This window comes from Dipodomys ordii, unplaced genomic scaffold (genome assembly GCF_000151885.1).
Source record: "Dipodomys ordii isolate 6190 unplaced genomic scaffold, Dord_2.0 Scaffold150, whole genome shotgun sequence".
Lineage (NCBI taxonomy): Eukaryota > Metazoa > Chordata > Mammalia > Rodentia > Heteromyidae > Dipodomys > Dipodomys ordii.
The window spans coordinates 3758329-3822405 of NW_012267366.1; the positions used below are offsets into that span (position 1 = coordinate 3758329).

Below are 64077 nucleotides of genomic sequence, written 5' to 3' on the forward strand. Positions count from 1 at the left end.
TTCCAGATCAAAGCTAGTCAGTATATGATAATCAAATGGCTACAGGCATTAGTTTAAGATTGAATGTGTGACTATGGGACAGTAAGAGATGAGAGGGTAGTGTTTAGGCTCTGGTGTGTTTAAATATATTACAAAGTATGCTGTATAATAAAAGAATTGGTATACAAGGGTAAGTTATATTTTTCCAATGTTTTCTGTAAATCATATGCAGAATTATTTTTAGAACTGTTTATATTTCCTGGCCAATTCTTTCCCCTTCCAGGTATTACTGGCTTTAGGAAACATCACACTGGTCTGCACAGAAAACTAAGCCCCAAGAGTCTTTCCTGTGCCCATGTACTGCCTATTGAGCTTTTCTTTTTTCTTTTTTTTGGTTGGTCATGGGGCTTGAACTCTGGGCTTGGGCACTTTCCCTCAGCTCGTCAGCTTAAGGCGAGTGCTCTACCGCTTGAGCCACAGAGCCATTTCCAGTTTTCTAGTGCTTTATTGGAGATAAGAGTCTCATGGACTTTCCTGCCTGGGCTGGCTTTGAACTGTGATCCTCAGATCTCAGTCTCATGAGTAGCTAGGATTCCAGGCATGAGCCACCGGCACCTAGCCTTTTTCTCTTTTTGAACATTTTGCTACCTATAACAAATTTCAGGATATTTGCTACTTTAATCAAAATCTTTTAAGTGTTAAAGTATATTAATGTCCTGTTTAGAAAACTTGGGAGAAGATTTCATTATTGCACCTGACCTAAATTATTCAACCATCCTATACCTCACAACGTCTCATCAGGCTCAAAATACTGTTCCAAAAATGGGGAATGAGGGCAATGGGAGGAGTGAGATTGGTCTGGATGCATTACATTCTTTGTACAACTGATGTACTAATAAAAACATTTGAAATGCACAAATTTTAAAAAATAAATGGATGAGTTTTGACATTTGTGACAGTTCTGAAACTATCATATCAATGAAGATATAGAACAGCTGATTCCAATTTTTATGCCCTGTGTTAATACTGAGAACTAACTTCTGGGACTGAGATTGGCGACCACCTCCAAATCACATACACTGTGGGAAAAGACATTTCCTGGGGAAAAAAATGAGTGTGGCACAAAAAAAGGGAGAAAATAATCGTGGAAGATAAAATCAACTCTGACTCATGACTGACCGGGTACCTAATACTGAATGTTCTCATTAATGCTATGCTTGAATGGTCCTAACAACACTTGTATTTTGGCATGTGGCTGTTGCTATGGGGAAATTGATCATTAAAGATGAAGTTAAACATTGTAAAGAAGCTTTTTAAATGAACTGAGGGTCATGATGTTAACCCAGTTAGACATGCAGGTACTTTTTTCTATCACAGCTTCTCAAAAGTATAGAAAAGCAAAAATCTAAGCATTGAGAGCACTGTGGGTATTTGATCTACTGCACTTATAAAACTAATCAGGACCTGAGTCCCTACTGAATAAAAAGAGAAGACAAGATTGCTGAAATAGAGGCATAGAAAGTGATCAAACTATGGGCTGAAGTTAAATGTTTTTCATCTTCATAGTAGAATGTTGTCAGTATCTAAAAATAAAACGCCTACAGATGATAAAGTTTTTCCAGTAAGAAGCGCTCTATTTTCCATTTACCCATAATTAGGCATAAATAAAATCCAGGCTTAGAAATTACTTATATTGCAAGACTACTTAAAACAACAGGATAGGGATATTTTGTTGAGGCAGTAAACAATTCACATAACAAATACAGATATCCCAGACTGAAAAACAGAACAAACATTTGAAGAATTCAAGTAAATATACTGTTTTTGTATCAACATTCTTTCCACTGTACCACATTGTCTTCAGAATTAAAAACCTCATATTCTTTAGACAGGGTTGTCCAAGAAAGAACTTTTACCCCCAAATTAAGAGAATAGAAAGCAATATTTTTGCCACTTAGAAGACAAGGAAGAAAGAGTATTCCCCTCAATATATGCTATTGTCCAAGAAGAAAGGATGAAAGTCAAAGAAGGGGCAAGGAAAGGAAGTAGAGGGGAACAGAGGAGAAGGGAGGAAAGGAAAAAGGAGGAGAGGGAGGAAACAGACTTTATATTAGTTTCTACCCTAGACTAATTTGGTTTTTATTAGGGAAAGCAGGTTGGAGTATAATTATTTTTTTTCCTGAGACTTTAAAAAGCCAGTTTTAAATAGTGTAAAGATATATCATTAGATATAGTGAAAATTTTCACAATAAAAAAGTAGAAAAAAAAGATCATTAGGACAATAAAAGATTTGCTTGTATATTATTTAGAGTTCTTAAAATGTCTGATATTTTGAAGTACTTTGTAACAGAGTTAGAGGGCCAAGGTATTTTTATAGATCTCCTTAGTTTGATTAACTTCCACATTGAATACAACACTAATAATTATAGTTTATGGATTTCTGTAAAGAATTTTAGCCATACACATATATATATACATACACACAGATATATACATATGTGAATATATTTATGTGTATGTATAGACTTGAATATGAATGTGTGTTTCTATCTATGTATGCATGCACTCATGCACATGTGTATTTCAAAGTTATGATGTGACATTTGTCAATAAGTGTATTGCTTCCTCACTAAACCTGGTCCCTGAATTGAATAGTGTGTCACATGTAAGCTGGATACAACACACACACACACACACACACACACACACACACACATATTCTTTAGTTGGGGTCAAGAGGCCAATAGATAGGGCTATATTCTCGAAGAAACTTTGTTGTGAGTAGTATGTGTTTGAGAAGATTGTGTTTTTGAGGGGAACCTTGGATTTGACCTCAGGTCTGTGGTCAATGGAATTTTCTTGCAAACATAGACAAATGAATCTCGAAAATGACAAGAATGTCATTTCTTATTTCTTTAGGCTTAATTTTTCTAGTTTGTAGAAAGAAGAAAGAATATTCTGGAGCCAGGCACCGGTGGCTCACACCTATAAAAGTCCATGAGACTCATCTCCAAAGAACCACCAGAAAACTGGAAGTGGCACTGTGGCTCAAGCAGTAGAACATTGGCTTTGAGCTGAAAAGCTCAGGGTTCAAGCCTCATGACCAAGAAAAAAAAGCAACCCCTCTCCAAAAAAAAACCCAAAATATTCTGGAGGACAAATCTAACTTGCAAAAGTTTGGCATTTTGGGGGTGGAATGTGGCTTAGTGGTAAGAGAGCTTGCCTAACATGCATGAAGCCCTGGGTTCGATACCTCAGTATACATAAACAGAAAAGGTTGGAAGTGGCACTATGGCTCAAGTGGTAAGAGTGCTAGCCTTGAGTTCAAGCCCCAAGACTGGCAAAAACAAAAAACAAAACAAAAAGTTTGGCATTTTTACTTTCCTTACAGATAATTACAATGAAATCCAGTTTAGGCTTTCGATAAATCATAGTTTAGAAATTTTTTTCTAGTTTACAATTTAGTTGCTATCATTTAGACTTGGTTGTTCTTTCAGAACATGTAAGAGAGAGTTGCAAAAAACAATACATACTGTTTCTAGATTTCCACAATTAAACTTGAGTATGTTCTAGCTCCATTTGCAAAAAGTCTGAAATATTTTTCCATTGCCAGAGATGAGACTGGAAAGTCTATCTCAATTGGCAATGGAATTTTAGAAAAAAAGACAGCATTATACTATGGATAATCATAAATATGAAGACAAGAAACATATGTGTATGTAGACATATGTATATGTAGACATATAGATATATATATAGATAACATTTGTATTGTAAGAACATTAGGTGTAAGCCCTACTGTAGGATGGGGGAAATTAGCACTTCATGGCTGTGAGTATAAGATACCATTTTTATAATCATCTTTATTTCTTCCAACAGAGAAGAAAACTACTATCTTACTTTAGGATTATAAAGTAAAAATGGGTCAGGAACATTTCTTCTTGCCTATATCCCTTTTATTTGGTCACATTTCCTCTCCTGACACTATTAGTCCAGAATTACATTTTTTAAAAAATGACTTAGTTGAATTTTTATCCTTTGAAATTACTCTCACTAGATTTCTTATAAATCAAATCTTCGCTGAAGTGAATTTTCACTTATTTTTAAAGTTCTCAGTCCCTAAGGAGCACTATATTCTTTGAGTTATTTTGGTTAGGATTTTATAATTTAGTTTTGCCTAGAGTTAGGATTTCAGATGATTTAAAGCATTTTTAATTTTCCTTTTAGTAGTAACTCGTGAAATATACCTAGCCTTTTAGAAGATATATATTTTTCAGGAAAATAAAAGTCCCCAAATTTTCATATTCCTATAGATTCACACCATTTTAGAGAAGCTATCTAATTTAAACAGTTTCAAAAACTAGTCTCACTCAAACATTGCTATTTAACTTTCCAAAGAAGCTTGAGATGTTCACAGAAATTTGTGAATCCTGACTATCATATTTAAGTTACTCACCAGAAGTTCTTTCTTATTCATTAGGTTTCACTAAGTATGTCACCAAGAAAGAGATAAAGAGATAATACTTAGATAAAAATACTGTTTTATCTTATCTGTCTCCTCTGAAATGGTAAATCTAAGGCAGGTTTTATCAATGTTTGAATTATTGACATTTTGGGTTGGGTTTTTCTTTTTTGTGGGGGAAGGGACTGTCATGTGCAAGGTAGAAAATTAGCAATATCTCTAGCTACTTTTTTTTTCTTTGTCGATCGTGGGGCTTGAACTCTGGGCCTGAGCACTGTCCCTCACCTCTTCAGCTCACTTGAGCTACCGAGCCACTTCCGGTTTTCTGGTGGTTTATTGGAGATAGGAGTTTCACATACTTTCCTGCTGGGACTGGCTTTGAACTGTGATCCTCAGATCTCAGCCTCCTGAGTAGCTAGGATTACAGGCATGAGCCACTGGTGCCCAGCAATCTCTATCTATTTCTAACAAATAGATGCCCATAATAAACCCCTACTCACTCCTAGAGGGAAAAGGAGGCCACAGATGCTGCTAAACCTCCTACTATGCACAGGAAAGCCTTCTACAACAACTGATAATACAGCCTAAAATGTCACTAGTATAAGTTAATAGTGTCTTATCTTGGTTTTTATGAATGTCCATGTAACAAAAAAAAAATGTCCCCAGACATTGTCAAAGGTCCCTGGTAATGAGAGGTAGGAATTCTGGGGGAAGGCAAAATGGCACCACAGGAGAACTGCTACTCTATAAAGAATACAATTTTATACATCACCTAAAGATTGTAGTAGACTACAATAGGTTCTTTTTTTTTTAACAGAGGCATATAACAAGGGAACAAAAACTTCATGTCAGTGAAAAATGAGTCATTTTCTGTGCAACAACATCTGATTGCAACTGAATCTCAGGTAATTTCAAAGTCATTGCTCTGTAAAAAGAACCACTCACTTGTAAGTTCATCTTCATCAGTTTCTCCCTCAAATTCATTTCTGTACAGATGGTTTACATCCTCTATCTGTGGTGAAGTTGTCATGGTACTACTCTGTTCTTTGTTTGCTTCACATTCTTGAACATAGCTGCTTTCAAACTTATGTAAGGTTAAGATACTACAAGAAGCAGGGATAAGTATTTCCTTCTCCAGAGTTAATGCAGAATAATCAACTAGCAGATCCTCACTTCCTGATTTTAGATTTTGAAAGAAACATTCTATAGGGAGATGTCTGATAAGATTATGAAGACACTGGAACAAAACTGTTTGATTCCTGAAATAAAAAAACAAACATAATTTACCAAATCAAGGCAACATAAAGCCATAAAAAATACTGTTGTCATCAATTATTATTGATTTGCAAACAGCATAATCACAAATAAAACAAAACCGCATATGATCATTGATAAAATTCTGACTACAGCCTTCCAATGTACATAGCCTATTCCAATTCAGTTAATAATATTAACCAAGGTACTTCCTGATTTTTATTCCTGAGTAGTAACATCAATAAAATAGGTTTTAAGTTCCACTATGGAAACAAGGTAAAAGGAGATTTAGTGGTGCACATAAACGAAACTCAAAAATTAAAAGATACCTTTTTAATCTGTAAATAGTGCCAAATCAATTCATTTACCATATACCAGGTATGGCTCTGAATTGTCCCACAATAGTATCAAACTCTTCACGGAGACCTCATGCTCACTATGTTCACACATGCTACCTTTCTCTGGATTGATTCCAACTTAAGATGCATTACCTGGTATATATTGTTAAAATGCCTTCAAATTGTGTTCTTTGTTTCCACTTGAAGAGTGTCCCATAGACATCTCTTGGCTCTATACAAACGCATATTTCTGGAAATTCTTTGATTACTTCACAATTCATGTATTCTACAAGCCACATCTTCATTAAATTCAGGGCACTGTCAGATGATGTGACTTGAAAACAGTTTTTGTTCAACGCTGTGAGAAGTGCAAAAAGATCTTCTATATGCACTACAAAGAAATAGTTCACAAGTTCTATCATTAAAATCAGTGCATTATCAAATCGTCTCAAAATGTTCTGATTCAATTAAGTATATGATTAAAAAGTATGTACAAAATTACCTGTTGGTTTCTTCTCTGGAAATGTCAGTAGGAATTTCTCGTTTGAAAGATCTTCAAGACTTATATAAAGTCTGCCACATGAAATAAAGCGATTTTCAGGACTTTTACCATTTTCTCTCTCCTTAGTTTGTAGTAGCACAATACAACAAAATTTATTCAATGATAAAAATGGTGAAAATGATGTCACACCAACAATTATCTCTTCACACTCTTTCTTAGATGGCTGTTCACCAACAAAGCTTTCCTCTTTCTTGTGAGGCAACTTGATCCTTTTTGCCTCAGATCCTATTTCATGTGGCTTCACTTGTGGTGCTGAGAAAGAATCCGTAGTCAATCTAATCACCTTATTTTGACAGTTAATTAACCGAGAGACAGGATTATAGGTTTTATCGATTAATAGCGATAACGTCACATCATTCAGGGAACTGAAAAAAATAGAGCATGGCTTACTCTATAAACTCTACTTTTAAAGTCAAATAGATGATTAAATACTCATATAAACAACCAAAAATCCATTCTCTTTTTTTAGGAAAATATTATTTCAACTGTAAATGTAATGAATGATTTAGAGAAAATGGAAATTATGGAAAGAAAATATGGAAAGCAGAGAAATATATTACGTAATACCAAGGATAAATCATCAAAATCGAACATACTGTTCAGTTTCCTCAAAATATACATTAGAAGACCATATATATTGACATACATACACACACACACACACACACACACACACACACACACACATACAAATCAAGTCTGATTTATAGAACTTATATTGGTCCAGGATTTATGTAATCAATTTGAAATTGAGACAAGTAGGAAAAGTAAACTTCTACCAGGGTTAATTTCTGGTGGGTAATTAAATATATTTTAAAGTCCTTGGGTTTTTAGGTATACAATGATACAGTTACAGATAAAATAGTATAATACCTTTCATGCTTTAAATCTGGGGGTAGGGGTGATGAATGAATGGAGATATATATGAAACAAGATTAGTAATAAGTTGTTACTAGAGTTCAATGAGGGGCAAAGAGAGCTCACTATAATATTCTCTTGACATATGCAAAGTTTTCTGTATATATAAACATTTTTAAAGAAAGTTTGCTAAACATATTAAGGAAATAAAAAAATAAGGGGAAAATATAAGAAAATAAAAAATGACCACTCAGTCGGCCACTGGTGGCTCATACCTGTAATACTAGCTACTCAGATCAGGAGGATGAAATCTGAGGATCTCTATTTGAAGCTGGCCCAAGCAGGAAAAAAATCAGTGAAACTCTAATCTCAAATTAACTAGCAAAAAGCCAGAAGTAGAACTATGGCTCAAGTGGTAGTGCTAGCCTTGAACAAAAAAGCTCAGGGACCTCAGTCAGCCCTGTGTTCAAGCCTCAGGACCAGCATATAAAAAGACTTAGATCTGGAAAGAGCAAACTATAATTATTGTAAGCTTACAATAATTATAAATAGTAAAGAAAAACCAGAAAGTAAATGATGAGGTTAAACAGGTGAAATAGGCTAAGTTAGTAAACAAAAAATAGACCAGAAGGTACTACTTAAGACTCATCAAGATATGAAGCAAACACAAAAATATGCTAAGCAAGCCGGACGCCAATGGCTCACGCCTGTAATCCTAGCTACTCAGGAGGCTGAGATCTGAGGATCGCAGTTCAAAGCCAGCACGGACAGAAAAGTCCATGAGACTCTTATCTCCAATAAAAACCACTAGAAAACCAGAAATGGCACTGTGGCTCAAGAGGTAGAGCACTTGCCTTGAGTTGAAGAGCACAGGGACAGTGCCCAAGCCCAGAGTTCAAGCCCCACGACAGACCAAAAAAAAAAAAATGCTAAGTAACATAGAGTACAGAAAGAATTAGCCTAACAGGATTTCCCAGACTGCATGGAATTCCACAGAGATAGTAGAGACAATGAAGAAGCTTCATTACTTGAGCTATACTTCCAGCTACTGATGATCACTTATTAATTTCATAAATGCCATCTTCTTCATAATAACTTGCATAGATACTTGCACAGCTGTGTTGGCCAAGACAAATGGCTATTAAGTCCTAAATATGTGGCTAGTGTCAACCTCATGCATTAGAGATACAAAATACAAACTGAAATTTAAAAGTATATGAAAAAATAAGCCTACAGTATCTTATCAATAATTTTTATACTCATTATATGTTGAAATGACGTTTTAGATATATTGAATTCATCAAAGCAATAAAATTAACTCACTTGTAAAATTTCCTGGGTGGCCTTAATTTCTTTTTTATTGTTATTATAAAGGTGTTGTACAGTATGGTTATAGTTACATATAAGTTAGGTAATGGGTACATTTCTTTTTGAACAGGGTTACCTCTTCCCTGGTTTTCTCTATTTTTCCCTCCTGATCCCCCCATCACAAGTTATGCAGTTCATTTTCAACATAGTATCTAATGAGTATCATGGCTGCATTTGTTCACTCTTTGTCCCTCCATTTCTGTGCTAATTTCAATTAGACACTATTAGTGTAGACTCCAAACCAGAGGGTAACAAGGTGTCATCATGTTAAAACTTACTTACACCATCAAAGAAGATGTGGTTTTTACTCCAACAATTAAATTATCATCCAATACACGATACCATATCTTCTCTATTTGCTGGTCTGAATGATGAAAAACGTCTGGCAACTTTTCATTGAAGGTATTGGCAGATTCTTCTTCCTCTTCTCCTTCCCCACAAAAATGAACAAGAGGTACCTTACAGAAAAAAGTTTAAGTAGGTGATTACAAAATGCACTCAATATAACAAAATGAAATAATGTAAATCAGCCTTGGGTTAGTGTTTATGGCCTAAAAACACCAAATAAAGTATAGACTATTATATATTTAATTATATATAATTTAATAAAATAAAAATTATGAATTAAATGTATATACTTATATGCATATATTTAACTATCTACTCAGAAGCATGGAATGATGAGGACAAGACGGATTATTCAACATAAAAGCAGCAGAAATATAATTCTATAGTCCATTAAAAATAGAATGACAATAAAATATGTACCATGGGTATAATGAAAGCAATCCAGTCTATACTTTTAAAACATTTTTATTAGTATATATTGGTTGTATGGGAGCTGAGGTATTGCACTGTGACAACTGAACTGAACCCATAACTGTAGTTTTGTATTAACAAAACTGAGTAAATTATATTTAGAGTTCATAAAATTTTTTGCTAGATTTTACTCTTGAAGTCCAAGCCATACTCAGTCATTTTCACGCATGTATAGATTATAATTACTGATAGAAATAGTAAAAGTAGTAGAAGTAATAATACATAATATATACTAAGTGCTTACTTCATGTTATGAAATGTTCTAAATGTCATTCATGCATCAATTCATTTCACTCTTACAATAACCTTAGTTATCTTAGGTCAGTTTTATTGGCATTTGTATTTTAGGCAACTTGCCCAAGGTCATGTAGCAATCAAGTAGTAGAACTGGGTTTTACCTGAAACAGACTGAACACAACTTATCCATTGTCTCTATCTGGTAATTACTTAGTAAAGAAAGGAGTACTTATACAATAGTGGTGATTCTGCCTGTAGTTGTAAGATCTAAGGTAGGCTATTTATCTGAATCCTAAAGAAACAGTTAACACATGACAATAGCAATTTTAAAAAATTGTTTTCAAAACGAATAAGTCAAATACGGACACTGAACATAGTGGCTTTAATGTATTCATTTCTTTCATATTTTTGGTAGTGCTGGGTTTAAACTCAGGACTTTGCACATGCTAGAAAGGAGCTTTGTTATTTGAGCCATGACTCCGGGTGATAAACTAAATTCTAAACATTCATTTCTCTTTCTAATATTGGCAAAATTATTGGGGAAAGTTAAGGAAAGGAATGAGGAGACTTTAACAATGAATTTTGTGGGGTCCCCAGGAAATTAGAACAGTAATATGTAAATGCAATATTAATAGGATAGCATTAATAGATTTATAACCTAAGACTGAAATATAGATGCAAGGCATACACTATGACAAAAATACAGCTGATTTAGGGGAAATTGGTTAGGTATTGAAGTGACTTGAGGTACTAAAATATAATAATAATTTTTTCTATGTTTAGGATTTCTTATTTATATTTTTTATTCTGGTCTTTATATATAATTAATATCTATAAGTGTGATTTTTATGAATTCTGATGATTTTTTCTAACAATTTATTATACTGGTATGAGTAAATATAAGATACATGAAGAAGTTCTTATAATGGTCAGCTACAAGGAAAAAAAGTAAAGTTATGACATGAAGATAGAAAGATTAAGAAAACAAAACAACTTCAGGACTTTTCCCAGAAGAATAAATGCTCTTAGAAATGAACAATGCCACTGACTAAAAGAAAACTTAACATCCTAATGAAATAATGTCATTGCCAAAGGATAGTTGTGTAATGCTTAGTATATTCTATTCAGAAATTCAGAAAATATATATTACACTGGAATAGCTTCTACCTAAATCATACAAATTGTAAAGTATAGGTATAGCCATTATGGAAATCAGCATGGAGGTTCCGCAAAACAACGAAAAATGTACTTACCTATAACCCAGTCATAGCACCTTTAGGCAAATACATGAAGGACAGGTATATGCATTACACAAGAAAGATACCTGCATACCCAAATTTATCACAGCTCTGTTCACAATAGTCAAACTGTGAATCAGCTACAGTACCCAATAATCAATGAATAAGTAAATATGATACACATACACATACAATGAGGTACTACTGAGCCACAAAGAAAAATAAATATTATATCATGCATAGGGAAATCAATAGCAACATCAAGTTAAGCATGATAAACCAAATCATTCTTGTTCTCCATGATCTGGAGATTAACTAATTGCTGCTGCTGATAGTGATGATGGCAGTAATGATATTGGGATGTAAAAGTAAAAGGAAGACTAGCTCTAGGAGATCATCAATGGGAAGAAAGAAAGAAGGGGATACAGAGAGGTGATAAGCATTGAAGGACACACACACCATACATGCATGTACAAAGACAGCATAATGAAACCCAACAACCCAACACAAAACTGTTTTCAAAAGTGGGGAAAAGGGAGAGAAGGAATGGGAAGTTGGTGGAGGAGGTGAATCTACTCAAAGAATACTGTGTGCATGTATGGAAATACCACAATGAAACCTTTTCTTACTAAATTATATATGCCAAGTCCAAAATAAAATAAAAATTTAATTGTTAAACATTTCTAAGCAAAAAGATTTATTTCCCAAGCTTATTAATATTTCACTAAGTGAGATTTTATACCCTACAGAATTACATGCAAATTGGCAAAATAACTGGCTCCTTAATCAGATGCTTCTTAAATCATAAGAGTTTGCCATTATGGGCTGGGAAGGTAGCTCAGTGGTAGAGCACTTGCCTTGCATGCCTGAGGCCCTGGGTTTGATTCCTCAGCACCATATAAGCAAAAAGAAAAAAGCCGGAAGTGGCGCTGTGGCTCAAGTGGTAGGGCGCTAGCCTTGAGCTGAAGAGCTGAAGGAGAGCACCCAGGCCCAGAGTTCAAGCCCCACGACCAGACCCAAAAAAAAAAAAAGTTTGCCATTATAATCCCTGTCACTTTTCTTCTTGATGCACTGAGCAGAATTTCTACAAAATTCCAATTTACATAACATCTCAATTGTTTGCAGATCTTCAATTCATAAAATGATGAAATAGTCACACGATTTATTTTACCTCCTCTATATTTGGTGCACTTTCATCTCGAATCACGTTTATTAAAGTTTTCCAATATTTTAAAATAAATTTTTCCTTAAGCAATAGAAGATCCTTGAATCTCTGAATTGCACCCAAATATACCTGTAGAAAGAAAAATAGTTACCAGAGACATAATTTCAAATGAAACCAGACATATCCTTAATTCATGAAACGCTTTCCCCCAATGCACTATCCAATTCATTTTTCTATAGAAAAGCAAAGAATAGTTCTCAGAGTAAAACTGTTTTATTTATACATACTGAATTTCTATTATAAAAGAAGTACTTTCTTGCCAAGTAAAATATAGCAAACAACTGTACTATAGAGTTTATGTATCAAACTGAGAGCACACCAATGCATTTGCATTCATTTAAGTACTCATTTAAAAAACTTACCATCAATATGAATAAAAATCAAATTTTTACAACATGCTTACCATTACAAAAAATCCCATGGCCTTCTTCCTGAAACAATTTCAACTTCAAAAAAATCCATACACATAGCAGATCTCATCATGAATAGAAATGATTACTTTGAATTTGACAGTTTTAAATTTTCTGTTCATGGAACCTTTACAGCAAAAGTTTAAAGATGCCACCGAACAACTTCCTTGTAAGTTTATTTGTATGCAATAAACTAGGGCTACAGTCAAATCTACTGGGAAAAAATTACTGAAAACTAATGGAAAGAAACACCACAAATTTAACTCTGAATTAGGCAGAGAAGTGCATTCCTTTTATCATACCCCATAGATTTCATCACAAAGGATAAAGCATTCATGAAATATATTTTGCTACTGAAAATTTAAAGAGTTGTGTCACTGAACTGATAGAAGTTGTTTCATCTCAGATGGATATCTAAGGCTGTTTAAGTATTAATCTGGCCTTTAATAAAACATGTTTTTCTATATTTAAAAAACAAAATGCAATCCCTGTTTGGATTTCTTTATAATTAAATTTTAAGGCAGGCAAGTTTTGTTGTTTCTTTTAAAATCAATGAATAGAAGTTGGAGGGTGAATAGAATTATTTCTATATCTTATCTCATTATACTAAGTATATAAAATGTCTAGCTAGTATTTTAAAACATCTCATGTTGACCTAGTTTTGTGGGTCCCATGTCTCTCACACTCCATCACTAATTTGCTCAGAAACTGGTTTGGGTAGAAGATCTAACCAAAAGCACATAGCCAAATACTCTGGTTTCTCTTCAGATTGTATAAATCTTTCACCTTTTACCAAAGGAATATATAGCCAAATCTGAGCCGCTGGATGGGAGAGAATAGGATAAGGGATGACATGGATAGACTGAAAATGAACCCTTAGAAATTAGCAGTGGTCTTTCTTCTTTCTTCATCTCAGGATATCCCCTTCCCCATGACAAAATGGGGAATCACTAGACAAGTTAAATAATATGTCATGAGGTTTTTGTTATAAAACTATAAAACAAAAATAAGCACACTGTAGAAATTAAAGCAGTAGAGAAGTGTACCTTGTTTTCTTTTTTTAGAGACTCAATCCCATTTGCAAATGCAACAGATTGCCCATATATATTTTAAGGGATGTTTGCTTTCTCCTTATGAACAAAAACTCACCTAAAAGCCAACACAGGAACTCCAATACAGGAACATCCTACACAATGTGACCCCAGACCTTGCATTCTGTCTTTTAGTATGAGCTATCATACATACACACAGAAGAGTGCACAATATAGAAAACAGTGTACACACTAAAGTGAAGTTAAAACCTGTATAACTACATCCAAGTCAAATGGGTAGAGCTGCCTGGGGCCCTGTACAATTGTGAATTTCCCCTTTTCCCCTGAAGGCAACACGTCCCTAGCTCCTTTAAGATAACTTCCTTGTTTCTTTTCATAATTTTGGCACCCCTCCATTCGTTTGTAAGGAAGGCATTTAGAGGGTTTTTTTCCTACTTTGTTTCTGAGTCTTTTGGATTATAGCAGCATTCTATGTGTATTAGGTTACAAAGTAATTGCATATTTTTTTATGTATATGCTGCTTCTGGGGCTTGAACTCAGGGCCTGGGCACTGTCCTTGAGCATTTTCACTTAAGACTAGTGCTCCACCACTTAAGCTGCTGCTCCACTATTGGCTTTTTGGTGATTAATTGGAGCTAAGAGTCTCATAAACTTTCCTGCCTAGGATGGCTTTGAACCATGATCCTCAGATCTCTTCCTCCTGAGTAGCTAGAATTACAGATGTGAGTCACCAGGACAAAGAATAACTGTAGACCTTTAATTATCTGACAATATTCCATTCTGTGATTATAATTTACTTTTTTTTTATTGATACAGATTTGGGTTATACCCAGTGTGGTGGAGTATTATAAACAATGCTATGAATATTCTTATGTATGCTCACAAATTGCCAAAATGTTCTACTCTACCTACAATGACTGACTAGAAAACAAACTTCATAGGAGAAAAAACAGTGTAGTACAATGGACTCTAGCTGTAGCATTGCCAGCCATTTGGCCTTTCTGGGTCTTCATTGTTTCCTCAGTCTAGATGACTGGTCAGTCTCTGAAAGGCCTCCTTATACCTGGAATTTTACTAACTACATTGATAGCTATGGATTGTCAATTATCTCTTGTCCTCTACGTCCATTTGTACCTACCATTCCTCTATATGGTTTAAAAATCTTTCATATACCTCTTCTTTGTCTTTGCCACTTTTTGAGATTTTTTTCTAATATGTTTGCTTTTGCTATTTTGTTCTGTGTCTCTTTCATCTTGTTTCCTGTTAAAGTGATCTGATAAGGTTGGGATTTTTTCATCCCAACACGGTTTTTAGTTGACAGTGTGTTGGTTATTTCCTGTGAATAATGAAAATGACAGCATTGTTAGGGATGGCGATTGTAGCCCTAGATACTCAGGATGTCGATATCAAGGGAGTTCAGGTTAAAGGCCAGCCCTGGCAAAAAGTAAGCAAGACACTGGCACAACCAAAAAAGGCTGCAAGTGGTGGCATTCACCTGTCATCCCCGCAATTATAGAAGTGTGAACAGGAGGATCTCAGTCCATTCTAGCTTGAGCAAAAATGTGAGCTCCTATTGGAAAAATAGCTAAAGCAAAAAGCGCTGGGTATGTGGCTCAAGTAATAGAGTGCTTGCCTAACAAATGCTAGCTCAAACTCTAGTGATGACAAAAAATTTCTTCTTTGAATTAAAAAAAAAAAAAACTCTTGTGGATTCCTATGAGACCCAAGATAAACATGGTATCTCAAGAGACTGATTTGTTTTTGCCCTGTGTCTAGAACATTGCCACTGCCTCCAGGGCAAAAAGAACATCAATATTCTGTTCATCTCTCTGAGTTACAACATTGAAAGCATTCACTTGATCATTTGTTCCTATACTGTCAGCTTTTGAAGCTTTTTTTGTCGGTTGTGGGGCCTGAACTCTGGGCCTTGACACTGTCTCCGAGCTCTTCAGCTCAAGGCTCTAGCCCTTGAGCCACAGTACCACTTCTGGATTTTTCTGCTTATGTGGTGCTGAGGAATGGAACCCAGAGCCTTATGCACGCAAGGCAAGGATTCTACCAATGAGCCACCTTCCCAGCTCTCAGCTTTTGAAGCTTTTAGTAAGAGTTAAAAAAAATTCATCCACCATTTTAGGTTTTTGTTTGTTTTGTCAGTCATGGGCTTGAACTCAGGGCCTGGACACTGTTCCTGAGTTTTTCTCCACAAGGTTAGTGCTCAACCACTTTGAGAAACAGCACCACTTCTGGTTTTCTGGTGGTTAATTGGATATGAGAGTCTCAAGGGGTTTCCTGCTTAGGCAGTCTTTGAACCGCAATCCTCAAATCTCAGCCTCCTGAATAGCTTGGATTATAGATAAGAGTCACAAGCACCAGGCCTTAAGTTGTTTATAATCACTAGCACCTGGCCTTAAGTTATTTTTAATCAGAAGAACTAGTCCTACTTCATAAATGAAACATTTCATAAAGCTATACTTTTTTTTTAATCTGTCATGGGGCCTGAACTCTGGGCCTGGGCACTGTCCCTCAGCGAGCGCTCTACCACTTGAGCCACAGCACTACTTCTGGCTTTTTCTGATTATGTGGTACTGAGGAATCAAACCCAGGGCCTCATGTATGCAAGATAAGCACTCTACCACTGAGCCACCTTCCCAGCCCTAAAGCTATACTTTCATATGCTATGCTGGCATAATTATTAAGCCAGTATAAAATATACCTTATTCTTTTTGATATATGTACAGTATTCCATGCTTCCAGTATAGTATAATCTATTTATCATAATCCTAATGATGGGAAAGATTTGACCAATGCTGTTATTTACAAACAATTAACAATTTTGTAAAATCATCTGGGAATAAACCTCAGTGGTAAAGTGCATGCTTAGCATGTATGAGACCCTAGTTCCAATACTTAGTACCAAAACAATTTTGTAAATGAAACCTAGCCAACTCTTCTGCCCCAGCTAGCTCCAAACCATGATTCTCAGATTTCAGCCTCCCTAGCTATTACAAGTATGAGCCACCACCAGAGAGGAACTGACAGAATATTCTATCTTGCCTCAGGTCCCAAACATAAAAGCCAATTGACCATGGACTGAAACCTCTACAAATTGTGAACAAAAACAAATCATTCCAGTTTATGGTGGGTCTTCTTATGTAACACTTAAAACTGAGCAATACAGAATATCAGTATGAAAGAAGTGGCATCATTACTTTAACGACTTAATCATGTGGTTTATAAGACTTTGAACTGACTTGTGGGAAGAATTTGGAAAGGCTTAGAAATGTGGACTAGACTGTAAGCAGAACTTAATGGGTGATTTTTGTGGGAGCTCAGAAGACCAGTAAGAATACAGAAAATTACAAGACTGCTCATGAGTTCCTATGGGAAGGACTCTATCGAGAATTGTACTACAGGCTATGCACCATTGTTACATTTTGTCCATGCATGAAGCTAGAGTGAGACTAAATTCAAAGCTGACAGAATAATTAATATACTGAAGGAAATATCAAGCCAGCTCAACATTCAGGGTGCAGCATGAGTTTGGTGAACGGCTTTTAGACAAATTTGTAGTGAGAATTGGCTGCAAAATACCAGAACAGAGAGATCTGATAGACCTGCAGTTCGGGTCAGGAAAGCTTATATAAAGTTGGGACTAAAACAGCCATGGTTTCTGAAGAGATTAGTGCCATTAGAAGTCATGTACTTAATATTAGGATGGTAGAAAAGATTCCTCATGCTGGGTGGCTCATAGGTGTAATCCTAGCTACTCAGGAGGCTGAAAGCTGAGGATCACAGTTCAAAGCCAGCCTGGACAGAAAAGTTCCTGAGACTCTTAACTCCAATTATCCAGCAAAAAACAAAAAAAAACAAAAAAAAACCACAGAAATGGAAGTGTGGCTCAAGTGGCCAATCCAGAACATGCGGCCCTGAGTTCAAGTCTCAGTACCAGCAGGCAAAAAAGAAACGTGTCTTTAGGGTTATTTCAGGAAACTAAAAGTCACCATCTATCTCAGGCTCAAGTAGGTAAAGAGTGTTAACTCAGTTACGCTGTTGTTCCCTAAAGAAGAGATCACCACTCTGGTGCTGTTTGCAAAATCATCTAAAGCAGTATTTGCTTTATACTAGCACCTTTCTTTCAATACTCTTTACCTCATTTCCATAGTGTTAATCAAAAAGGAAAAGGATAATACAGACACTAACTAGTATTCTGCTTTGCAGAGGTGGAATCACCAAACAACGTTTCTCATCGTATTCGTCAAATGAATCCTCTTCATTACACTCCACTGGTTCACTCTAATAAAAAAAAAAAAAAAGGTTTTTAAAAAAATTTAAAAACTGAAAGTTTGAAATAAATTGAAAATTCATGAGACTAACAAACTACAATTATAGTTTATCTAGTCAAAGGACAGTTTATTGTGTTATAAATTATTCCATAAAAGGCAAATTATATATTTTCTATAGTGTCTTATAATAGAAAATAATACTATGGCAACTACAAATACCTGATAAAATTGGTATACTACATTGCAAAGTGTCAGCTCATTCATTTTCTAGAAAATTCTAAAGTATTTTACCTAGGGAAAGTCTTTTACAAATGAAAAATCACTGGAAAGATTGCTGCATAGATCCAAAACTTCAGGGGCATAATTTCTCTTACATTTAGACTTTACGATACTTTGAATCATTACTTCTTTTGAAAGGACATTTCATATTATTTGATTCCTTAATACATATTATCATGTTTATTGATACAAAATGTTATTCTTCTGAAGTACAAGTACATTTAATTTATAGTTCTACTTCCTTTGCGTGGTGGTATTGGGGAATTCAACCCCTTCTGCTTGGTAATCAAGCACTATACCACATGATCCACCAAGCTATTCCTACATACGTAATTTTTTAAAGCTTACTTATGGCTCTTAAATATATAACAAATAAACAGAACTTACTGAGTAGTTTATGTCACTCATATCTGTTAGTTCAAATGAAGTCAGGCAATCTGAATTCAAGGAATCCTTTAAAAGGAGCAGCACTTGTTCTCTTCCATTTCCAAGAAAGTCATCTACCAGTGCTAAGCTAAATTTTTCCCATTTCGCAGTAACCTGAAAAAAATAAAACATTAAAGGAAGAATAGGAAAAAAATCAAATGTGAAATAAATTAATATTTTTTGCTTTATGTAGTTATAATTTGTTCCTTTCTGTATTACAAACAAGAAAATGATAACATAAAAACTAAAATAATTATACAGAAGGATAAAAAACACAAGAAATATACTCGTTATCTTGCCCATGTAATTGTAAACCCTCTGTATGGTATTTTCACAATAAAAAAAACACAAGGAATTATAACAACTACATAAAGATAGTTAGACTTAGCACTTTCTAGAGACTATCAGTCCTGATTAGACTGTACAACACCGTAAAATCCTGTGTCAAAACCAAAACACACAACCAACAAAGCCAAAAACTACAAACTGAATTATTATTTAAATACTGTACCTGAAAGTCCTTTTCTGAAACAGCACAAACTTGATTGGATCTAAATGAAACAATGAAAAATAAGCTTCTTCCACTTGGGACCAAAGGTTGAACTGTACAAGGACCTTCAAATGGAAGCTGGCACATACTTTTCGGGATCCCATTGTGAAATAAAATGAGTTGATTCACTTGAGTAAGGGCAATCAGAGACATTCTTAACTGGTTGTTGACAATCTCAGTTGTACAGATATGAATGTAAGTTACCACATTAGTATAAGCAGGAGGAATAATATAGGTATCACTTAATACTTTTTGACTTTGAAGAGAATACACACAAAATTTGCTATTACAAGCTTCAGAATCTGATTCTAAAGGTTTTCTGGTATATTCCATTAGCCCCAATAAAACTATACCTAGATTTTGAATCTCACCTATCCACAAAATAGAGGAAAAACTAGCTGATATGCTAATGATTTTGCCAATTTGGGAAGAGATACAGTAGAGTGTGTTGACATATTGCCATAAAAGTAAAGGACCATTAAGGACTCTTACAGTCTCATTCATTTCATAGTCTAGACTAAAACTCAGGCACTTTTCAAACTTATTGTTGCTGTGGAGAAACAGTAAACAATATTCAAAAACACTGTCCAATTTTTTGTTTTGTATCAAAATATAAGGGAGATTAATTCCAGTTCGTAAATCTGACACACAATTGCAAAATATAATTTTTAAATGAGAGCTTTCATTCTGTATGGGAAAGAATCCAGTGGACTTCAGAGCAAATGTTCTGGTTTCATTATCAAATGCCATCTTACTGACATATAATATGGACATCTCTGCAGGCATTTCATCTGAAAAATTTCCTTTAGACAGCTGAAAAATAAGGATGTCTCCATTATAACACAAGAGCCTTTCTTGTTGATTAAATGACATTGTTAATTTGTTGGTCATTCCACAATAATATCAAATCTCTGTACCGACACAGCTTTCAAATACAAACTGATTCCAGTTGATGCTTTAAGTCCTAAAAAAGAAAGGAGAAAAACTGCCATGAAATAAGACAGAGTTGAAAACAAACCACATATTTCTGTTAGCAAACTATCACAGAAGTATCTTCATTGCAGTAAGTATATATGTCCACAGTTCTATACTATTGTGACAATGTATTTTTGTTAGTTTTGTTGGTTACTTTTGAACACAAGAATTAAATGAACAGAAGAAATAAATAATTGCAATCAATCATTCATATGCATTCTCTGCTAAGTACAATACATGCAAAATTTCATTTAATGTTTACAATTATTTTCATAAAATAGTATTATTATCACTTTCATGTGAAAATCTTATTTTAGAAAAGACAGGAAACTTTCCCAAGGTTGCAAGAGTAACACACACTTAATAGTCCTAATCAACAATGGTGCTAGACTTGGATATAAGGCTCTCAACCTCTAGTCTACACTTTTTTCCCCATACATTTCCCTATTTTCAACAAGCAGGTTATAGCAAATGAAACTTGAAAGCTTGTTTTAAAACAAAATAAAAATCAAGATAACATCCTGTAAATTGAATGCACGTATCAAAACCATGTTCTTGCCAGGCACCTAAAATGGCTACATTCCCTGATTGCTTACTCAGGGTATACAGCCAGATACTATATTCTTCTCTACACAGTAGTGCTAGGTATTGTTCTTAGCACCTTTGCTTCACTGTTTATTCCACATGATATCTTCATGCTATAGGCACTATTAATATCCCATTTTATAGATGAGGAAACTGAGGACATTACAGGATTTCCTCAAATGTCTACAGATATGAAGTGACAAGAGTTGTTCAGAACCAAGTAATCTAAGTCAAAAGTAATGACTGCTAAATGTTGTAGCCAGGGGGATGAATATCAGCATAGGGCATCAGATCCAAAAGGAAACTTTAGTTATAATTCAAATATTTTTAAGGATATTTTCACACAACTTTTCAACAATGTGTTCCTATGAAAAGATAGACATATAAAACAGTCTGGGGCAAAAGATGTTAAAGTGCCATAATATATCTGACTACAGATAATGAAAATATGTAAAACGTTTAAAGTTTTTCAAAATTTTCACTGTCTCATAAAAATAGAAAATGTAGACATATAAAACAGTGTGGGGGGGGAGATATTATAGTGCCATAATATATCTGACTACAGATAATGAAAATATATCAAATATTTTAAAGGATATATTCAAATACATTTTCAACAAAGTGTTCACTTTTTCTCATAAACTATAAACCTATAAAACAGTCTGGGGTGAAAGATATTGGAGTGGCATACTATATCTGACTCAAGATAAGAAAACATGGGGACTGTTATTACTTCATTATAGTTTCCACTCCAAAAATGGAAGCCTTTATCAGTCTTAGTGTTGTTGACATTCTGCTCTAGGAAACCGTTGTGTGCTGTCCTGTGTAATAGTGCAGGCCATTTGATACTATCACTGAATTCTATGAGTAGGAACGAGTACAACCACAAATGTCTTTCCAAATGCCTAATCTTCCTCCAAACAGTTGGGAGCTACCTTAAGTAAACCTAAAGACACTTCACTTTTAATTTCAATTTATAGACGTGTATAAAGAGTTCAAAGATCTCAAGGCCGTTTCCTTGTTAAGCAGCTCTCAGTCTGAAGAGAGAGAATCCCTGGATATACAGCAAGCTCTTCAAAACCAACTGTTCCACAGAGTAACAGCTTCAGGCCCAGGGACGCCGGATTCTTTCCGGTGCCTGAGCATGAAGGGGGCAAAGTGCGAATCCAGTCCCGCTCCCCACTCCTGGAAGGCCCAACGGGAAAATTGTGTCCTCTCTAGCCTACCTGGGCGACAGAGCCACGCAACGGATGTCCCACTCGGGTGACAGGGTTTTGTGACTCCAAACCTCCCGCCAGCGCGTTGCATCCTGGGAGGCCCCGCCCAGAGGTTGCGTCAGACGCTGAGGAGGCGGAGCTTGCCATCCTGCCCAGAGTCCGTTGAGCTGGGAGGCTGGGGAAAGAGGTAGCACCTCCCAGGGAGGGTAGGGAAAGCGAATGGCAGGCGAGCTTTCTGGGGCGGAGCTGTAGGGGGAAGTGCCAGCGAACTCACAGCTGGCGGAGGCGGGACCGCAGTGCGGGGGATTCTGGAGGGAGGAGCCGTAAGAACAAACGAATAGAACCCAAGCTGACAGCCTAGTCTGGCCGCCTCCACGCCCAGGCGGCCGTGTCCGATTGGGCCTTCTTGTAGCCCTTCCTTCTGTCTTCGAGTGTCACGCGACCGCCTCCCCCTCCCGCCCTTCTCTGCCTGCCTCTGGGCTGGGCTGCTTGGGGGATGAGATACTCGGCTGTCAGTGGTGGAAGGGGCGAAGGCTACAACTGCAATCACATCCGCGATTGAGATCATGGCCGAGGTAAGGAGTCCAGCAATATTGCAGCCCTCCCCCCCCACCCTGCCCAGGACACCGAACCTCCCTCTGAGGCCCAGGGCCGGCACGACCACATCCAGATGGGCTGAAGTTGAGGGTAAGCCGGGTGATGAGCATAAATATCTAAGATCCTGTTGTGTCTTCCATCCAGAATCAACCTCAGAATAAAGCTAAACTCATCTCTGAGACTCGGAGGAGATTCGAATCTGATTATATGACAGGTGAGCACCGGGTTCTTGGGATTTAGAAGAGTGTACAATGAGCATCCCCAACTTTGCTAGTCTTTGTGAGTGTCCCTGTGGAAGGTGTTGGGGACCCGTTTTACCCTCACAAGAACAATGCTCTGCACATTTCAAAGGTTTTCTTCTTCATAACATATGATGTCTACTGCTTCAAGTGAGCAGATGGTGCGTCCCTCCGACGCTTCCATTAAAGCGTTTAATGTAAGTTCAGAACCTGCGATGTCCCAGTCTCCTCGTGTTTCTGGAACTTCAGGAGACTTGTTAGGCCCACTACACAGATGACATTGCCCATTCCTTGGTTCTGGTGCTAGCCAGAACCATGTTTTTCACCAGAAAACTGGAGAAAATAAGCGAGGAAGCTCTCATAGTACTCTTGATGTATACTTAATTGCATATGCCAGTTCATTTTCTATTTTGCCTAATTCCATATCGGAGAACCCACAATGTAAACTTTCCAGTACTAGAACAAATTCTATGAAATTCAGAATTGATTTATTGATTGAACCTTTGGGATCCAGGTATCAAAGATAGCTATGCTGTGAGGTTACTTAACTGATGATTGACTATTCGTATAGTAACTAATTACAACATACAGAATAAGTTACTATAAATATGGATTTTTAAAACAATCTTCTTTTCTGCCTCAGGATTGATTATAATCCTGCCCCTGTCACTCTATGGCTTACATACCTGTTCTCAGCCCATTTCCATGTTGGTGAAATGCAAATAAGGTTAGGAGGGTTAGATGAAGGAGTATATATATTAAACTAGTATTGCTCAATATATAGTAGGACATATTCAAGGAATATTTTGCCTCAGCATTCATTTTGGTTATTGTGAAAGGAGTTAACATTAGTAATGAGCAGAAGTTTCCTACAACTTTAAAACTGGGCTAGATTGTGCATCACTTGATGACCGAGAACAAATAAGGAAACCTGCTCTAAATACATTCATCAGTAAGTATTTTCATGCCTCCATGCCAATTTTCTTCACACTCCAAACTTTGCACCAGAGAGTTGCAAAAGCATTCGATTCACTTTTAGCCTAGAGATCTCATTTCTAATAACATCACTGGTTCCAGTAAGAAGATAATGCTAAAATTGTTTCTGTAGAAATGAAACTCATATTAATACAATGTATAGTATTTTAATAAAGTAACTCAGTACTAGACCTAATGAATCGATGACTCAGCAATAATAAGCTACTCTTGCCTAAAGGAAGAAGCAGAAAACAGGCAGTAATTTAGCAATAGACAAGGTCTTAATGGTCATCTTGGGTCAACCTTCTTATTTAAAATGAAGAAAGTGAGGTACAGAGAGATTAAGCAATTTTCTCAAAATCCCTGGTATTAATTAGTAGCTTGACTAGTGACTAGTGCTCAGCCCTTCTAGACTTTACTATAGTAATCTTTCTGTGACATCATGATGGCAAATTATATCATGTCAGTTCCTAGCTTGAAATGTTCAGTGTATTCCACTGTACTTAGAATAACATGGGGCCCTACAAGCCCATACCTGAGCCAATTTTCTCTTACCTTTCCACCTCACCTGTTACTCTTCTTGCTAAGTACAGATTTTATTTGACTACGTCCTGCACTGAGAATATACTGTACATTGAAACCCTGTATGCACAATTTGCACTCACATAACTGAAGCAAAACTTAATTAAAAATACTTACTCTGAAAATATGTGACTGATACGATTTCTCTTTAAGTTCCTTTGAAAAAAATACAATAACCCACAAAACTTATTTAACTTCCTTTAAAAAAAATACAATGACCCACAAAACTGACATCACAGTCTAAAACATGACTACACAGCCTTGTTTGTTTCTTCAAACAAAATGAGTCTGTTTCCATCTCAGGAACTTTCTACCATTTCTCTCTGCCTAGAAGGCTTTCCTCAGTCAGTGTGCATGGCTAGGTTATCCATCCATCCATCCATCCATCCATCCATCTATTTATCTATCATCTATGTGGTCTTTTTCAAGGTTGACATGTATATAAGAGACCTTCACTATTATGAAGTAGCTTCATTGTCCTGTGTATTTTCCATTTTACAACTGTTAACATAACCTGTAATTTTCTTGTTCATTTGTTTGTTTATTATTCATTTCCTCCAATAGAAGGTATGTGGGTTTGGTGGCAGTATGTAGAAATTCAGAGCAGAGGCCCTATGTATCTTACACAGTTTACAATAAATATTTATTGAATGATTCTAGTAAAACATAAACATATGTTTTAGAAGAGCAGTTATTCCAAATGTAAATCTGTCCTAAATGGCTCCCTTTCCCACTAAAATCTGAAAAAAAGCAGTCCTCACAATATGTATAATACACATAAGCTTAATTTCGAAGTAATGTACTATAGGCCATTAAGTATAAAGAAGGATTTTTTCCTTAAATGTATATTCTTCATTATTTATAACAGTTATAAATACTAATTTAAAGAATTCTATGAGAATTAAAAATAAAAACCTTTTAAAACTTTCCAGCCTTAAAATTTGCAGTTGTTTCCTGAAATAGAAAGAACATTTGATGAAGGTAGAGTTTGAATATGACAAAATATTGTGTTGTTTTTTCAAATTTACCTGTGATCACCCTTCTAGTCTGACTTTTAGAAGTTAACATTGTTGTATAGAACATCCACTTTCCTTTTTATTGGTCTTTCATAGTCTCTAATACCATCAATGATATTTTGTTCCCAAAAGGCTTATGGCAGACTTAAATAAACATGTTTTTCCTAAAGAAAAATATTTATTTTCTGCAAGTGTATGTCTTCAATCATTAGGTACCCTTCAAAAAGTCCTAGAAGTAGGTTCTTGGGAATCTCAAGCACATTTTGTGCACGTAGAAATTGTTACCAATCATGGATAGGTTTTTAGCTGGGAAAAAAATAGAAAAAGACAAGTCCATAATTACAGTACTGTTTTCTTTATTGTTACAGTAAGAAATTCCATGCTGAGAAACCTTTCCCAATCTTCTCTTTGTACCAAAGAGACTAATCTCTTGTGTTGATAATTCGTTCTGTTCTTCAAGTACTTCTTACATGTTTCATTCTGGAAAACAGTGTGTTAACATTAGAGAAAGAGCTGAAGAAGGGTAGCACACCTTTGTGAACTACCATCTAGTAAAGGTATTAAAATCAGAAATAGCTGTTCAGTTTAAGGCAGATTGTGTTACGAGTAAAAAGTGTGAAGGTGTATTCTGCAAGAATCAAAGGCAAAGAGAAAGCTCATGATTGGATTAGCACAGACTTAGAAGAAATTTCACAGAAAAAAATGTGGTGCTATGGTTTGGATATGCCCCAAACCATAAAGACTTGTTTCACAGCCTGATAGTGTTGGGAGATTTTTGAAGTCTTTATGAGATAGAGCCTACTAGGAGGTCTTAAGGTCACTGAAGATATGCCCTGAAAGGAGATTTAACTTCAGTCCCTTCTTCTTCCTGATGTTCCCTGGTTACAAGATAAGCAGCTATTTTTCTCTTGGCACATTCTCCAACCATATGTACTATTCTCCTACCATGATGTGCTATGCTACCATAGGCACAAAAGTAACCAGGCCAACAGATCATGGACTGGAACCTCCAAAACTCTAAGCCAAAATAAACCTTTTCTCAATAAGTTGTTTATCTTATAGGGATTTGTTGTAGTGACAGAGTGCAGATGAACCCAGGTGGTGTTATGATGAACTTGGGAACATGGTGGAACTGGGCCAGGTACAGAAGATGATCCAGGCAGGTCAGATAGTTTGTGCGTAGGCACTGAGGTAAAAAGATGTAAAGCATGTTTAGGAAGTTCATTTTAATAAGCCTTAAAGAGAGAAGTATACATGGTTAAAATCCAGTTGAAATATAATATAGAGAGCTTTGGACACCCAAGTGTTGTGTTTGTACTTCAGTGAATGTAAAGAGCCAGGATTTGTTTTTGATTTGTTGTCTGACTTCACAAGTATGAATGCATATTCATTTAAATGAATTTAGTAAATGAATTTCTTCCCAGTCTTTTGTGTGTGCATCAAGAGAGCAAAGTTGCAAGATCACTCTGTTTATAATTAGAATGTTAGATTTATTTGGTCTGATCTTATTTCACCATATTTATAAAGTAAGTCACATTGTATATTACTATTTGATATTCAAATCTTTAAATAAAAGACTTTTATCATTTAGATAATGTCATTTTATTTTATTTTATTTTCTGTGCTGGTCTCGGGGCTTGAACTCAGGGCCTAGGTACTGTCACTTAGCTTTTTTGCTATACCACTTCAGCCACAACTCCACTTCTGACTTTAATGGGAGATAAGAGTTTCAAGGACTTCCCTCCTGGGGCTGGCTTTGAATCCTTCAGATCTCAGCCTCCTGAGTAGCTAGGATTATAGTTGTGAGCCACCAGCACCAAGCTAGATAATGCCTTTTGGATAGTTGGGGTATTTCAAGTTTTTTAATACATTTTTTGTGCAGTAATTTTGGATTATTTGTGTTAGATTGATGCCTAGAACTAAATTATTCACAAGTAAGTATTTTTGACACACATATGTAGAACTTTCTCCATGAAGACACCAGTATCCATACCTACCAGCCTTTTCTTACCACATCCATATCCATTTTTTTTACTGTCATTATTGGTTGCTTAACTGATAGTTCTTTTAGTTGGCATGTGACTGCTCATAAGGGTAAACTTCTTTTCATATGTTAATGTTCATTTGTGACATAATTTTTATATCACTTTTATTACTGGTATGGAATTTTGCTTTATGACATTTACTTTTGGCAGTTTTTTAATATATGCAAAATTACTCATTGCTTTGTGGTTTTCTTCATTATTGTTAAATAGTTTTCTCTTACCCAGTGATTTTTTTCCTAGTCTCAATTTATTGTTTTCATTTGGTTTAATTTTGAGATTTTATATACAGTATGTATAAAGATGTTATTAACATAAATAACCATGTACTACTGCTCAAGGGTTTATACCCAGGAGTGAAATGAGTAGTTCATATAATAAGCGTTCAACAGGCTCATTACTGACCTGGTTCCCAAGTGATTGTACTAGTGTTCATTTTAACTAGCAGTATTTGAATGTCCTAAAAATTTTATACATAAAAAAAATCCTTGTGAATCTGCTACAGGTGTTGGGCAATCTCATTGTGGTTTTAATTTGTATTTTTTTGAGGACCAGTGAGGTTGAACAATTCTTTATGGGTCCTTTGGTTTCCACTTCTCTGAAAAACACTTCTGGCATTTGGAGGCATTTTGTTCTTCCATGTAAGTTTTAGGGTTAGTTTATGTTTCTGCAAAAAATGAAAAAAAACATTTGTTATAATTGTGTTAAACCAGAAGCCAGTTTGGGGAAAATGGACATTATCATTGTCAAAACTTCCTAACCAAGATCTTAAAAAAATATCTGCTGAAGTCTTCTTTATTGAAAGATTTATGATTTCTCATAACACTTAATTTCTGTTTTTATACTTTTTATTGTAAAGATACTGTACAGAGGGGTTACAGTTACATGAGTAAGGTAATGACTACATTTGTTTTTCCCCTACCATCCCTTCCCTCCCTGCCTCCCCAACTCCCCCCCACCCCGCTAAGTTGTTAAGTTCATTTCAACATAGTGTCTTGTAAGTCTCATTGTTACAATGGGCCAACCTATATCCTTGCTTCGCATTTTGTTATTTCCCTTCCCCTCCCCAAATTAGAAAAATGTATATCCAAGATGCAGGGCACCAGAATTAAATACAATGACAAACAGGGGTTATACCATAAGGAGAAGAGCATACAAAAGAAACAAAAAAAAATCACATAGTACATTTAAAAAAAGCAACAAAGAAAAAATCCTCTTGTGTTCATATCTTGGGGTTCATTTCACTTAGCATCATCTTATATGGTCATATGTACATAGCTTCTGACCTTTTCTGCTTGTCTGGTAAGATTATCCTAGATGTCTACGAGTTATTGCAAATAAGGGAAACTATAGGATCTATGTTTCTTTGAGTCTGGCTTACTTCACGTAATATAACTTTTTCCAAATCTTTCAATTTCCTAACAAGTAACACTTAATTTCTTGTTACATTTTTTTCACAGATACTATACATGTTGTTTTTGTTCTGTTATTTAAATACTGTGCCTCAAAATTTATTTTCTAAGTGATGGTTTCTAGTTTATGGAAAATGCAGTTGACTGTTTTACATTATTGAATTCTGAAATCCTAGCAATTTATTAATTTTATCACTTATCTCTAGATTATATAAGATTTCAATATAGAAAATAACATTACTTTCAGTACAACAGTTTTCTTTTTAACTTTCCAATTATAACATCTTTCACTGTTTTACTTGTACTCTACTCACTGGAATCTTTAGAACACTATTGTATGGAAGCAGTGACAAGAACTTACTTATTCTTGATTGAAGGATACGTGATGTCACCATTAAGTACGATCTTTGTGAATATCCTTCATCAAAACAAAAGTTTCTTAGTTTGCTAGTTGAAGGATTTTATTTGGTTTGTTCCCATTAAGACTATTTATTGAGCTGGGCGTCAATGGCTTACACCTGTAATCCTAGCTATTCAGGAGGTTAAGATCTGAGGATCACAGTTCCAAGCCAACCCTGGGAGAAAAGTCCATGAGACTCTTATCACCAATAAACTCCTCAGAAAAAGCCGGAAGTAATGCTGTGGCTCAAGTGGTAGAGCACTAGCCTTGAGCACAAATAGGCTCAGGAACAGTGCCCAGGCTCTAAGTTCAAGCCCAGGACTGGCAAAAAACAAAGACAAAAAAGCAAACAAAAACTAGTTATTGAATTTTACTAAACTCTTCAATTATTGTATACATTTATCATATCTGATGAAATTTACATTTGAGTTCTTATAATAAAGTAGATTATGTTGATGAGGTTTTTAAAACAGACTGCTAGATTTTTTATTAATAGTTTAGGAATTTTGCATCTGTTTTCTTATATTGGCCTGCAATTTTCTTTTTAGACCTATTTATGTATAATATTAACAACAGTAAATTATTATGTAGTCTTTACAAGTGAAGAGGGTTTTTTTTTTCTGTTCCCTGGTAGATACATTGTTCACCTCTAATCTGATAACTCAAACCTGCTACCTCCTCTAAGGTGTAATTCTTGTTTTAACTATCAGTATTTGTCTATGTACCATATATCTAAGAATGATTGATCAGTTCCTTCTAGAATCATTACTGATTCATATAAAGTATAATTTTCCAGAGGCCTATATTGTACTAAAACACCCTTTGTTTTGGAAATGTCTTTATTTTGCCCCTAGTTGTTTTTGTTTTGTATCTTGAATTAAGCAATTAACTTGGAGGAATGCCTTCATTTTATTAGCCTGAAAGAGACAACATGGTTATCATAGACAGCTAGAAAGGAGAATTTCTAAGCCAGGAGTATTAGCAGTGAATTCAGAAGAACTCCTTTTATTGAAGGGTACATATAATTTGGACAATCCTATGGACTGCCTTCTCCAGGATATTGTGTAGTTTGTATAAGTGTCCTGGAAACTAGTTCAGGTTTTATTTATCTGTGCATCTAGAAAAAATAGCTCTTGTTTGTGCCTAGTGTCTGGTGAGTTATCACAGTCTTTATTATTAGTGGGCCATTGTTTTCTTCAAGCAAGGAAGCATTTTAAAAAGTAGGTAAACTTTTTAACATTCCCAGAATATTCCATGTTTTTTTTAACATTCTCAAGGTCAACCTTTTTCAAGTTGTCACGATGAAAATAAGGAAAAGATCTTAGAAATGTATCAGAGAAATATGAATGGATAAATGTGTGTGTCTGTGTGTGTGATGGAATATTATTGAGAAGGTGATCCCATTCTTTGCTACAATGCAGATGAACCTGAAAGACTTTATATTAAATGCAGAAAGCCAAGAGCAGAAAGTCAAATACTGTCTAATCTCACTTGCATGTAGAATGGAAGTCTGTTAGGTCACTATTTTCATAATGACCTAGCATCTTATTTCTAAGATGGTAATTACCTTATTTACTGCATTGACATTTGTTCTGATTACCAAGAAGCAGTGGAAGGTAGAGCTCCTGCGGCCATGACTGGGATCAAGGGCACAGACATTATTGCACTTCCCATTGTCTGGAGGGTGACGAGGCCGAGGGAAAAAGCCCATTTTATTTTAGAAGACTCCCTAATGATACAGTAAATTTTATTAAATCTTGACCTTTGAGGACATGTCCTTTTAAAGTTGTATTCAAGCAAACGAGGAAGAAGGCATAAAACAATATGTGTATTTGAGTTGCCAGCTTAATTACCATCTTTTTCTTAGACCATCATTTTCTTTGAAAGTAGGACTGGTATGTAGGCTGTTATTATGTACATTTGGATATTTGGCAAAAAACAATTTCCTGAAAATGTATGAAATCAGCCTGAAACTTCAAAAACTAAATTCCATTGGTTCAGTGACCCAGTTGGATGGATGATCCTTGCTCGGGAGACAGGAGACTATATGTGACCACTTAAATCCAACTTATGCTTATAAATGTCATTCATCATTAAGGAAAAGTATACTTTGAATACATACACATTTTAATAACAGCTTAAAATAAGTATAAAATATACAAAACCATTTGTTTTACAGATTAGAAAAATAGAGCCTAGGTATCAAAAATATATTGAAGGCAATGCTCCTCAGTGGGAGATTTATGGTCTCACGTTTTATAGTGCTTTTTATAGTGCTTTAAATTTTCAAGTACCTTCATATATAATTTTTCTTCTGATCCAAATACAGAACTATGAGTATATAAAACAGCTTAAAGATAAGGAAATTGAGACTCAAAGAAGATAATACTCTGAATGCACTTTATATTCTCTCCTACCCTTTCAGCTATTATCCCTGAGGACTTGAAATAAAAGCAGAGCAAATAGAGAGGAGGTAGAATCTATAAAACTTGGCTACTCACTAGATATGAAAGAAAAGGAAATGAAGGAGGCAGGAGATTTTCCAAAGCTTTTTCCTTGGACCCCTGGGAGAATATGGATAGCTGAGGAATTAAAAATTGAGACCATATGTTTACTGAAGGCCTTTTCATTGGCAAAACTGCCATCTTTTATGGAGTAGTCTAAGGGTGTATGGACACTGGGCCTTTACGATCTCCTTGGGAAATATAGCACAATTCAAAGAAAAAAACTGGCAATTATCTTAATGAATTGTCTTAGATAAAATTCTGAGGTTATTCACAAGAGGGAAGAAATTTACTCCAGGGTACAGGGAAATTTTTATATAAGAGGAAGCATCTGAAGTAAAGTTTGCAGAAAGGTAGAATTTGTATGTGCAGAGATGGTTGTGTGAAGACAAGTTCAGTTACAGGAAAATAATGAGAGCAGGGATGTGTGCAATAGAGGCCAGTAGGAACATAGAATGTATAGGGAAATGTTGAAAACTATTGAAGATAATTATTCTAGTACATCCTCAGAATGTTGCATGTAGTGCTTTGGATAGGAAGTGTCCCCCTCAAGGCTCATAAATTGAAGGTTTGGTCTCCAACTGGTGATAACTATTGAAAAGTGATTAGATCAAGAGAGTGCTAACTTTACCAATGGATTGCAAAACCCTGTAGTCTTTAGATAACCTTATTCTCTCACATAGAAATTTGTCGATCCTTTACATTCTATTTCATTTAGATCATATCTATATCTATCCTTAAACAGCGTGGCCTTGTCTTCCAGATATTTTCCTTTGGCATCAGTATTGGTTATTTCTCACTGCAGAATTAATCTGACTTGTATGTGTATTGCTGTTTCCCCTCCTAGAAAAATCAGATAAATATGATCCACGTGATATTGAAAGGCTCCAGCAAGATGATAACTGGGTTGAAAGCTACTTACATTGGAGACATAATGTTGTAGATGAAACAGTAAAGATGCTGGATGAGAGTTTTCAGTGGAGGAAAGAATTTTCTGTCAATGGTAAGTTGTTAAATTTAACCTTGCCAGGGTCATATCTCCAGCATAAATGCTTACTGTATTACATTGATTTAATTATATATTTGTATATTTATCATGGAAGTTATCAAAAACACCAGCATAAGATTACATTGAGTCAGTAATATGGTCATAGGAACAGCTAATAAAAAATAAGTAAGAGCATCATAAGGCAATCAGATCACCAGGGAGAAACTAACATTTTTCATGCACAGCAGCATTACCCAATCTGTTTGTGGTTCCACAGTATTAGACAACATCATGACGGCTTCTTCATACCATGCCAATCAATAAGGAGATGCTATTTTCCTGGTTTGCTCTGTTGTTGTCCATCTTTTGCTATTTTCAGGGTTTCTTATGTGTATGGGCATTACATAGGATTCCCAAATGACCAGGACCCCGATTAACAAGTGTAGCCCTAAGGTTGTCTATCGCAGCCTCCTCTTAAATTCTTCATTTTTAAGTCCACTAGTAGATTGAAATCATTCTGTAATGATCTTCAAGTATATGAAAACCTCTGCACAGAAAGAGTTACCTGATATTTGTCTCCTCCTAAAGAATTAATGAGAAGAAGCTGGCATAATTACCGATTTCAATTAGGTATAATGGATTTCCTGTCCTGGAAGATTATAAACTCTAGAGTAACTAAGTGTGAAGACTTAATACAAAACAGGCAATAAATAAGTCTAGAGCACATTCTCCCCCCCCCCACACACACATTCTTCACACTAGAGGAAATGCACAAGGAGGGCAGTTAGTAGCCAAGAAATAAATGGATTGGAACTGTGAACACTGTAGGTAATTTCGACAAACAGGGAAGAACTTGTTAATCCAGTACAATTTGTAAGTCCAATTTTAAAAACACATTTAAATTTAATAGTAGAGAAACACTAAAGACCAAGGAGAAGAAACCTCCAAAAGTTCGTGGGGAACTACCAGTGTATGAAGCAAGAGCCTTGATTTGTACTGCTCCAAAGAGTTGGTCATCAGCCTCTCCAGAGACTGGAAAGAACCTTCTTTTGTTCCTCTTGCTAAAGGATGTTACATTTTCTTGAAAGAATTGTCCATCTGCCCCAAGGCTTATAAAATGCATTAGAGTGTACAGGATATTAAACTTCTAGAATAACACCATCTTATCAGAAGAGTAAAGAGATTTTTTTCACTAATTCTGAGGCTGTATTCTCTCTTCCTTCCCCCTTCCCTTCCTCTTTCTCTTCTCTCCCTCTCTCTCTGTCTCTCTCCCTTTTTCTTTCTCCCTGCTTCCCTGCCTCTCTTTTTTCTCTCCTGCCCTCGTTCTGTCTCTCTCTCTCTCTCTCTCTCTCTCTCTCTCTCTTGAGTTAACCACTGAGTCCTTACCATGTTTTTTTGCAATTATCTAAAAGTGGTCATATTTGTTTGCAAGTCAGGTCATTGTATGAAACAATCAGAATGTAGAAATGTATCTACATAAATCATGGCTAGCATGTCAAAAGAAATGAGGTTTTTCCTTTTCTGTCATCTATATCTTTTGCAGCTTGTTTCTATTTTTCAATTGCCAGGTATTCTATGCAGAAGTTTGAAAGAATTGTATTTTTTATGTCACAATTATGATATAACGTTGCCCTGTACATTGTGTTTTAGATCCCTAAATCATAATTACTGATCAAATTTTATCACTTTTTAGACCTTAGTGAATCTTCCATCCCTAGATGGTTATTAGAAATTGGTGGTATTTATCTTCATGGTTATGACAAAGAAGGTAACAAATTGTGTAAGTATACTTAATTTATACACTGACTTCTTGAGGTTTTGCAGAGTAGCTCTCTATCTTAATTGAATTAATAATCAGCAGAACTTTTTTCCATATATAGCATACAATTTGGGATTGCCAGGGCCACCTTTAGAAGTGTCAAATACTTAGAGAAGTTCTGCCTACCATTTGCATTGTAATAATGTATGGGCACCAATGGTTCACACCTGTAATCCTAGCTATTCAGGAGGTTGAGATCTGAGGGTCACAGTTCAGAGCCAGCCTGGGCAGGAAAGGCCCTGAGACTCTTATTTCCAATTAATCACAGAAAAAGCCAGAAGTGGCACTGTGGTAGAGCGCTAGCCTTGAGCAAAAACAGCCTGGGACAGTGCCCAGGCTGTGAGTTCAAGCCCCAGGACTGGCAAAAATAATAGTAATTATAATGTTCTCAATAGAAGCAAATATTGCATTCTGTAGCACAGCCAAAATAAGTCATTGCACAGTCATTATCTTTGTTCTAATTTGTTATTAACACTGCCTAATATTTTTTGGAGAATTTTTTGATAGTCACTAAAATGTTGCTAAATGGATTATTTTCCAAGCCTCCCATATTCTTCTTCCTCTTAACTGCTTCTGAAATGCGTATAATAGTAGTAGGTACAGTAATTCATACCTTCTTTCTGGATTGTCCAGCTCAGGGCCACTCATTTGCTCTTCTAATCTAGCTACAAACTGGCCCTTTTTCTTTTTTTTTTTGGGGGGGGGAGTCCAGTCATGGGGCCTGAACTCTGGGTCTGGGTGCTGTCCCTCAGCTCTTCAGCTCAATGCTAATTTTCTACCACTTGAGCCACAGCACCACTTCTGGCTTTTTTCTTTTTGCTTATGTGGTGCTGAGGAATCAAACTCAGGGCCTCATGCATGCAAGGCAAGCGCTCTACCACTGAGCTACCTTCCCAGCCCTGAAACTGGCTCTTTTTCTACTTCATCAGCTCATTCCTCAGTTCAGTTCCTGCCTGTCAACTCTTCATTCTCAGTTCTTTCCCAAGTCCTGGTCCATTAAGGTCCCTCCCTTGCTTTTCCACCCTACCTTCTCTGCCACCGCCCAAGAGGTACAGGAAAATCAAAATGCCTTTGTACTTCATTGAGTCCTTCAAGACCAGCCAATGTCTATTCAATTTCTTCTCTCAGCACTTATCATATTTTACTTTAACTGCCTCAACCTGACAGGTTTGTACACTCCACTCTAGTGCTTGGTGGAACCACTGGCTTTCTTCTTAGTACACTGAAGAGCACTTTTAGGTTATTACCAAATAGTGTTTGTACACCTGCACTTTCTTTTCCCCTTACTTAAAAATGAGGGTTTTTTTATTTCCTAAGAGAAAGAAAAATAGTTTACCTCTCTCCTACTTTTTAACTTAAAGGTCCCAAGAGCAACCATTCCTCATTTAAACAAAGGAAGAAGATTATTTTTTAACCTATGAAACAAAATGAGTTATAAATGAAAAACCTTGTGAAAGAAAAGGTTCTATATTTAAAACAACATTAAAATGTTTCTATTTTATCTTTGGTTCTTCTTAAAGTCTGGATCAGAGTGAAGTATCATATAAAAGACCAGAAAACAATAATGGATAAAAAGAAGCTCATAGCATTTTGGTTGGAACGTTATGCTAAGCGAGAAAATGGAAAACCTGTAACAGTGATGTTTGATCTCTCCGAGACTGGACTAAATAGCATAGTAAGCATTTTTATATTAATCTTAAATTGTTGTTTATGGACTTTTTGGACAACTAAATTTGCTTCAATATTTGTCATTGACACTAGTTTTCCTAGAAACAGTCCCTATCTGGTACATCAGATGAAGAAGAAGGGCATTGAGCCTGGCAGGGCATAAGTCAATTAGATAGCAATGAGCTTTTCTACCTTAGCTAATATCCTCCACCCCACCCCTGGGCCTGGCACAGAGAAAGACATTCAGTTAATATTATGCATGATCTCTGTAATGATATATATATGAATATATGTCATCTTTGATCATCCATGATATTTCTGAATATCTTCCTCTGTACCAGGCCTAGGGGTGGGAAGATGTCAATGAACTTTTCTACAATGGTCATATGAGTTTTCTACTTTCAGTTCTTTGATTTTTGGGGGGTGGGGGAAACCTTTGTTTGCTTATTACTTGCATTGATTTGTTTGAATTGGTTAGCTTTGAAAATGAGTTTTCATTAGGTGATTTTTGTCAATCTTCAAAAGCTAAGGTAAACAGCTGGGTACAGTCCACCTCACTTGTCTCAGTTACTTGGGAGGCTGAGGCAGGAAGATTATTTGAGCTTAGGATTTCAAAGACAGCCTGGGTAATATACAAGACTGAATCTCAAAAAGGAATAAAAGTAAAAGAGAAGTTCATTTTCAACACAGTGTCTTGTCCATCTCATTGTTACAATGGGTCAACCTGTATCCTTGTTTCAGCATTTGGTTATTTCCCTTCCCCTCCCCAAATTAGAAACATGTATATGCAAGATGCAGTTGGGGAGGTGGGGAGGAAGGGATGGTGGGGGAAAAACAAAGGAGGGGGTAACAATACTCGAGAGGCAATGTATTCATTACCTTACTCATGTAACTGTAACCCCTCTGTATACAGTATCTTTACAATAGAATATATATATATATATATAAAGAAAATGAACATTTATAATATTTATGGATAATAATCCAGATTATAGAGTATTCTAAATTCTGGACCACAGATAATGTGGTGTGAGTCTAAAGTCAACAAGGTGATGATTCTTTAATGTTTCAACTGAACATTAATTATCTATTATTAGCTACCATAAAATTCAAAAACACAAGTATATATTTTCCTAAGTCAGTATTTTAAATTTATGCCATTTGCAGCATTGTTAATTGCTTTTCTGCTTTTGTTTTCTGAGAGATCTAAGTTGTTTTTCCTTAACACATTGACCTATATCCCTTATTTTATTAAGTTCCTATATTAGTAAAATTTGTAATAAGAGCTACAAGTCTTTCAGAATGAATATGCTATTTTATCATTAAACATTCACAATCATGCTGTTAAATTTTTTTAAGTAAAAGAGAGAGAAATAAAAGGAAGAAAGTCAAATGAACCAGTTTTTAATTTAGGCCCTTTACAAACTATGTTAAGTATCTTAAAGAATTTGTGTTATTATGCTTCTTAGTAACTAAGTACTGGAAATCTGTTCTAAACAAATAATCCTAAGTACAGAAAAAACACTATATATCAAAGTATTTTTTCAGAGTATCATTTAAAATAGTGAAAAATTGGGCAGGCATTAGGGTACATGCCTATAATCCCAACTTCTCAGCTAAAGCAAGAGGAGAGTAAGTTCAAGACTAGCTGGGCTACATAAATGAGACACAGTCACCAAAAAATAGAGTCTAAAATAGAAAGAAGTATAAATTGCCCAAATGGTAATATATGATATGTCTATTTATGGTATATCTAATACCATTCCTTAATCAAAGAGAAAATATGGCTCTTCAAAACACCTAGACTTAAAAAAATTTAGAGAAAAATGTTTTTTTAAAAGTGCTCTAGTTAATAGTTTTGTTTGTTTATTTGTTTGTTTATTTATTTATTTATGTAGTACTGGCCATGAGCCTTGAATTCAGGGCCTGGTTACTGTCAGTGCACTTTTGTGCTCAAGTCTAGCACTCTACCTTTTGAGCCATAACTCTAGTTCTGACTTTTTGGAGCATAACTGGAAATAAGGGTCTCATGTACTTTTCTGCCTTGACTCTCTTTGAACCATGATCCTCAGATCTCTGCCTCCAGGGTAGCTAAGATTAGACACATAAAGCACTGCCGCTCAGCAGGTCTCTTTATCTTTTAAGAATCTAATGCCCTGGATATTTCAACCTGGTTTCAACAAAGGTAACCAAGTTTTATATAGCTAATTCATTTCTGATTATTTTCTACAAATTGTGAAACTGAGAACTGTGTTCATTATACAAATGTTTTCATATACTAGGATGTCCATAATAAATAGTTAAGAATGTTTATTTTCAGTTTATTGCAATGAAACTGCATGCCATAGAAGTCACATGCTAGGGACAACTTGATAGCCTCATCTCTAGAAAATCTACCTTTCAGTAAATGTGATGCCTTTAAGTATGCCTGATTATGCCTTTCATCTAACTGTCTTTGCAAGGTAACTGCTCAGGATTAGTTAAATCATCTGTGATGAACCATGGAATAATATGAAATGAAATGTGAATAATATCTCCAATTTTCTTTTGTGCTCAAAGCAGAACAACTAGCGAGCTATGTTTATAAAGTCTCCCAGAAATTAGAGTCAATGAACAACACTTAAACATAAATCAAAAAACTAAACCAAGGACCCTAAATAAAAGGAAAAAATACAGCAATGAAACAGCAGGCCAATGAGATCAGATTGACTATTGTGCAAAAAAATGACTAAAGAATATTTTATTGTAGCTATCATGAGGTGTAAAAGATTTAGAAGGCATATTCTATACCAGAATTTATATACTATGTATTATTCCAAATAGTTTAAAAACTGTATGTATACTCATTTCAACAGTTCTTTAGTTGTTCAGTAGCTTTTTTAGAATTTCTCTGTTGGGATTGTTTTAGATCCATTTCATGCCTCATTGCTTTAGCAGTGTGAAGTATGTAACTGGATTGAGGTAATATGAACAATTTTAAAATACTACTGAGCATCTAATTTCTTAATCTTAGGGCTGATTAATATAAATAGCTTACTGACCTAAAACCATAATACTTACAAATGTGGATATTTGTATCTGAGCTTATTTTTAAATTTAATAATTTTCTCATGTATTTAATAGTTTGTCACCTTTAGAAATGTACAATTTAGAGTTCTCTAATGTGGACAGTCTTAAAGATTTATTCTTTATTTTAGGACATGGACTTTGTGCGATTTATCATCAACTGCTTTAAGGTTTATTACCCTAAATACCTCTGTAAGTACCTCACTTCTTTATAAAACTATAACAAAACTGTAGAAAATTTTTGGGAGTTGAAGAGCTTTGTATTATTGTAGACTTTTATATTTAAAAAATTGTCCTTCAGTCCTCAGAATTTCAATCCAAAACATCCTGTAACACATATATGCACTCACACTCACATTCTCACCTGTACATATCAATATGCAACATTTATTGGCAACACTAGCTCATTTGTAGCCAAGTATTGTGGCACAAGTCTATAATCCCAGCTATTTAGGAGGCAGAGGCAAGATCTGTAGTTCAAGGCAAACCAGATGAAGTTAGAAAAGGATGGAGTATGTGGCTCAAGTGATAGCTCCCTTTCCTAGCATGAGGCCTTGCATCCAATTCCTGGTAACATTAAATAAGAAGAAGGAGAAGAAGGAGAAGGAGAAGAGAAGGAGAAGGAGAAAGAGAACAACAACAAGAACAACAGGAGGAGGAGGAGGAGGAAGAGGGAAGAAGAGGAGGAGGAGGAAGAAGAGGAGGAGGAAGGATTAACATGTTTGTACTGTTTTTTCAATTTAGAAGTGCATTTAAAATATTTGTTATATGGAATTTCTTGCATGGGTGAACAGATGAGTGATATTGATGAGCTATACTGTTTGTGAAGCAATATTCATATATAAAGTCTGACTTTTTTTATTTTAAAATTGTCATTAAGAAAATACTTGGGGGCTGGGAAGGTGTCTTAGTGGTAGAGCGCTTGCCTTGCATGCATGAGGCCCTGGTTTCGATTCCTCAGCACCACATAAGCAAAAAAGAAAAAAGCTGGAAGTGGCGCTGTGGCTCAAGTGGTAGAGCACTAGCCTTGAGCTGAAGAGCTGAGGGACAGTGCCCAGGCACAGAGTTCAGGCCCCATGACCGGACCCAAAAAAAAAAAAAAAAGAAAATACTTGGCCACGATGCACATTATCTTCGAATGTGGCATTTGGACTTCTATTTTTGTTTTCTTTTCTTTTTGTGGTGCTGGAGATGGAACCCAGGGCCTCACACGTGCTAGGAACTGAAGCACTGTACTATTGAGCCAACACCCACGTCCCCAGCCACATTCATTTTGGTTTCATTTCTATGATGTATTCCCTTTAGGGAAAACGAGCTGCCAACCCACATAAAGAGGCAAATATATTAAAACCCAGTGAGTTTTTTTTTAAAGACAAGAAACTACAGGAACATCAAAAGATGAAAATTCACAGATCTGATTGGGCATATTCCTGGCGAATACCACAACTAGCGTCTTCTGGGATTTGTAAATCGGGTGACCTTAAGGCACCAAAGTCCATAAATCACCTTACTTGGGCATACTTTTATGCTATTATTGTTATTTGATGTGAGGGACACATAAAAATCATAATGGATATTGAGAGTCAGTGCAACCCCTAGTCATCAATTGGCTTTTGTGGAATTGATGATTTCCTTCAAAATCAGTCATGAAAGATAACCATTGTATCTTAAGTATATCCCAGTTGAAGACTAGAGTATTAGGTACGACTTTACTGATACCTTGTTCTCTTTCTGTACTTCATTTGCCTATATTAATATAACCACTTTAGGAGATTCTCTGCTCAGAGTGTGAAATTGCATGTTAATTCTTCTGAAATAGAAGAATGAACTGGATGTCAAAAATTCCCTTTGTAGCTTCTGGTCATTTTTCATAACAGTTGATAGGTTTCTCTATTATCTTCAGCTCAGTTCAGAAATAATACTCTGTATACTTTGGAAATACTGATTTTTGGGACCCCATGATATTTTCAAAAAAGAGAAATATTTGTTTTTTTAAAATACACAATGATTTAGTAAAAATGGAGAGGACAGCTGTGAGACAGATCTAATATTATAGGTTCGTAAAAACTATGATGGAAACCATAAATTAAGCATGGAGATTTTTTTAATGTTAAGTGACCTTTAGCTCTGACATACCACATTCAAAGACTCCCATTTACCCACTGAGTTGTATTCATTTATGCCATTCAGCAAGCTATAAGGGCAGTAAATGAACAAAGGAACCAAGGCTGTTTGTCCAAGAACAGTTACAGTGTGTTATTGATTTCCCACATGTCCTCCTGGGCCGGGCCTTCTCATTGTTAGATATTAGTTCAGCCCTAGCACCACTCGCACTTTCTAAACTGGAATTCCAGCTCAATTTTCACTTCCTTTTAAGTTTTATCTAGGCCAGATGTAAGTAGTATTACTATAGAGGTACTAATTCTTATTCAATGAAAAAAAAATTTTGTCTTTCAGCTAAAATAGTGATCTTTGATATGCCTTGGATAATGAATGGTGAGTATATTATTTATGCTTCTCTGATTTTCCTTTTTCTTACTCAGCCACTTTAACCAAATTTCTATAGCTGTTTTTTTAAATTAAGTTTATATTTTTACTTAGTATGTCCCTTTAAAAAGCTGGAGCTATAACACTCAGAGACTGTTCCTAGGGAAAAGGGGTTGACATTCTATGCCCAAATTCTGGCCAGCAGTACCAACTAGTCTAAAAACAGCCTCACTATATTCATCCATTCAGGTAAAACTACAACCAGAAGCATCAATTTGTCACCTAAATAAGGCTTTGTTGTCTTAGGAGCTTTGAGTGTTGAGGAACAAAGTGGGTGATGAATCTGAAACTCAGCTGATAGCACCTAGTTGCATGGTCTTTTTTTAAATTTATTTTATTGTAAAGATGCTATACAGAGGAGTTACAGTTACATGGGTAAAGTAATGAGTACATCTCAGAACATTGTTACCCACTCCTTGATTGTTCTCCCACTATCCCTTACATAGTCTTTTGACCCTCAAATTTGTGGTAAGATATTTTTGAAAAAGCCATTAGAATGCATTTTAACAACATTAAAGCAATTGAAAATTTAATGTTATTTTCCAAGTATTCACTTTCATTGGTATTTAACAAAGTTGATTGTTAGTTAGAAAGCAACAGCAAAAATCAACAAGATAACTTTAGTTCTTTGAAAAGTTAAACACAATTAGAAAATAAACTGATAAAGAAGCTACAGGTTTAAATTGCTAAAATTTGCAATTAAGGAATAGATATCCATGCTGACTTTATAGAACTAAAAGTATTATTAGAGAGTACTATGAATAGTTGCATCCGAAGAAATTAAATAACCTAGATAAAATGGATAAATTCTTAGAAAGATTTGAAGTATTGAAGTTGATTCAACAGGAATGAGAAGATAAGTATAAGAAAGTATAACAGAACAATAACAAAACATAACACTAGGATAACAAAATTGAATTTGTAACCAGAAAACCTCCTACAAAGGAAAATCCAGGCCTAAATGGCATCACTGGTAAATTCTAGAAAACATGTAATGGAAACTCAACACCAATCCATTGTAAATAGGTCAGACAAAGACAAGAGCAAGGAATATTTCTGAACTTATTTTATGTGGCAAATATAACCCTAATACCAAAGAAAAAAAAGTACAGAATACAAGTTTTGTGAATATAGATATGCCAGGCCTCAACAAAGTACTGAAATTGTGGGATGTGGCTCAGTGGTTGGGTACTTGGGTAGCATGTGTGATAACCCTGGATTCTATACCCAATCCACCCAAAGAAACAATAGCACGTGAAGTCCAAAAGAATATTAAAAGTATTATATGCCATAGCCAGATAGGATTTATTGCAAGAATGCAAAGTTGATTCAAAAGATGAAAGTCTACATTATTAATAGAATGAAGGAGAAAAGAAAATTACTTTGTTATCTGAGCAGACCCACAAAAAGAATTTGACAGAATCTACTAGTCCTTCATGATAAAAGCATTTAAACTGGGGGGAGGGTAGTTGTGGAGGTGGGAGGTAGGGGTGGGATGGTAGGGGGAAAACAAAGGAGGAGGTAACAATGCTCAATAGGAAATGTACTCATTACCTGCTCAAGTAACTGTAACCCCTCTGTATAGCATTTTTACAATAAAAAATATGCAAAAATTCATTTAAACTGAAAACAGCAAGGACAGAGTTGTAACACTTGAAATTTAGAGGAAACACAGTACTCCGTAAAAAACCACCCATACTTCTGACATTAGTAAGCTCAAAAAGTACTCTAAGTCACCCTCAAATTGGGTAATGTTCTAGAAGGCCTGCTTGAATCTTCTGGAAGCTATTATGCTCACTGTTTCAGTCTATTACAGAGACAAGATTCAGATAAAATTTGGCCAAGGGAAATAACAAATATTGTGCGTATTACTTTACCAGCATCATGTGGCCGTGTACATGGAGTATTGCCAATCAGGAAAGCTCATCTAAGCCTCAGTGCTCAGAGGACAAAGGCTAATTCTTCACTAAACAGAAGAGAACTTCCTTAGGGTATCAATGAAAATCTACAGCAAGTATCATTTGTAAATTACATCTCAAAGCTTTTATTAAAAATCAGCTTTACTGGCCAGGCATCCATGGCTCATGCCTGTAATCCTAGCTACTCTGGAGGCTGAGATCTGAGGATCACGGTTCAAAGCCAGCCTGGGCAGTAAACTGAGAGACTCTTTATCTCCAATAAACCACCAGAAAACCGGAAGTGACGCTGTGGCTCAAGTGTTAGAACACTTGCCTTGAGCTGAAGAGCTCAGGGACAGCGCCCAGCCCCATGACCAACAACAACAAGAAAAAAATCAGCCAGACCCAAAGAAACAGGTTGTGTGGTTTCCTTCATTTGTAGTAACTAGAATGTGCCTATAAATCTACAAGTAAGCACAATAGATGGCAAAAGACAAAAAAATACACTTGGATATGAAAAATTATACAGGTCTCTAGACATTCACACAGTGAGACCAAAGGAGGACATTCTTAGGAGGGGATCACAAAGGCTCAATAGCTATGTGCAGATGTTCATATAAAATGATGTTTATCAAAATGAACTCCAAGAAATGCAAACAAGGAGCTTTTTTTAATTTTGCTTTTTGTTTTTTTCCTCTTTTGTCACTGTTTTTGATTTCTATACCTTTTGTTTGTAAGTTTATCTATCTTGGGGAAGGTAAAGGGGAGCACAGAAAGGAAGGGATAAAGGGTGAACAAATGCAGCAGTGATAAATCTAGACACTATGTTGAAAATGAACTATACAACTTGGTCAGAGGGGGTTGGAAGAGAAAAACTGAGGGAAAATGAGGTAAGAAGGTGAACCTGTTCAAAAAGAAATGTACTCATGACCTGACTTATATAACTATAACTGCTCTTTACATCATCTTTATAATAAAAGTTTTTAAAAATCAGCTTTACAGGCTCTGGTACTTCATGCCTGTAATCCTAGCTACTCAGGAGGCCAAGTTTTGAGGATCACGGTTTGAAGCCAGGCAGGGTAGGAAAGTCTGAAACTCTTAATTCCAATTAACCATCAAATAACTGGAAGTGGATGTGTGGCTCAAGTGGTAGAGTGCCAACCTTGAGCAAAAAAGCCAATCCAGAACATGAGGCCTTGAGGTCAAGCCCCAGTACCAGCACATAAAAAAGAAAGATGTCTTTGGGAAGCTTGAAGACAGTACTCAGGCCCAGAATTCAAGCCCCAGGACCAGTAGAAAAATAACTTTAGCACTTTAATTTCAGTACCTTAGCTTCAAACGTGTCAATGCACAAACTTATTAAATTGCCATTAATTAAAAATTGTTATATTTTAAAAAATCATGCTGGGTACATTGCCTCCCAAATGTAATCTAGCTACTCAGCACAAGGATACCCAGATGATCACAGCTCTAGATCAGCCCAGGCAAAAATGTCCCAAGACCTCATCCCAACGAATAAAATCATGGGCACAAAACTGCATGCTTGTTATTCCAGCTTTGTAGAGGAATTAAATAGGAGGATCGTAGGCCAGACCATCCCTGGCATAAACATGAGATCCTATTCACAAAATAACTAAAGCAAAAAAACTGGGGATGTGGCTCAGGTGGGTAGAGCATCTATCTGCCTAGCAGGTGTCATTTCCTGAGTTCAAGACCCAGCGCCACAAAAGGAATTTAAATCATAGCAAGCCTACGTGAAAATGTGATTTGCTAAACTACAATTTAATGTTTATTGTGCTATTCTTATTTCCTGTTTTATTCCATGGACACTTTTACACACTTACTACACTTTTTTTTCGTAAAAGTATGTTTAGAAATCTCATTAGAAGTGAGGCTTAAAAGTTTAACTATAAATAACAAATGTCATAACAGCACAACACTAATCACCCAATGTGTGATCAGTGTATTCTTATAGATTCCTTAAGTTCCTCCACAGTTATAAAAACTTAGGACCTGGGGAAAAGTCAGAGAATATTAGAATTAGGAAGGAAATCTGGGTGTAGCTTGCACCCATAAGCAGCAGAGCCTCCTCATTCTCCTTTGAAAAGGTTTTTCAGATTGAAAGGTTTATCAGAAGCATGAGGTAAATAACTTTTCTTACCATTGCACAGTTATTCCCTGAATTGCATGACAGTTCAGTTTGATAGCTCCATCATTGAGATATTATTATTCAGATCACTGATGAATATGTTCAGAGACCAAAATCCAGGTGAGTTTATCAGCGAACATGAAAGCAGGTTAATCCTGCTTTCCTAATCTTCCTAAATCCTCCTAGAGCATTTGAAACTTGTAAAATATAGTCACATTACAAATGTCTACAGAAATTGGAGAATGTTAATTATCCTATCTTGTAAAATAAATATTAACTTGAATGTAGCTCAGAATGGTTTTGGAAGACTTGAGTTAGTACATATAATGAAATAATTGAAAGACTAGAATGGAAGGGATGTTAATAAAAATGACTTGATTTTCCTCAGCTGCTTTCAAGATTGTGAAAAGCTGGCTTGGCCCAGAAGCAGTGAGTTTGTTGAAGTTCACAGGTAAACATGACATCCAGGACTACGTCAGCGTAGAGTACCTGCCTCCTCACATGGGTGGAACTGTAAGTACAGTCCTTGAAACGTGTTTATGAAATAATGCAGGATAATGGCACATTAGACTGTATTCTTTCCTCCAGGAAAATGAATCTTGATCATAGATACCCCAAAGTTGGAAGCAATGCTTCAAGCATTTTTCTCATTTTAAGTTTCAAAGTTAAAGTTATACTTCTGCATGAATAATATATTTGTATGGCTCTAAACTAAAGAGTATTCAGTGTTCAGGAGATTATTCAGAAACAAGTCTTTAATAAAATGTCTCTTCCTATTCTTATCCCAAATCCCTTATATAACTCCAGGAATGTATATTGCATATTAGAGCAAGCAAATATGTATAATTCTTCCTCCCAACTCTACTATTTACATATTGTCTCATACATTGGATTTTTTTCTTCACAACACATTTTAGAGATCATTTCACAACAGTGTTGGGCAAATTTCTGCACTGTTGCATATTATTTCAGCATCAAAAAGAAGTTACTAGTTTTTAAATTTCCCTTTGATTTTCTTCCATTTTTTTGTTGCTCACCAGGTTTTTCCAATTATTTATTTATTTCAATTTAGCATATGCTGTCAAAGTTTTGGAGTTTTATATTATTTTGTTCATTTCTTTTTGTTTTGGATACTAGGAATCATCCAAGAGCCTCATACATGCTAGGCAAGCACTCTACTTGCCTAGATCCCGTTTTTTTTTTATATTTTAGTTGAATATCAAAACTTTTTAAGTTTTTTTTTATTGTAAAGCTACTGTAGAGAGGGCTTACAGTTACATGAGTAAGGTAATGAGTACATTACTTGTCGAGCATTGTTACCACCTCCTTTGTTTTTCCCCTGCTATCCCTTCCTTCCCCACCTCCCCAACTCCTCCATCCCTCCCTTCAAGTTGTAAAGTTCATTTTCAACATAGTGTCGTGTACATGTCATTCTTACAAGATTTTTTATAACTAATTGTTTCCACTGACAACTAAGAAAGATAAGAAGTGGGTTCTGGGAAAATTTTAATACTGTGTTTAGGGTGTAGTGATGCACACCCGATACACACTATAGCACTTGGGAGTCTAAGGAAAAAGGCTATGTAGTAAAGACCTTGTTTCAAAAAATTGGTATATAACAATGAAACTTTATGTGATAGTGACTTTTTAAAAAATAAACTGTATTTGGGCACTGGTGACTCATGCTTGTAATATTAGCTACTCAAGAGGCTGAGATCTGAGGATTGTGATTTGAAGCCAGTCCAGGCAAAAAAGTCCAGACTGTTATCTACAATTAACCACCAAAAAAGCCAGGAGTGGACCTGTGAGCACTAGTCTTGAGCAAAAGCACTTAGGGACAATGCCCACACCCTGAGTTCAAGCCCCAGGACTGGCACAAAAAAGTATACATACATACATACATACATACTTACCCAAACTGTATAAACTATAGATTTGGTATGTTTTTGGTTAACCTGAAAATATTTTAGTTATTTAATTTTTATAATCTGCTTTGTATGCTACCTGCCTGGCAAAAAGTGTATTCAAGAAGAAGCAAAGACAAGCAAGTAGAATAATTTTGGTATGTCCTTCTGTTTTCTTTGACCAGGGAAAACATGAATCACAATTTTAATTTGATGTGTTCTGCTTTATTATTTTGAGACTTTATATTTTACATTTTAACCTAGGAAAACTGAGTATTGTTCATTCCAGATATTACACTTAGTTTGTAGTACCTTGTATCTGAAAATTGTAGTTATTGTCTTAGTATTTTCAATACTTTGCCTCTAAAATCATCATACCTTAAAAATAATAACATTTAGTACAGTTGTTGTTACTTTTTGTTGTTGTTTTTGTGCTGGTACTGGGGATTGAACTCAAGGCCTTGTGCTTTCATTTAGCTTTTTTGCTCAAAGCTGTTGCTTTTCTGCTTGATCCACAGCTCCACTTGCAGCTTTTGCTGGTTAATTAAATATAAGAGGCTCATGGACTTTTCTGCCTGGGCTGGTTTCAAACCAACATTCTCAGATCTTAGACATTCTTAGTAGCTGGGATTATAGGCATAAGCCTCCAGTCATGGCCTTAAAAAATTTTTTGGCAGGGCACTGTTGGCTAATGCTTGTAATCGTAGCTACTCAGGAGGCTGAGATCTGAGGATCGTGGTTCAAAGCTAGCCTGGGCAGTAAAGTCCGTGAGACTCTTATCTCCAATAAACCACCAGAAAACTGGAAACGGTGCTGTAGCTCAAGTGGTAGAGCACTATCCTTGAGCTGAAGAGCTGAGGGACAGGGCACAGGCCCAGAGTTCAAGCCCTACAACCAACAACAACAAAAATCAATGTTTTTGTTTCTTTGCTTGCTTGTTTGTTGTGTTTCTTTGCCAACTAATGGTGGTGGTAGTTGATTGATTGATGAACATTTTGTTTGCTTTCTTCTGTTTTTGATACTATCTTTGTAGTTGTGATTTGTTTTGATTTGTAGAGCTAGGGATTGGGCCCAAGTCCTTGTACATGCAAGGCAAACAGTGAATCCCATCCCCACCTAATTATTAATGTTACTGTGCATACTGAGATTTATGCTATGTGTACAAAGACTTTCCTTCTTAGTGGTTTTTTTTGTTTTGTTTTGTTTTGTTCTTTGTTTAGGTTTATTTTGATTTTTCTGAGAAAAGTTTACTCTATGTAGCCCATAGTGAACTTGCTATGTTCCTGAGTCTGGCCTGAAACAAGTTTTTAACCATCTTTTTGGTGTAAAGAGTAAGCTATATTTAACTTGATTCTCTAGGTAGATAGCTTTTGATTGTCTCACATTATTTGTCTCTTTTCCTTTCTGGAACATAAGTAATTCTCTTGTTACAGCCAAAGCAATAAATTTGAAATGTATTACAAAAGAATTATTTATTTCTCTACATATCAGCAGGCCAATACAGAAAAGTAATCTTAGCAATATTGGGATTTGAATTCAGGGTCTTGAACTTAACAGATTTTCTACCACTTATAATCTCCCCCAAACACTTTTCCCTGGTTATTTTTGAAATAAGGTGTCAATTTTTGCACAGTCCAACCTAGACCTCTTATTTACACTTTTCCTGGGTAGCTGGGATGACATGTACATAGCATTGCACCCATTTTTTCTCATACTAATATTAGGTCTTAGACTCAGGACCTCACTCTCTTGAATAGCATTTGTGCTCACAGCTTGTGGTCTACCACTTGAGCCACACCTCCACTTCTGATTCTTTGTTTCCTAATTGGAGACACACTTACCCAGACTGCCTCCAAACTGGGATTCTCAGATCTCAGCCTCTTGAGTAGCTAGGGTTATAGTTATGGCATACCTATGTCCAGCTTGTGCCCAGCGTTTATTGGTTGTAATGGATGTCTTGTTCCTGGAACCATAATCCCACAATCTCTTGCTTCTCAAGTAGCTAGGATTCCAGGTATGAGCCACTGTGCCTGGCTCACAAATTCTTTTCTTTTAGGATCCTTTTAAGTATAGCTACCCACCACTAGTGGATGATGACTTCCAGACACCTTTGTGTGAGAATGGACCGATTGCCAGTGAGGATGAAACGTCAAGTAAAGAAGATATAGAAAGTGATGGTAAAGAAACCTTGGAAACCATTTCTAATGAAGAGCCAATACCTCCTCTTAAGAAGGTAATTTTATGAATAACATAAACCTGAATTTAAAAGCCGTGGTGTAACATCTATTCTGTCAGTAGCTGAGTTGGCTCTGTAATTTGGGGTAATTCAGTTTACTTGCTACCCTTCCACATCTTCGTGTATGGAAAGAACAGATTGGATGAGTTAGTTGACTTGGAATACAGCTTCAGTGTAAAAGAGGTGGATCCCATGTTTTGTGTAACACTTGAAGGAATAGTTTTTGTCTGGTGTGTGTGTGTGTGTGTGTGTGTGTGTGTGTGTGGTGTGTATGAGAGAGGGAGAGAGAGAGAGAGAGATGGTAGTAGGGCTTGGAACTCATGCTCCTCGTGCTCTGGCTCAGCTTTTTGCTCATGGCTGATGTTCTGTCATTTGAGCCAGGCCTCCACTTTTGGCTTGGAGATAAGAGTCGCAGACATTCCTGCTTGTGCTGTCTTCCAATTGTAATCCTCAGATGTCAGCTTCCTGAGTAGCTAAGATTACAGTCAATCTATACTTTTTATTTGCCTAAGATAAAAATGAAAGTGTTTACCTTGATCTAGTTCCTATTTCATTTTCATAAATTTTCATGTTTTTGATGAATAAATATCAACATGCTATCAATAAATTATAACATAAATATTAGAATTAAGAATGTTTAAAGACTCTGAAGGGAATGATCATGTTATATGTTCAACAGTAACCTGCTTGTAGTAGACACTCAGGTATGCATTCAAGGTCATATTCATATATGTTAAATGTATCATTTAAATATAATAAATCTATGTTAAAGACAACAATTTTAATTGAATCAAAATGTTTTGTTTGTGGGCCCAAGGACCTGTCTAACAGTGTGAAACTAAAATATCTTTTAACTTTTTTTGTTTTTGTTTATGTTTTGTTTTCTATTTCAATCTTTAGGTTAGCTCAACTGAATACACTTCCAAAACAGATGAAACAGAAAAAGGTGATTCTAAGATTAAATCTTTCAAAAAACCCCTGAGTGTATTTAAAGGACCCTTATTACACATCAGGTAATAAAACTTTTATTGGCTTTACTGTCATAACATATCTAGATCAGCTTGCAGGGTGAGGCTACAAAATTGAAAATTTCTGTACTATTTGTGAAATGGTGAAAATAGAAAATTAAGAGTTATATGAAGGCTGTCCTTGATTTTCAGGCTTTTTAGGTACTTTTAACTAAGTTTTTATTTCTTCTGTTGAGTATGTGTAAAGGGCCTTCATCACATATTAGATAATAAAAGTGAATATCCATATCTTAATAAATATTTTTCTCATATTACTGATGCTAGTGCATCAGTAGAAATGCCACTAAAAATGGCATTTGTTAACTTCATCTTCTGAAAAGCCTAAAGTGAACTATAAAAAATAGATTTTTTTTACTATAAAGTCCCTTTTCAGCACCTGTCCATTTCTATTGCTGAGTTACCTAAGATACAAAGTGGTAGAGCACTTGCCTGCCACACCCAAGGACATGGGTTCTAAACTCAGGCTCTCAAAAATGATTTAGCATTGATTTAGCATTGTCTGAAGACCTGTTTCCAGTGTTGCTCTTGGTTGGTAAATCTATTTAGCCCTATATTGATATTTAAAGGCAGTAGGTGATAGTCTATATTACATAGAATTTTCTGCTCCTTACCTGAAACTTTTCTTTGTAACTGTTTTAGGTTTGTATCATATCAGCCATACAACTAGGCTTTTTAGGAGAGCATCCACTTGAACCATCTTGCTAGTCCATTAACCAGACTTTTACAAAATCAAATCTGAAGATTCTTCAATTGATAGGATGCATTTGTTTACATATGTTTTGGTTACCTTTGTCATTGGATTTATTTCTACTGTCTGTATATGTATGTGAGTGAGAAAAACAGACATACACCTACATTTTGTTTCCTATGATTTTTTTTCTTTACCGTTTCTTCCCTTGGCAGTTTGGGTTTTGTTTGTGCTCATTTTTCCCTCCACTTGTTCGGAAGTCACACAGTCCATGTTTTCACAGGAGGCCTGTCAAAAGATAAATCCTAATCTGTTACTGTTGAGGTTTGACCAGAAGAACAACTAGGAAGAAAGGCTGGCTGTAGTGGGACAGCTTCCAGGGCTGCTCTTTGGCTCTAACCTTGCTGCTTGCACCCCCTGCAGAATCACAATGCTACTCCTGCATATGCAAAGGGTCAGGCTAATACTCATCTCTCCAGAAATGCTCACAATTTGTATGCTGGTTACTGAGAGCAACTCACCTGTCTCTTCTGTAGCTTAAGATAGTCTCTAAAGTGGGTGCCAGTGACTCACACCTGTAATCCTAGCTACTCAGGAGGCTTAACTCTGAGGATTGCAGTTTGAACCCAGTCCAGACAGACAAATCTGAGAGACTATTGACTATTGTCTCCAATTAACCACCAAAACGTGGAAGTGGAGCTATGGCTCAAGTGGTAGAGTACTAGGCTTGAGCAATATAAACTCAGGAACAGTGCCCAGGCCCTGAGTTCAAGCCCCAGACCCAGTATATAAACATACACACACACACACACACACACACACACAAGATTAGGCTCTAAAAGGAAGCCAACAAGCATGCTATTTTACCATCTTGTCCAGAGGGTTCTTAGGTCCCTAAGACATGGGCATTACTTATCTAAAAATCATTCAATATAAAGATATATCTGAAAGTCTAAGGTTTGTTAAAGAGTCTCTTTAATTGGACGTAAGAGTTTTATGGGATTTCCTGCCCAGGATGGCTTTGAACCATAATCCTTAGATCTAAGTTTACTGAGTAGATAGTATTTCAGGTGTGATCCACGGGCACCTTGCTATCTAATACAGTTTGACTAAGATGATTAAACTACACAAAATGTGCTTGAATCTTTATTTTTTTATCTTAGGTTATAGGCATTACAATAGTATTAAATACTAGCAAAATTTGAATGTTGAAATTTGCTGATTTTGCTATTTAATTAAAGTTCTTCCTTGGGTTCCCACTCCAAAATTTTTTTGCCTGTTTTGTGCCTTCTCTGTTATGTGGGAAGGCTGTTGTATAGCCAGAAATTAATCTCTTACTTAGATACTTTCTTAATTTCCCTTTTTACGTTATGCTCTTTTCTGTTAGCCTAAAACCATGCATACATTGCCCTAATCTGCTTATAACTAGGGAATGTTGAAACAGCAATACATTCAGTGCTTTGTTTATAATCCCTAGTCATCTGACATGTTTAAATAAATGCACCTTAAGATTGTGTTGATTATAAGATTAATTCAGATGCTTCTTAATTCTTCCTCTGTTCTTTCCTATTTTACTTTTGACCTTAGGGAAAAACTATAGGGATTTTTCATGCTTCCAGCATGCACTGTCTCAGTAAGATTAAAATACAAAATTGTATAAGTTAATTGTTTTGTAGTCTTCTTTTTTAGAAGACGCTATATAAATTAGCATAAAAGATTAAATTTTTCCAGTTAATATTTACATTGTTATTTGCTCTGAGTAATGCAAATGCCTTTTGTTCCTGTCACCTCCTAGTCCAGCAGAAGAACTATATTTTGGAAGCACAGATTCTGGAGAGAAGAAAACTTTAATAGTGCTAACAAATGTAACTAAAAATACAGTGGCATTTAAGGTAAATATCTTTTTTTATTTTTTTATTTTTTATTTTTTGTGAACATACTGTACAGAGGGGTTACAATTACATGGGCAAGATAATGAATACATTTCTTATCAAGCATTGCAGCCTCCTCCTTTGTTTACCCTTCACATCCCTTCTCAGCCTCCCCCCACCCCCCCTAAGGTAAATATCTTAACAACATAACAAAGTATGATATGGGATGTGCTTTAGTATATAACCTAATTGAAAGATTAGTAATTGAATAATGAACAATTTTTATAGCGATTGAACATTGCATAATGTTTCACTTTTGTTTTTTTGAGGCATGTCATACTTCCTTCTAGTTCTAAGTGGCATAGATCATCTAAAAGTTTCCTGGGATCTGTATCTCAGTCTTTATGTAACTAACGGATTACTATCCAGATTAATTCTGGAATTTAATGTTTGTTGCAAAAAATGCTGAAGAAAAGCACTGTTCATTATATGAATTATTTAATCACATTTCTTCCTCCTGTATGGTAGGTTGTGGAGTGTGGTTTATTTTATCAGTAACATGATACTGGCTATGATGTGTAAATGTGACAGCAGGTGGGCATGGTAGCTTGCCTCTGCAATTCCAGCTATGAGATCAGAGACAGAAGGATCACAAGTTCTACAACAAAGCTTGGGCAGACTTAGTGCTAGAGTACTTGCCCAGCATGTACAGTCTCGGTCGGGTTCAATACCCAGTACCTTAAGAAGTATAACCAGATCAAGTCCGCTGCCATTTACATACATAGTAGATGTTCCTTAATCTAGTATTTCTTAGAGTCACTAGATTGTTCTGGATGTGCTTTGATAAGTGCACAGTTTTTAATTTCTGCACATGTGCATTCTGTTTTGTGAATTTACATCATTACATTCAGACTACTAGCAGTAGGGTAAGTATTTAGTGGATGGGTTCATTTGAAGGGTTTCAGAAAAAGGCTGTGTGATAGTAGGACTTATAAAAGAAGCAAAAGCTGTTTTTTTAAAGGTATGTCTTAAACCATCCCTCTACCATCCATGTTGGTACCATACAGATTGTTAAGTGACTACTGTTTCTGAACAGGTGAGAACAACTGCTCCCGAAAAATACAGAGTGAAGCCAAGCAACAGCAGCTGTGATCCTGGTGCATCAGTCGATATAGTTCTGTCTCCACATGGGGGTGAGTGTCCCTGGGTGACCACGGTAGATGTGCTAGAGACTGGGGACCCAGATCCTGTTGCTGAGTCTGCAGAGATTTGGGGCTAAACTTTAGAAATCAGCAGAGTATCAGCAAGTCACCTGGCCTCACTGTGGACATCTTTCTCACACATAAAAAAGGAGATGCTCAAAGGGGTTTACAAAACCCTCCCAGGGACTGGGAAAGTGGCTCAGTGGTAGAGTGCTTGCTTTGCATGCCTGAGACCCTGGATTCGATTCCTCAGACCACATAAGCAGAAAAGGCTGGAAGTGGCGCTGTGGCTCAAGTGGTAGAGCGCTTGCCTTGAACTGAAGAGCTGAGTGACAGCGCCCAGGCCCAGAGTTCAGGCTCCACGACTGACCGGAAAAAAAAAAAACCCTCCAAGCACTGAAATGTAATTATTTTTTTAATGAATGAAGTTGTTTAAGCTGACCCCAATTGAAATTAAATTTCAAAGGACCAACATTTCTCATGCTCAGGATTTTCTCAGTGTTTGAAGTAATTCCTTTTCCTTAATTTTTTAAATTAATCTTGCATTATAGAATAATGCCTTAAGCCAAATGCCCAGCCTGTTGTGATGACTTGTTTATATGTTAAATTATCCTTCTGGATTATAGGCTTAACCGTTTCTGCCCAAGACCGATTTCTGATAATGGCTGCAGAAATGGAGCAGCCATCTGGCACTGGGCCAGCAGAATTGACTCAGTTCTGGAAAGAAGTTCCCAGGAACAAAGTGGTAGAGCATAGGTAAGCTTTTTGTACTCCCAGGATTCCAGGTGTGGTGGAAGAATCAGAAATAGAGATTTGCCTTCATGGACAAGGTTCTATCCCTTTCTTCTCAGATCAATAACGTGGAGCTGCCCAGAGATTCATTGTAGGAATATTCACCTATGTGACCAGAATGTTTGTTACAGTATTGTTTGGAAGAGTGAAAGCATGGACAGAAAGAACTCAAGTGGTCACCAGTAAAGCATTTGAATATGTCCATAGTAAAGGCTACTCTGCCGCCATTCAAAAAATACATTAAGTTAGAGAAGTAACTGCTCTTGTGATCTGTTAATAGAAAGTAAATAAATGACAGAAAAATATGTTTTGCATTCTCCTGTTTATAGGGAATTTGTAGATATGTGTGTGTGTGTATGTGTGTAAACAAAAAATCTGCACTAGAGATGTGGCTGGTTTGGGGGTACCACCATTCCTACCCTTTTTTATTTTTATTAAATGATAATGATTCCGGTTTTGTTCATTTTTTTTTTTAGATCATAGGTCTTGAACTCAGGGTCTGGGCGTTGTCCCTGAGCTCTTTTGCTCAAGGCTAGCATTCTACCACTTTGAGCCACAGTGCCACTACCAGTTTTCTGGTGGTTCATTGGAGATGAGAGTCTCATGGACTTTGCTGCCTGGGCTCACTTTGAACCACAATCCTCAGATCTCAGCCTTCTGAGTAGCTAGGATCACAGGCATGAGCCACAAGAGCCCGGCTATTTGTTCACTTCTGTGTGTTTTGGTTTGTGTTGCTAAAGGCATGGCTATGAACAACATTTCTAAAGGTTAAGAAACTAATAATCTTGGAAAATATTCAAGATTAATGTGTGGTTTTTAAAAAAAGGTTCTGAAAATGAGGAAGTTTGATTTTCGTTTTGTTACATAGGAATTGCTTTATTTTCTTTACTGTGTGTTTTACTAGTTACTAAAGGACTTGTTTTTCTGAAACTGTCAAGAGAGGATCACTGGGGGCTGGGAAAGTGGCTCAGTGGTAGAGTGCTTGCCTTGCATGCATGAGGCCCTGGGTTCAATTCCTCAGCACCACATGAGCAGAAAAAGCCAGAAGTGGTGCTGTGACTCAAGTGGTAGAGTGCTAGCCTTGAGCTGAAAAGCTGAGGGACAGTGCCCAGACCCAAAGTTCAGGCCCTATGACCCCTCCAAAAAAAAACGAGGATCACTGTTCTTTCCTAGAAAGTGGAAGGAAAGTCTGGTGGTTTGGTACTGAATGCCCAAGTAAAGCAACATCTAGAAAGGGTGGTTGCCTTCAAATTGTAAGATATTTTCATGATTTTTACTCTATCCCCCCCAAAACCAAAAACTTCCCATTGAATCACCAGGATTGTTAAGCATTATCAACAATCTTTTTCATATATCCATCAAGAAGCTATAGGAGGGATGGGTATGTAGCTCAGTGGTACAACATCTACTTAGCATTTGTGAGGTCCTAAGTTCCATCCCCTAAACTGCAAAATAAATGAAGATAGAAGAGGAATAGATAGTTTTGAGCTGTTCTCTCACTTAACTTGATCCTCAGAAGAGCAAGGAAACCTTTTATCTCTATCCTGTGTTCAGCTTCTTTTTGGACTTTATATTTTCTTTCCCTAAGAAAATTCCATGACGATTTAAAGAAATTGTGTTTCTCTTGGATTTTCATAGGTTAAGATGCCATACTGTTGAGAGCAATAAACCAAACACTCTCACATTAAAAGACAATGCTTTTAATATGTCAGATAAAACCAGTGAAGATCTACATCTGCAGGTAAGTGTCCTTTCTTCCTAACTAAAGCCAGTTGTTACTACTAATCAACACTTTTTCACTGACATGGGGGAAAACCTTTGGCAGAGACACAATGAAAATGCTCTCTTGTTTGTGAAGAAAAGCCAAATAAGAAGTGACAAACAGTGGGTTACTTTTGGCATTGTAACCTTTTAAAAGCTCTGGCCATTTTAGTTTGCAACAGTGATTAAATAGCAAAGCATCAGGTGCTTTGGCAAGTTTCAAAGAATTCCGTCATGCAACAAAGGGTTCCAAGCAGTAGATTTAGATTTGATGGGGGCTGGGCGATGTAGCTCAGCCGCAACCCTAGGTTTGATCCCCAGCATCAGAAAAAAAGAAAGTGGTTACAGTGGAAAGACCAATGGGATGAGTGCTTAGAGTTAGGGTTTCTGTACCTCCAGGAAGTGATTTCTCTGCTCCTGTCTCACTAGAAAATTGGACCTTTGGAAACAAGAGTAGGCACAGACACATCTATCCAGAAACAAACCGAGTGCCTCCCTGCATTTGTAGCCCCAAGCCTTTCAGGTCAGATGGGCCCCATCCCTTCAATGTTTGAATTCTAATAATCCTATTCATCATTCCCAGCATTAATACTTGTTTTATTAATATAAATCTCTCATTCTTTTTTTTCTTCTCTTCAGCTCAATCGAGTATTAGAAAGCAATAGGAAGCTTGAAGACCAAGTTCAGCGTTGTATTTGGCTCCAGCAGCTGCTACTTGCCTTAACTGTGCTCTTGCTTGCTTTTGTTGTTTCTTTCTTTTATTCATTGAACAGCTAAAGATGTGGCTTCTTCATTCGTGATTTGGAAAAAGTAACAGACTCCAAATTTCCCAACCAAGCTACTAATAACATTGCACATCTGCTCTTTCCAAAAGAAAATGTGCAGCACGTACATGGGAGCAACACATACTTGTCTTGAAAATAAATTGTTTGAATAAAGAAATGTTGCAGAGTAAGTAAAACTATATGAATTGTGTAAACTACTAGTTTAATTTTAATTTATTTTCCCTTCAATTTGAAAACTTAAAAAGCTTAAGTTCAATCATGTAAATACTTTAGCTGAACTGAAAAGGACGAGTAACATGCTTTGTTGCAGCCAAAAAATAGGTAAACTGCTTTTTTATGACAGAATTAATATAGCTGAGCCCACTTACTAGCTTTTCTATACGATGTATATAAAGGAACCTGTATATTAGAAAGAGGAAACTACTTAGAGTAATTTATGTAATCATGACTTTGTACTTTGAGAATTCCTTCCAGATGATACTCAATATTCTTTTGGAATGTAAACCTATTTAATGCCAAACCACCTTAGCCTTTGTTTCTCAGTGTTCCTGAACAGCCTGCCTCTTAATTAATCCTGGGCTTTTTAATGAACACTCTTTTAACTTCGGTAGAATGTAGAAAGTGAAGCATGGTTGGCTTTTTTAAATTATGTTAGAATGTCCACAAAGAAAGTCTCTCCAAACCATCCCCCTTTCCCAATAAGTCTATGCAGCTTTGGGTTGTCCACTGTGGCTGGACACTGTTCCTTACATAACTTACTATAAAGGCCTGATTCTCCATTCTTCCATCTTCACCTTCATGCAGAGAAGGAGAATCTTCACCTTCATTTCTAAATGAAAGGCATTAGACAACATTTTTTAAAAGCCATTTTTTGTGCCAGTACTGAGGCTTCAACTCAGGGTCTGGGCGCCGTCCCTTAGCTTTTTTGCTCAAGGCTGTCGCTCTCCCACTTGAGCCACATCTCCAGTCCCAGCTTTTTGCTGGCTAATTGGAGATAAATGTCACATGAACTTTTCTGCCCAATCTGGCTTTGAAACACAATCCTCAGATCTCAGCTTCCTGAGTAGCTAGGATTAAAGCCATCAGCTACTGGTACCTGGCTTGAAAAGTCAATTTTTTTGAGATGCTAAGCAGTGTAATTACTTTGGGTACAGAATTTTCCTTGTTCATATCAGCCTTGGGAAGGAAGCATAAAATGCTGGGATTTCTGTAAGGCCAAAAAGAAAACACACACACACACACACACACACACAAAACCCTAAGAGCTTGAGTGTTAGCTTGTGCTTAGAGAATGGATGGACTTTAAAACCTTCAAAGCAAATGGACTTACTTGATACTCTGCCTTTGGTATGATAATACCTACCTGGAATGGTCCCTAAAGTCTTAAAAAAGATAGACCTTGCAGAAGCAGAGGCTAATGAAGTCTGTTTTCTCATTACTATGACTGCTTTCAGTCCCTTTGGACTCACATGTATATCTGCTTTTTATGCGAGAAAATATAGTCTGCCTGTAAAATAAATGTTAAGTTCTGATTGAATCATGTTTGGAGATTTATTATTATTCTGAGGTTAAGTGTCGACTTTCATGTTGAAGAGATTGATTCGGTAACTGAGTTGTGAAGAATAATAGAATGGAGTCCTTGAAGATTGGCCTAGGAAATAAAACCTTAAAAGGACACTGGCATGATCCTTTGTCTTAATTTAGCTTGTTTTTGTTCGTTTGTTTTTTCTATTTGCCAGCTCCAAACATGAAGCAGAAGGCCAGTCTACCCTAAGTACTGGGTATAGTAACCCTGTGAGCATGCATGGCTTCCTCCTTACATGGTGGGTTTGGGGCCTTAATATAATTAGCCCAAAGGACCTATATATGTTTTTCATTCCTTAGCAAATAAGTGAGAAATTAATTAGCCAAGATGGGAAATGTCTTGATCTGACAGTGTCCCTTTAATGTTTTATCTAAAGATGACATTAGCTCACTAAAATATCCTTGCTTGATATCTTGTCAGTTGAATTTAGTAACAGACCTTGTTAATGTTTGTGTGTCTTTTAAACGTGACTAACCAGATTATTGAAAATTAACCATAAAATCAAAAGCATCTGAACTTTTGGACTTGTCTTGATTAGTCATAAGATATTTATATTTAATTGTATGCTGTCTTTATTTGGTTTTATTTGGTCACATTTGCATGATTATTACTTTGGTACCTTGATCAATCATTTTATTTTTAATCTTGTCTTTACTTATTCATGACCAAATTACCAAGGACTTCTGTTTAGATTTAGACTTTTGGTTTCACTTGAGGAATAAAAATTAATAGATTTTCCATGGAAACATCAATGAATACCATTAGTTTAATCTGCAAGTAGCCTAAGATACAATTGCTGGTAAGCTTAGCCTCAAATTTCATATCATAACCCTGTTTTATATCTTATCACTAATTTTGACTGGATTTAATAGCACTTTATTGTACGATTATAAAAGATATATTCCTAGAAATGTTGCCAGTGTAATTTCTCTAATGTTCTGGTGCTTTTCATATATTTTAAGTATTTTTATTACTATATTGGTATTTTCTTTGTATAAATTGATCAACAAAACATGTTTTCTATTTTAATATGTTTTAGAAAAATAATTACATTTATGAAATAAATATCATCAGGATAAAAAAACCTCTGGTCTGTAATTGATAAAACATTTTTTAAAGAGGGTAGTAATTCCTTTCAAATCTGTTTTGCATTTTGATTAGAACAGCGCTTCAGGCTTCCAAACAAGCAGTTCCTATGTCAGGTGAGCCAGTCCTTTAATGCGCCCTAATTCTCCTTGCTCCTGTGTGAAGTCTGGCTGCTGTTTCAGGCTCTTCCTGCCTTGGTCCTCATTGTTAAACGCATCCCTGAAGCTAAAATGAGTCTGGATTGCCCCATGGACACTCACACCACCCTGCCCCTTACATACCTTCCTGCCTGATGGGAAAAGCATCCGCTGCCTGCCAGGCATATGGAAGAGTGGAGAACCCCATTGAAAGTTCCCAAATTAAGTGTAGGGCCCAGCCTAGGGCAAGATGGGGGGAGGGGGAGGGCAGCCAAGCCTGGTGAGAGAAGAAGCCTTATGGTCCCATAAGCAATGGAAGACGATGTTCTGAAAGCCATCACTGAAAAAATTAATTAAGACAGGATCTTCTACACTGAAAAAGAAAGGGTAGAAGTACGAAATTGGGTTGGTAAAGAAAACAATCTATCTGATCAAACCCAAATCAACAACATACAAAGTACCACACACTAGCATGGGAGTGATGTTTCCTAAAGGACAGGTTCTGGCAAGAACAAGTTCTTCTAGGGGACATCTTTGCTAGGAAATATTGATTACAGGATCTTCAGGTCTTTTTTTCCCCCTCTGAATTTTCACTTATCAAAACTAGGTTTCCTCACATGTGAACTATCAGCCTCCAGAAGTGTGGGACTGACCCCCGCTCCCTGGTCCAAGGGACAGACTGGCAATTGGCAATCTCCCCCATTTGCTCTGTGAATGGCGGTTGGGGAGAGGGATCTGAGTCCTACTTGTGTCTGCCTCTTACTTCCTGGGTGACTTGGGAAAGTCAAAGTGAGTCATCCTACTCCCCCTGCCAGTGCAGAATAGGTGTGAGGATGAGAGGAAATAATACGCTTACACTGACACTGTTCTCATTCTACTGACTTATTGCCTCCACTGCCTTCCATCCCAGTTTCCCAGAACTTGCTTGTGACACTTGATCTTGCTCAACATTTCACCACACTATATAAAACTAAATATCAGTTCTCTAGACTTTTCCCTGCTTCGTTTTCCTGCTTCTGTGTTCTTGGCACCCCAGTAAGACCTCATCAGATCTTTTACAAGCATCTTAATTTTATCTTTGTGTTTAAAAAATGACTTCTGTAAAGTCCAGTCTCATAACTCATCTACTCGACTAATGTCTTATGAGGAATACAACTGATTTTTCTGTACATGTTAAAATATTTGAAGATAAGCCAGGCCCTGGAGGCTCAAGTTGTAATGTTAGAGCTACTCAGAAAACAGATCTTCAGATCATGGCTCAAAGCCAGACTGGACAGAAAAGTCCATGAGACTTTTCTCCCTATCCGTTTAAGATACATGGACATCATTGAGTCTTTCTAGAGTGTGAATTTGATCCTTGAAATAGTCGTTCTCCAAACTCCTTTGCCCTCAGCAATCTGTGAATATGTAAACCCTCATTTGTTTTTAGACAGATAAGGAAAACAAAGGTCTAGGAAGTCATTTTTCCCCTGTCAATTTTAACCTTGTGCTGATGGCTCACTCTAGTAAGCCTAGCTACTCTGGAAGCTGAGATCTGAGGTGTTTGTTGAAAGCCAACTCAGGCAGACAAATCCTTGAAACTCATCTCCAATTAACCACCAAAAAGACAAAAGTGGGTGTAGTTCAAGTGGTCGAGCACCGGTCTTGAACAGAAAAAGCCAACTGAGAGAGCAAGACACTGAGTTCACTCCCCATTGCTGACACACAAAGTTAACTTGGTTTAATCTTGCCTGTCATAACCAGCCAAAGTTTAAGTGTCTGAGTAGTTGGTTAAAATGGTAGGTCTGACAGATCTTTACATTCTCTGAATAGTCCAAGAAGGAAACAGAATGAAAAGTAATCTTAAAGTGAACTGGGTGATAGAATAGCTACTCTCACAATGCTTGGTTAGAAAAATAAGATTCTTGGTTTTCTAAGCTACAGATGGAACTTTGAAGACTGTGTGTGACCCAAAGTTACTGTGATGGAGTGGGTTGATGTGCTCTGCTCAAGGGAATCTAGAAGGGTGTGTTGTCACTGGTTGTCACAGAACTGTAGCCTACTGACCTGAACAAGTTTTGCATTTAATCAGATTGGAACAGGTATTAATTTCCTGTTCCCATAATACACATCTCCACATATTTGGCAACAGAAAACAGCACACATTTACTTTCCCTAGTTTCTATGGGTTGAGTCTAGCCCAGTATGACTGTTTTTAGCTCAGGCTCTCATAGGTCTGAAAGTTCCAGCTTAATTGTGTCTTCCCTGGAGGCTCAAGTGGGTAAAGATCCAATGTGAAATACATTGAACTTGTTGAAATAGTTCATTTCCTCATAACTAGAGGACCAAATGTGTTGATTTCTCATAGACAAGGATGCTGGCACTCAGTACCGAGATACGACTCTAATGTTGTTCTTTGTCCCATGGCCTCCACCAGTGTACAATGTGGCACTTTCCAGTTCAAATCTCTTCTTTCAGCAAGTGCCAAGTTCTTTTTAAGAGCCCAAGAGAAAGGTCAGGCTAATTCACAACAATTTAAATACTTGTGCTTCAGTCCTTTTTATATTCTAAACTCCACAAAGGGAGGGAAGATTTTCACCAGCAAGTCCCCAGCATATAGCATAATATTGTGGCCCGTGTAGAGGCTAACTGATCAAGGAAAACTTGGTGGAACTGAATAAGTAGAGTACTCTTGCCTGGTGTGGTGGTTCAACCTGGGATCCTAGCTCCTCTGGAAGACAAGATTAGGAAGTTCATGATTTGAGGGCAACCTAGGCAAAAAAACATTTAAATCATCTCAACCAATAAAAAACCAGGTCTTTTCAAGTCTTTCCATTTCCTAACAAATAGGGTGGTGTCATTTTTTCTGATGGAAGTAAAGAATTCCATTGTGTCTATATACCACGTTTTCTTGATCCATTCATTTACTGAGGGGCATCTGGGTTGGTTCCATATCTTAGCTATGGTAAATAATGCTGCAATAAACATAGTTGTGCTGGTAGCT

The 64077-nt window shown here is 36.3% G+C and overlaps 2 protein-coding genes across 3 annotated transcripts; one reads left to right on the forward strand and one right to left on the reverse strand.

The window, feature by feature from the left end:
• Nucleotides 1–5187: 5187 nt before the first annotated feature.
• On the reverse strand, nt 5188–22187 carry Fancb (Fanconi anemia, complementation group B). The gene is given in 10 exon segments (XM_013032134.1): nt 5188–5417; nt 5419–5700; nt 6187–6424; nt 6536–6960; nt 9104–9279; nt 12287–12409; nt 18003–18095; nt 18752–18904; nt 19302–20304; nt 22127–22187. Coding segments are annotated over 9 exon segments (2553 nt in total). The 5' UTR covers nt 20232–20304; nt 22127–22187; the 3' UTR covers nt 5188–5284.
• Nucleotides 22188–22572: 385 nt separating this feature from the next.
• On the forward strand, nt 22573–58447 carry Mospd2 (motile sperm domain containing 2). Of its 2 annotated transcripts, XM_013032191.1 has the most exons (16): nt 22573–22692; nt 22859–22928; nt 32732–32887; nt 34566–34652; nt 36212–36366; nt 39557–39617; nt 41883–41921; nt 46408–46532; nt 49980–50156; nt 51060–51172; nt 53671–53767; nt 54843–54939; nt 55575–55704; nt 57379–57481; nt 57931–58024; nt 58141–58261. In XM_013032191.1, exons 1-16 carry the CDS (start codon nt 22684–22686, stop codon nt 58164–58166), a joined length of 1539 nt encoding a protein of 512 aa, XP_012887645.1. In that variant the 5' UTR covers nt 22573–22683; the 3' UTR covers nt 58167–58261. The 2 variants fall into 2 exon arrangements, with proteins under 2 accessions (XP_012887645.1, XP_012887644.1); XM_013032190.1 differs by lacking the exon at nt 57931–58024 and having other exon boundaries at nt 58141–58447.
• Nucleotides 58448–64077: the final 5630 nt, after the last annotated feature.

Bases quoted from the DNA above. Each gene is read 5' to 3' on its own strand.
- Mospd2 (XM_013032190.1), top strand. The intron at 39,618-41,882 runs GTAAGTACCTCA...TTTGTCTTTCAG, and splicing joins TTATTACCCTAAATACCTCT to CTAAAATAGTGATCTTTGAT. The intron at 46,533-49,979 runs GTAAGTACAGTC...CTTTTCTTTTAG, and splicing joins CTCCTCACATGGGTGGAACT to GATCCTTTTAAGTATAGCTA.